Source organism: Podarcis liolepis (assembly GCF_965112155.1).
Source record: "Podarcis liolepis genome assembly, chromosome: 6".
NCBI lineage: Eukaryota > Metazoa > Chordata > Lepidosauria > Squamata > Lacertidae > Podarcis > Podarcis liolepis.
This window is the reverse complement of record NC_139559.1, coordinates 23,832,641-23,902,237: the sequence shown is the minus strand read 5'-3', so window position 1 is coordinate 23,902,237 and position 69,597 is coordinate 23,832,641. Positions and strand designations below refer to the sequence as shown.

The following is a 69,597-nucleotide window of genomic DNA, read 5'->3' as shown; positions in this document are numbered from 1 at the left end:
GTGTACCTCCACTGAATACTGGCCCAGAAGGTAAACTATAGCATGGTTAACCAGGTCACAAGCATATTGAATACTGCAAGGACAGAGAAGGTCACATGACAAGGAGAGATTCCTATAAAACTTTCCAAGCCAGGCTTGTTCTGTAGTCTGTATGCAACACGTGGGGTCTCTTTTTCATGTCAGGGAACTTTTAATATCTGAATTTGAAGATTGAAAAAAAATATTGGCTTGTAGAAAATAGGATAGTTGGATGTTAATGATGAGTAAATGCTATATTAAGCTGAAGGACAGAGTCTTTTAATCATTTTTCATTTTCTTTTCTCTTTTTTTCTTTCTTGCCTCTGTTCCTTTTTAGATTACATTTTTAAAGTATTTCTTTTATTCTGGTGTATTATGAAAAGATACTTTGTATTGGGTAGGTCTTTGGAGAAGTATCAGCAAAAACAGATATTTTATTTAAAAGATACTTTGTATTGGGTAGGTCTTTGGAGAAGTATCAGTAAAAACAAATATTTTATTTAAAAGATACATTGTATTGGGTAGGTCTTAGGAGAAGTATCAGTAAAAACAGATATTTTATTTTAAAAGAGAGAGAAATAATCTTAGGGTGCATTTGTAAACATATTTCCAAATGAATAAGTCCTACTGAATCTTAAACAGAAACACGAATAGTCAATATAACTGCAGTTGACAATACAATTTCAATTTATTTTAAATTATCTGTATTTATTCGTCCTGCTACATCGTTTGTCACCAGATCAGGATGGGTTGTATCCTACATAAAATGAAAAAACTGTATTCTAAATGCTTTTATCTGTCAGATTTTGCCTGTCTCCTTAAAAGATGTGCAGATACCAACCAATCAAACCAGAACTTAGTGGGTCTTAAGAAACTCCACTTTTCAAATGTTGAAAAACTGCCAGTGGTGTTTTTTACATTATTAAAAGAAAAACATCTATTATTATTACAGTGCCAAAAGGCTCCACAGTGAATACAGATAACCATAGCAAACTAGATTTGTTGATATGGATTAAAAACTGTTTGCATCTCAAGCAGCAGCAAAACTCACTCCATGACTTGTACAGTCAGAATGCTGAATCACTTCTCTTAGCCAGCAAAACTTCCTGCATCAGAGAGCCGGTCTGCAAAACTTCCAGTGTGTCAGCTGCCAGCAAGCCAGTAATGACAGTTCCACACCAGGCCCCCCCTAGGGCTGAGCCAATGGAACAACGCCCGGCTATCTACATGTATGCAGGAAGCAGGCCTTCCCGGGGCTACACAGAGGCTGCGTTGGAGGTGGAACAGCATTTCACCATGGGACTTTGACTCAGCCAGATTCAGAGTGCTTTGGAGCGTTTCCATGGGACGGAGGCTCGTATTCTCCTGCTGGGATCCAGATGCAGATGGCAAAACAACCCTCCTCTATAAGCTGAAGCTGAATGAAACCATAATGACCATTCCCACCATTGGCTTCCACGTGGAAACAATAAGGCCCATCAGCAACGTCTCTTTCACCATGTGGGATGTGTGTGGTCAAGAACGGGTCAGGCCGTTCTGGAGGCATTACCAGCCCAACACAGATGGGCTGGTATTCGTGGTGGACAGCGTGGATTACGTTCGCTTTGAGGAGGCCAGGTCCGAGCTTAGAAGCTTTGTTGGGTGACGAGCTCTTTCACGAGGTGCCCGTGATGCTGCTGGCCAACAAGCAAGACTTGCCCGGAGCGCGGGCCCCCCCTGGAGGTGGCAGGAAAAATGGGGCTGAGGAAACTGCAAGGCCACCGGTGGCATGTGCAGGGCTGCTCTGCCCTGACCGGAGAAGGGATCTCCGAGGCAATGGGAAAGTTGGCCGAGATGGTCAAGCTGCGTTGCCAAGCCCAGGGCTCATAAGTCAGTTGGGGAGGCATATCAAGATCCATCGACATAGTAGAGCAGGGGTCAGCAAACTTTTTCATCAGGGGGCCGGACTATATTTTGAAAATATAGCTCCCAGGCGGTGTGCACCACGCGCTGCGACCCATTGTCCGAGGCTGGATCAGCGGGCAGGCCGTGCACGCGGAGCACTGGGCAGGCGGCACACAGCTTGCCCTCCAGCTGCTCCAGCGTGGCCGCCAAGCTCGCCACCAGCAGCAGCACCAAGCCAGGCATGGTGGCAGCAGGCGCACAAAGCTCTGGCTGAAGCCCCGTGACGCACCCTTCACAATGCCCATGGCGCAGCCCAGACCTGCCACCCACCCACTGACCTCTCCGTCCATGGCCGTGCCAGGTTTACCTCAGCTGCGCCAGCGTCACCGCCCACCCAGAAGCCGTGCTAGTGTCATGGAAATCAGTCCCCGTGCGGCAAGGCATCCGCAGTGCATGGGGACTAACCGAGCGGGCGGCAGGGTCCATAGGCCAGATTTACGAGCCTGGGGGGCCACATCCAGCCCCCGGGTCTTAGTTTGCCAGCCCCTGTAGTAGAGCATGAAACTCTTACTCTCAGGGTTGTGGGTTTGAGCCCCACATTGGGCAAAAGATTACACTGCAGGCGGCTGGGCTAGGTTACCTTTGTGGTCCATCCCAATTTCTTGGATTCTTGCATGGAGGACACAAGATCCTGCTTCTTGTTTGCTTGTTCTGGCTGAGATGCCCTTGCCAAGGTTTTTTCAACTGCACAAGGTCTATATGGAACACTATCCTGTTTACCAACTGCTGCCATGGGATTTCGGAGAAGGCACACATGCTGTTGTTTCTTGGACACTGAATCCGGTGTACAGTTCACAGGAGTTTCATGATATGTAGTTTGGACCAATAAAGGCATTGGCCTAATTTGGAATGTCCCTTATGGGTTTCCATTGCTGCTTTTACTTTTTATTCAACATATCGTTAGCCAGAGTACATAACCAAAAAAAGAAAATTCCTGGACTTCAAAACCTGAATAATCAGCCCCACCAATATCGTGTCTGGATCCTTGGCTATTTGAGTGCTTCTGCAATGTAAACGAAAGTTTATCATTTTGCCTTCTACATCCCCACTTGTTCTGTTTGGGAACTGGAAAGTCCCCTTCCTCCCCTCTCATTTTATACCTATAGCCTACCTGATTTCTTTCTCTTCTTTAATGACTCAGCGTTTTGCCACTTTGGTTTTATAATGTTTTATTACTGTCATGTCCAAGCTTTTGCAAACCATTTAAATTTATTTCATTGGAAAGAAAACATGTGGTTTTTTAAACAGATAAATAAAACTGGAGTGATTAAAAAAAAATTATACTAAAAAGGATCTACGAGGGGGGAATAATTATCTACATTGAGAACAAGGGTGGGAGGAGAACCTGCTGAGGAGGGGGCAGATTCGGCCTCCAAGGAATGTGCTGCAGTGGACAGTGCATTCCTTGGAGGCTGGATTGGCTGCCCCTCCGGATTCTGCCGCCTGAGGCGTTCTCCTCACCTTGCCTCATGGGTAGGCCGGCCGTGCTACTTGTCCCAATGGCTGTGTTCACCCTCCAGTGTTGGAGGTAGTACGTCTCTCTGTACCAGAGTGCCGACTGGTGATAACTGTGGCAAGATTCAGGTAGAGCTCTGTTGTCGTGTGCGTTTGTTTTTCTCCGTGACCGAGCTGTGACAAATAGGCTGCAGACAGCCTCCTCTGTGTCAGAATCAGGCCTGACTTCCTGTGGTCTTACCCTGCGGTGTGACTAATGTGTAGGGGAGAGAAGGAGAGATGAAGAGAGGTGGGGCTCTTGTTATGAAGGATTGCTGGTGGAGAACAAGTGGATTCAGTGGAGCAGGTGGTCCTCTTCATTTTCTGCCTCTCACCCTAAGGACAGCCTGTTGTTGCTTTTTAAGGATGAAGGAACTGTGTGGGGATGGGGTTCATGCATCCATCTTTTATCTGTGAGGGGAGAATTAAGCCTATAGATCTCTTTCCCCCCTCTTTCTCTTTCTATCTTTCTCTCTATCTCTGGACAGGTTCTCTGTGCTAGAAGACCACCGCATCCTTTCTCACCACTGTTGCCATTTTTCATGCATCTCTCTCCAGCTGGAGTAACAAAGGTGGGTGTGCCCTTGTTTGCAAGTGCTGGAGTCCACACACACACACACACACACACACACACACATCTCCATCCTTCGCCCCGCTGAAATTCTGTGCAAGCTGTTGTATTTCAGCATTTGTTTCCAGTCACTTTTTATAGGAGATGTCGTGAAACAGATTAATCCCTTTCCTTTTAAAGGGGTTTTTTTTGGGGGGGGGGAATCGGTCAGAGCATCCTAAGGATTAACCCAATAAGGGTATTGCCGAAAGGGGGGGGGGAGGGGCTAAACCATCCAGCAGGAATCCTCAGGAAGGCAGTCGCCCTGTTAAGTTGGTGCTGTCAGAAAGATAATATTTGCATTCAGCTAGGATTTTGCCCACAAAGGTTAATCTTACCATTTGCCCTCTGTCCTTTCTTTAAATTAAAACAGTGATCTGAAGCATGGCCAGTAAGCCCTCTTTGTCTGTGCGGGTTCTACATTAAACCAGCATTAAGTACCCCCTGCCTTGTTTCTGTTAACAAAGAGCTGTCATTAAAAGGTAAAAGGGATGCGGGTGGCGCTGTGGTCTAAACCACAGAGACTCTTGGGCTTGCCGGATCAGCTGTCATTACAGCTTATTGATGAGGGTGGAATCCAAAGTGGGAAATTCATGGCAGAATGTGTGGCATGTAGGATGGTCTTTGCTTCTTGAGATACTTCAGAATGTCCATTGCTTGCAGACAGGGTAATCTCTTAAATTTCTTTATTTTTAAATACTTGCAAAGCCATATGTGACTTTTAAAACAAAATAAAATTTCAGAAACTATGCACAAATACATAAAGTTCTATATTCCACAATAAATGTGCCTTAGGGCATTTATTAGAAATCATCATATTTATAATTAATCCAGGTTGTACCTTATCACCATTGTGTTTCCTCATATTAAATCAAAGCAATATTGCCTTCTTGGAAATAAAGCATTCTGGGTTTTGACTTCTTTATAAATATATCTAATGTTTGGTGCATTTTCCTCAGCCTTATATGGTTTGCCAATTTAGCCATTACAGCTTGCTCCCATATTTTATTAATCCGCCCCCATCTATTCATCTTTGGTATTTTTAGTTGCTTCCAATATTTAGCATGTAACTCCTGAGCAGCTGCTAAAATAAAAAAAAGAAAATATTTAAAACTGATTAATTATGTAGTATCTTTTATATAGGGTGGCAGAAATAATAATGGATGTATTTCAATATTTTTAAAAATGCAAATTTTAAACTGGCCATTGCCTAGAACTGTTGCCAGCTGGCTGAGTTTCTTTTTATTTTATCTGTGGATTCAAATGCGTGTGCATTCATACATAAAGAGAAATACTCAGTGTACATCCTTGGTGAGACGATTTTGAGGCTGATGGGTGGCAACTCTGCTTAGGAACCAGAAATCTTTTTCTGCGCTGATCTTTTGTGGGTGCTAAATTTAATAAAATGCTTACTCGTGCTGAAATATATAAAAAAGCAGAAGGTTGGTAGTATGGAACACAGCAGATTGACATATTGGATGATTATGAAAATCAGTTTCTTATGACAATCTGTAATGAGTTTGTGTGTGTTTGTGTGTCGGCTGCACCCTAATCTGATTGCCACATGGTCTTGAAAAGTGAACAGCTGGTCCTCAGGCGTGCATGGAAAGCTAGCAGAATGTTGGCATCTCTATTCTCTCTTACATGGTGTTGCACTAGAAAAACAAAACCCAAGTCCAATTAAACATTTCTCTCTGATAAGCATATGTAGGCTGTGTTTTCTTATCATAATTTCTGCACACTTTATATATTTATTCGCTCCTCAGCCAAATGCCTTTGGGAAGCACACAAACAGAACGTGAAGGCAATCTCTCCTTCTTGGTTGTTTGTCTCTAGCAAGTGATATTCTGAGGCATCCTGTGTTAACCAGGCCCTACCAAGAGGCAAAGTGTGTTGGCTGCCTCACAAGAAGCCAGTCTGTGAATGCTGGAATCTTTTGAATCTAGCCTTCTTGTTGTCGTTGTTGTTGTTTAGTCATTTAGTCGTGTCCGACTCTTCGTGACCCCCTGGACCAGAGCACGCCAGGCACTCCTGTCTTCCACTGCCTCCCACAGTTTGGTCAGACTCATGTTTGTGGCTTTGAGAACACTGTCCAACCATCTCATCCTCTGTCATCCCCTTCTCCTTGTGCCCTCCATCTTTCCCAACATCAGGGTCTTTTCCAGGGAGTCTTCTCTTCTCAGGAGGTGGCCAAAGTATTGGAGCCTCAGCTTCAGGATCTGTCCTTCCAGTGAGCACTCAGGGCTGATTTCCTTCAGAATGAATAGGTTTGAACTTCTTGCAGTCCATGGGACTCTCAAGAGTCTCCTCCAGCACCATAATTCAAAAGCATCAATTCTTCGGCAATCAGCCTTCCTTATGGTCCAGCTCTCACTTCCATACGTCACTACTGGGAAAACCATAGCTTTAACTATACAGACCTTTGTTGGCAAGGTGATGTCTCTGCTTTTTAAGATGCTGTCTAGTGGCAATTACTAGACGTTCTCCATGAATTTGCTCCGTTCATCTTTCTCAAAGCCGTCTAAGCTATCGTCACATCTTACGGTAGCAAATTCTACAAACAGGTTATGCCTTCTTATCTATCCATCAAGCAACGGATCTACCAAGCCAGCAGCACCCTTGAACTGGGCTTGAACACTGCCAAAATTTGTCCTGTTTTCTTGAAAGCTTTCCTCCTCTGAAAAAGAGGCTTCAGTTTTATTGCCTCGTTCTCAGAGTGCTTGAGCATTTCTTCAGAATTTAATAGGGCAGTTCCGCACCATTCAATGCACATTTAAAGCACATGGCACCCTTCTCCCCCAAGAATCCTGGGAACTGCAGTTTGTTAAAGGTGCTGGAAACGATAGGTCTGTGGAAGGAAACTGCAGTTCCCAGGATTCATTGGGGGAAGTCATGTGGTTTACAGTAAATGTGTGTTGGGTGTGCTTTAGCTTTATAGTGTGGAGCTGTCCCAGGTAACCTCCTGCGCTCTTGCACATAGGAAGCTGCCTTGTATCAGGTCAGAATACCTGTCAGTCTAGCCCAGTGTTTCCCAACCACTGTTCCGCGGCACACTAATGTGCCGCGAGATGTTGCCTGGTGTGCCGTGGGAAAAATTAAAAAATTTGAAAGATAGCTTCATATCCGGAGAGGCGGCCTTCAGGCGAGTTTTAATTTTAATTTTCCTTCTCCCACTTAATGCTCCACGCTCGCCCGAGCAGCTTGCAGTCCTCGGTAACCACGGCGACCCGAGGGAGGGGAGGGAACAGGGAAGTCGAGGGCGGCAGCGAGCCGCGATGACGTCAGTGGGCCGCGCCGCCTCGCCCTGGCACGGTGTGAGAGCCCCAGCTAGTGGCGCGAGCTTCGGAATAAGTGGGATCTGCGTGCGCGAGACCGAGATCGCGGGTAAGGAGCTCAGCCCTGGGCAGGAGGAAGCGGGGCATCGCGTGCGGGCCACATCCCCACAGAGAGCGAGCCTCCCCCTGCCCACCACTCCGGGCAGGTCCACTCGCATGAGGGGGCGGCGATGGCGACGGCCGGCAGCTTGCCTGCAATGCCTCGAGGGATGCCTCGAGCAGGCGAGGAGCCCGGAGGCTACCAGATGCGAGTCCTCTTTCCCACCCTGCTCGGGAGTCCAGAGCACTTGGTCGCATTCAGGATCTAGAGTGGGGAAGCGGGGCTTGTGTCTGGGCTGGACACATTGGGCTGCCTGTGCCGCTCGACCTGCGGGGAGAAATCAGGGTGGGAGTCACGACCGTGAGGCAGGGCTGCCAAGTGTGGCAGAAGAGGACACGGCCGTCACACCTGTCCTTAGGTAGGAGCTTCTTCCATGTCGACCTGCTGCCCTAAAGTCTTGGCTTTTTTCTTGGCTTTTTGGCGGTTGGCACAGAAGGAAGGCAAGGGGGAGGGGAAAAAATTGAAACTTACACTTTCGTGCGTCCCTCCCGGCGTGACGCTGTGCGCTGACGTCACGGGGCTGTAATGGTGGTGTGCCTCGAGATTTTTTTCATGAAACAAGTGTGCCTTTGCCCAAAAAAGGTTGGGAAACACTGGTCTAGCCCACCGCTGCTGCCTGTTTGCTCTGACTGACAGCAGCTCTCCAGCATCACAGGCAGAGACCATTCACATCTAATCCTTTTAACTGGAGAGACCAGGGATTGATTCGGAAACCTTCTGCAAGCAAATCACAGAACTGTAGTGTTGGAAGGGATCCTGAGCATCATCTAGTTGAACCCCCTGCATTTCAAGAATCTTTTGCCCATCGTGGGGCTTGAACCCACAACCCTGAGATTAAGAGTCTCGGGCTCTACTGAGCTATCCCAGTGCATAACAAGGCAGTTATAGTCGCTCCCTTAAGGAGGACCCTGCCCAGAGTTCCCTGGGATGAAGTGCAAAGTCTGAAATATTAAAGCAAAAATGACCCAGTACCACTCTGCTTTTCCATTGGCCCTCATTTAATGAAGCTACTTAAAAGGTTTGCCTGAGGCAAACAAAGAATGAGGAACGTTTGGATCTCTCCGACAATGTTGCATTGGCACATGAGTGTGTGCTTTTGTGCAGGGTACATTTCATGCTTACAAATACAAGGTTCTGTGTCCAAGGTCTCATCAAGTGGTAGAGATTGGGACTGACATGATCTTGATCTCCTCCCCTCCCCCCTCACATGTTGACTATTTGTGCTTTGAGAACATCTGCACAAGCCTCCTGGTTTGATTACTTCAGATCCAGCATCGGATTCCCAATTTCGCTACTACCAGAAGGGCAGGATACCACCATCATGGCCTGCATCTGGCCATCGCAGTGTTTCCCCTCTTTTAACTGTGTCAAAACTTTGACCCCACCTGTATGTCTCAAACAAATGGATCCTGATTTACCTCGCCAATTACATGTCCCCTTACAAAGTACGAGGAGGTGACATTTAGGTGTCTCTCTGATTTTTTTCCAGGGATAGTTCTGAATTGATCAATAGGCTAAAATACTCATTTTATGACACACCTTTGCTGTGCTGTGTGAGAATATTTCTTTGCTGAAATGAAGCACTATGAACCTGAGATATGAATGTCTGCTCTGTAAACTCCACCTCTAATTTTACCTTCCTCCCTCTTATGCCCTGTCACTTCTCCACAGAAGGACCATGGTTCAGTGGTTCAGTCTTCAGGTAGAGCTCCGAAAGACTCTGGCTTGAAACCCTGGAGAGCTGTTGCCAGTCAGTGCAAACAGTACTGCGCTAGATGGACCAATGGCCTGAAATTGCATAAGGCAGCTTATTGTGTCCCGTTATTTTCTTTAAAGAAGACTAGATGCTGGCCCGGCCCTACCATTAGACAGAGTGAGGCAGGCACCTCATGCAGCCAAGTGTTACCTTTTACTATTATTGTTTTATTTTTTTACTGCCAGGGAAGAGTGTTTATGGTATTTTTTGCACCAGGTGCCAAAATAATTTGACTGGCCTTGAGTGGTACATTCTTTGACTAGGGGGAAGGTTCCCTTTTGCTTTTCTCCTTGTTCCGTTTCAGACTGTAAAAGGTCTTGAGCCAGCCGCAACTGAAAGCACCTCTGCTCCCTGAGATCTGCCAAGTTTCGTCAAAACACACTCTTAGAAATTACAATGCATCTGGAAACGTGTGTTTGCTGGCTCTGCTTCACAGCCTCCTTGAGTGCTTTTGGAATGTATCCTTGAGTAGTGATAACACCACACTGCTTGCCTGGATGAAGAGGGGTGGGTGGGTGGGTGCAAACAGGACCTTTGAGTGTCTAAAATGTACACTACTGTACAAAGATAAGAATCATATCTGGTTTTTTTGCCTCTGCCCTCGCTGGCAAGTGACCCCTGGAAGGTTACCCACGTGGCAATGCTGCTCTCAGATTTATAAATATTTTGATAAATCAATATTCCTTATATCTTCTGTCCTTGGCTTATGTGCCATTTGGACGTATTTTGTGGTAAAAGAGGGTTTCAGCGGCCTTGCCATAGGCATTTTATTTATTAAAATACTGTCTACCCCACCTTTCCTCTATTAAAACACACACACACAAAAAAACACAAGAAAAGAGCCAACCCTCAAGGCAGCTTAAACAACCAATAAAAGGAATATAAAACTCCCAACAGTAATAATTAAAACACCATACAAAAACCAATGCAGCCAAGGGAAAAGGGAGCAACTGCAGGCAGTAAACCATAATTGCTTCTAAAAGCTCTAGCAAACAAGAGAAACTGAAATTGGCATACAAAAAATGATGATGGTGGTGCCAGACAAATTTGGGAAAGGAAAGAAATTCCATAACCAGAACACCAAATAAAGGGGACTTGGAGTAGGAGCCAGTTGTGTTTAGTATTGTGGATCAGAAAGGGAGGGCTTTGTGTCCTAGTTTGGTTTTACTACTAGATTTGCAACATGTGAATGTGTGGCTAGTGGCTAATGTTCTTAGCTGTTAGTTCAGGATTTTTAAATTTATTTTTTTAACGGTATCACCCACAATTTATTCTTCTGTGTCGCCTCATCCTTGGATCTGCTTGGCTTTCCAGCCATCATCTCTGAATCCATGATCTGTTTTTTTGTTTCTTTCCTTCCTTGAGGCTAACCAGCAATCAAAGGGGTTAGAGCTTTGTGATCATGCCCTAAAAAGTAGATCTTCTCCCAACAGCCTGTGAGTCAGTGGATGGTAGAAGGGCTTTTGGAATAAACATGAACTCAGAGCAATCTGCTCATCATTACTAAGATTCTGCTTACTTAGTCGGCTCACTTTGTGGGTATGTGGACCCAATCAACCTTCCTTGTAGAGGTGTTTCCAAAGTACAGCGGCAGAAAGCGAACTTTGCATTTTATTTGAGGAAATGGTTGGTGCTAAAACAGCAGCTTTCAGGAAGAGAAGGATCCTTTTCTCTTTTAAGACAATGAAGTTCTCCGTTTGACCCCACATAGCTTTCATATTTCTTTTATTAAATTGGCAAGTTGTTGTTTTTTGTTTGTTTGTTTTTAAGCGCTGTAGGCTTTTCTTAACCAGGTGCAGAAGTTCCTTTCTAAAAATTGTGGTGTGTTTCTGGGCAAAATAATCAAGGGGTTGAGTAACTCCCTTAGGTGGAAAGGTTACAAGGTTTAGGGCTTTTTAGGCCAGGGGAAAAAACAGGGAGTAAGGGGAGAGACAGAAGATCTGCATAAAATGAAGGTATGCTGTGGAGCAGTGTTAGAAACTGAGATAGAAAAGCTAGGAGCCAAATGGCTCCTGGGACCTGGGTTGTGGGCACCAAAACAGAATGTCTAGTCACCATTGAGGAGCGGTCAGCAACACTTTTTATTTATTATTTTGATAATAATAATACACAATTCACATGTGACACATGGTTAATATCACATTTTAACAGAAATTGTTAATGCATGTTTAATTTGGTGTTCACGATAAAAAATATTAGTGCCATACTTCAGTTTTCAAAACACACTATCCTTTATTGTTAAACTCCTAACATATTGTCTATCCTTAACGTATACTTTGAGGCTTCAAAGCACATACATTTCAGTAATCCTTGAGAGTCAGCCAGGCACACAAAAATGGCACCTAGACTTCTTGAGGTGCTCGCAAATGGAGAATCTTTCGGCGAAAAATGCTCCTGGCGTCCTGCTAATTTCAAACTGTGCTGTGGAGAACTGAACTAGATTGTACTCGGTTCACGCACATGGAATTCAGTCCAGCTTTCTGTATGCAGCTGATCCAACCACGTATCATGTTAGCTGTGGGAAAAGTGAACGCAACTGTAAACCATAGTTTCCAGGTTTAAACAAATGGGAAACAGTAGTTAATGGAAGAGTTGTGCAATCATGTAAAAGGCTATGTCTAAAAGCACAGGGCTCATTCATATCTTGCCTGATTAAGCTGAGATATAATCAGTGCTTTTTTCCTGGGGGGACACAGGGGGACGCATACCCCTAAACATTTTGTGAATCTAAGTTTAGCCTCACTGAGGGACAGTATTTCAATATGAGCAGGAAAATGAGAATACCCCTAAACATTTCTTTTAGAAAAAAGCACTGGATATAACTATCCAGATATGAGATCTCTCATTCTCTGAATAAGAGAGGGCTGTTAGTTTATGTCCTGCATGTTGTTAAATAGACAAACAGCATGTATGGTTCCTATAGTACTTTAGCGGACCAATTTTTTGAAATGGGATGCTGGACTAGATTAGAGTGCCCATGTGTCTTACTTTAAAGGAATGCATCCTCAGTTTGATGGAGTGTCTGATCCAAGTCCAGGTTAAATATAACGAACCAGAAGACAGGAGAACAGAGGCTTTGAAGTTGCATATCCACAGTTAACATCTGGGCTGCAGAATGAGCTGGCACAAAGTTAACCTGGTCACAGCCCTCCTCACTGTGGTCAGATGTCTTGCAATTTTTTTTATTTTAAACTACAGAATTCAGATGTACATATAAATCAGCATATGCAAATTTTATACAATTTTATGTTTACTTCCATCCTTTCCTTTATTTGGTGATGAGCAAGTGGACATTCTAGATCAGGGGCCAGCAACCTTTTTCAGCAGGGGGTCAGTCCACCATCCCTTAGATCATATGGTGGGCTGGTCTATATTTTTTGGGCAGGAAATGAACGAATTCCTATGTCCCACAAATAACCCAGAGATGCATTTTAAATAAAAGCACACATTCTACTCATGTAAAGCATGCTGATTCCCAGACCGTCTGCGGGCCGGATTGAGAAGGTGATTGGGCCACATCCGGCCCCCGGGCCTTAGGTTGCCTACCCCTATTCTAGATGGATATGTGGCCTGACCTAGCAAGGATCTTTTATTGTTGTTAATGATGCTAGATTTAATTGAATAATAGATCATTTTTTAAAACTCTTGAAGTATTTTTAAAAAAATCCCTTTGTAGTCTCAGGAATTTCATAACTACTTGAGATTCAGAATCAGGTCACCAAAGAAAATTAATCAAAAAAAAATTGGGGGGGGGGTTCCTGATATGATATATAGATTAAGAATGACTACTTTGGATTTTTGATGGTTGAACTGATGGGTGAAATGGTGTGCTTGAACACACTGGATTTGGCTAACGTTTCCCCAAAATATTTTCCAAGGCTTGGTAAAGGCACAATCCACTCACAGGTGCCTGCCATTCACTAGACTAGCTCAACACTTGGGAATTTATTGAAGTCTACTTGGCGCAGGGAACAAAGCTGCTGTGTGATAGACAGGGAATCCTGCTCTATCTGGGGATCATTGTAAGTTATGGGAGAAATGGGGGAAGTTTTTCTCTAAAATGGAATATCTAAAAATAAAATAAAATCTTTCCAATTAATATAGCTTGCAGACCCTTTTTTCTGGCTTGGAGATCAAAGTATGTGTGCTCAGGGGAGGAGGGAATGCGGAAGAAGATTGGAAGGCTATAGTTGCCTCTTCTCTTCAGCTCTGGCAGTAAACAGGGGCCAAGAAAGCTGCATTGTTCGGTGCTTTAGCTACAGGAGCTGCTTTGATTTCTCACAGCAGGAATTCTTGGCTTTGCATGAGTGAGGGCCCCCAAGTGCTGCTATGAAGGGAGTTTTTCTCTCCCTCCCCCCATGGGTTTGAAGCACATTCTACTGACAAAGCTCTGCTTCAGACTAAAATGAAAGGGGAGTGGAGGATATAAAAGGGGGCTTTAATCATTTGAATTGGAGACACCCTGTATCAAGGGGAGTGAATCTGAGCAGCACCAAAGAGTCGGAATAAGGCCAGTATGCTGTCAGGTGACTTGATTGTCTTCCAGAGCTCATACACAAGATGGCTCGCAAAATATCAGTTACCCCCTTTAATGTGCTCAAACCATCTTTTTGTACCTCCATCAGGGCAGTTACAGACTGCTGTTCCTCCTCCTCTCCCTCTCTCCTCCACTGGAATTACCCAGTTCCCTATTAGCAAGGTATAATCCTAATAATCTGTTACCTATTTTGTGCCTGCTTTTCCTTCTCCCATTTTTTTTTAAGGAAACCTGTTAGGTTACTGTTTTCTTTTTCTTGCAACACAGTTTTCAGAAGTGTGACTTGCTAAAACTGCTGTGGAGTTTCTTTCCTCTCTGAGAAAGCAAACTGTGTTGCTCCAGAAGGAAATCCCTCAAAATCCAGAGTTGGGCAATACCTTTCTATGATAACTAACAAAAACAAGGCAAAATAAGGAGCTAACTTTCTTCAGAACTTTCCATCAGGCTAGATGGGACACACATCGTCTTTAGGCTGGATGGAACAAAGAAGCATACAATGGCTGCTCTGCCATTTCTGAAAATATAAAAACCCAGCAGTCCCCCAGATCTGTCTCAATTTTTTTGTGATATTTTTGGCTGTCCTGATGCCTAACTGTGGATTGACCCCACCCGCCTTCCTGCCCCTTGTTCTCTAGAAGTTAGCTCTCTGAGTAAGTGTGGAAGGGATGCATAATGCCTCACATGCATGTAAGTTATGCATGAATATTTGGCATTGAGTTACATGTTACCAACTAACTGGGGTACATGAGTACCTCACCTCATTGCTGTGAATATGCTGCAGAAGTGGAGGGAAGGAAGAAAGAAGATCTCCTATGTTGGCACACTCAGATTTGGAACTTTGGGTTGCATCCAGTTTTGCACTCTGTGAATGTTCCGTCAGCGCAGGGATTTCTGCTTCTGCAATGCAACGTTCTCCTCACCCTCCATGCACCCTGAATCTGTTCAGAAGGTTCCCCCCAACTTACCATAGTAGATTTGGCAGGAGGAAGGAAAAGCAGGGTGTACATGAGCCCCAAGGCTTCTTGCGCTGTTAGTCCTTGTAACACCAAACTATGGTTTTAGCATTATGTGCAAACACCACCAGTCCAGAGAGGCTTGTTAGGTCCAAGCTCTATGGCCACCTAATCATAGTATAAAAGTCAGAGGCCATAATTTGAGGGCAGGTTGTTTGGTAATACAGGCAGCTGTCTTGCCACATTGGAAATGTAGGCCTCTTGTTTGGCAGACAGCCCAGAAAAGAAGAAGGGTGATAAAAACTTGCATCGCAAGACCAAAACTACACAATTGGAAAATGTAGCATGAAGGAAACTGGCAGATTGTACCCATGAAGCGTTTCAAAGAGGGGGAACTGTCCAGTGAAAGTTCTTATTTTGCATTTATATAAATAAACCGAGTAGATTTGATACCTTGTGTCACCAGTGACTCTCAAAAATGCAGGTGTTCTGAAGGATTCTTCTTGCCTAAGTGCTTGTATGTGGTAGGGGATATTAATGTTCCTCAAATTTATATTGCAGCTGCAGTTCACGTTTCCTTATTTTCTGGTTCCTACAAATTCCACTCTGCCCAGAGAATGCAAACATTTATAACTCTGTGTTGTGTTTGTTTTAGGCGGTTGGGACTGAGCCTTTCTACCTTAAACCAAAATGTTTTCCCCAATACATAGTCCTTGTTTTCCAGCTTCAGAAATGTGTCAAGAAAAGGGGGAAAACACTGCTTCACAAGCTTACATCCTGCCTGGTATGTAAGCTGGCACAGAATTTTCCGCATCGTTGTTAGTCAAGAAGCAATTTCTTAAAATTTGCTTGATTCCTCTTCAGCTGAAAAATGCAGCAATCCCAAGAGCAGGTTCAGGCACAGATCAGCATGCTTCAGTTTCTTTTGACTTGTACCACTTCAAAGAGCAGGTAGAAAGCTCACGTCTTGAACCGCTCCCTTGTGCACAGGGAAAAACAAAACAACTCCCTGAACACAAAAAGTTGACCTTCTCCCTGATGTGCTGTCTTAAGCAAAATGTTTGCTTTTGTGGTTCTTGATTCCAGGAAATATTTGTTCCTTGCACATGAATCTTCCATGTGGCTCAGTGCATGCACTCTTTGTGTGCTTGGAAGTCCTCTATTGGTAAATGCTTCTTGCCATGTGCAAGGTGGTCTGAGAGATGCCAACCTGTGCATGATTCTCACAGCTCAGCTGATAGAAATATTGTCTGCTCCCCTAGTTTTTGGTAACTAATTCGTGAGCGCAGCAATGAATGCATCCCCCTTTTAAAAAATGTGCTCCTTGTCTCTCAAAATCTTTGTTGGAGAAGGGACTGCAATCCAGTTGGAGGACACAAGTTTTGATTGTAGAAGATATTGGGGTAAGACCCTGCCATCTTCAGTAAAAAAAGAACATTCTGGCAAAACCTTTCTGCCTGAGACCTTGGAGAACTGCTTTCAGTCAGAGTAGGCAATGGCTGTGAAGCAAATTACTTTCTCCAAAGACAACTGAGAGCTGTAATTTACACTTGTGCAGCTACAGTTTCCAGCACCATTAACAAACTACATTTCCTGTAATTATTTTGGGGAACCAGTGGACTTTAAATGTACTGTGTGTATGCAGTGAATATCTGTGCTAGGTAGGCAATTAGTTTGACTTGGGAGCGCTTCCAGACAACTTGTCTATTATTCATCCTGATTTGTTTGTAGGCAATGTTGGCACTTTAATGAGCATTCCTTTTGCTTTGTTTGTGGGGAGGTTAGACGACAGTTGCATCAAAGCTAGTGTTCTCCCACACTATCCATTGCATTTCCCTGTCACTTTCCTTATTACAAAAAAACAACAACACCACGATCTTTGGAAAAGGTGGTTTTCTGTGCAGGACCACCCTATCATCTACAATTGTGCAACCTGAATTTGCTGGTGTTTGAATAGGTCTGCCATATGTATGGTATTTCCCAGACATATCTGGGATTTGTCCATTGGAAATAGCATCTGGGCAGAATTTCCAAAAAATTGAAAAAAAATGTCTGGGGAAACCCGGGTGTATGGCAACCTATGTCGGAAGTGTTGATTTTGGGGGGCAAATTTCCTTAAAAATAGCTCAAGATTTTGCAGAAAAAGCACAACAACTTTGCCCACCTCAAAGCAAAGCTCAACAACTTTTGTGTCTGGATTTTCACTTTGCGAAATATGGCAAGCCTATGCTCGAATTCCGCTTGAAAACAGTGACGATCAGGAAAGGCCCTTGGTGTCAGGCAGCTTCACTGTGTTTCAGTGATTTATCTGAAGGGCTCAAATGAAAGTTAATATATAAGCAGTTCCTCTGAAAGGAAGGGTTCTTCCCTTATTCTTTCCCTTCTGCCACCTGCCCCATCTCCTCACTTCCTCTGGTGTCGCATCTGGGCAGACTCAAAGCACTCCAAGCTATTGCCTCGTGTGCAGCAGTTTCTGCAGGCAGAAAATGTGGTATCTGTTTTTTACTGTGGCTCAGAAGTGTGGGGACGGGTGTTCATGCCCACGCAGTAGGGAACTAGGGAGTGGAATGTGGAACTTGACAGCCATTGTCACTGGCAGGTTATTTATTTTTTTAATGTAATTGGTTCTTCCCAAAACTTAAGCTGCTGCTCTGCGTAGGGGGTCAGGAATGGGTCAGTAGGGTGCTAAAGATAATTAAAGAGAAGCAGCTTTCTGTGGCACAAACCCTTAATGAAGGAAAAACACAAACTCCAAGCATATACATACGCACACAGCTGTTGATGACAGCATGGAATTGAAGAAGGAAGTAACATGTCTAGACAGTGCCGGATTAGAAAGCAGGTGAGGCTGGCGGCTGAGATGAGGATCAGGTATTTTTCGATCACTCAAGGTTATGTCACCAACATGGAGTTGACTTGTGGGTTAAAATAGGGAACGCTGAGTTTCCGAGGGCAGAGGTGGGGAAATTTGCTGCTTTTGGAAAGTCCCACTCTCCCCACAAAGCTGCTCCAGCCACTTCTTCCCTGAGCTGTACTCACTGGGTCCTCTGCCTGTGCGGAAACTCTTCCTGTCAGCTGGGATAGCTGAATCAAAACCTCCATGTTCAAAAGCAGTGTACCTCATGCCCTGCTGTTCAGTTTTCCAAGGCCATTTGGCTGGCTTCTGTGGGAGACATAGGGCTGACCAAAGGAGGTGTCTGAGGGTGCCAGGGTGCTCACAGCGACTCCAGTTATAGAGTGCCCAATATTGATATTTTCTAGAGGGGAGACCTGCTTCAGCTCTACCTTCTTCTGCTCCTACTTTCATAGTCCTGTCCTGTCCTAGTTTTTTATTTTATTTTTTATATACAGTGGTACCTCGGTTTACGAACTTAATCCGTTCCGGAAGTCCATTCTTAAACCAAAACCGTTCTTAAACTGAGATGGCTTTCCCTAATGAGGCCTCCCACCACTGGTGCCCTTCCACCATTGGGTTTCCATCCTTAGACTGAGGTAAAGTTCGTAGACTGAGGTAAATTTCTGGTTTTGCGGAGGTTCGTAACCCGAATCGTTCGTAAACAGGGCTGTTCTTAAACTGAGGTACCTGTGTGTGTGTGTGTGTGTGTGTGTGTGTGTGTGTGTGTGTTTACAGATCTCTTGCAAGGAATGTTTCCTGTCTTAGCAAGTAGCTCATGTCTTGCTCACCAAGTCAAAATACAACCGGTAGTGACGGCAGGATTGTTTCTCTAATGCCCCAGGATGACCACGGGTGGTTTGTACAGTAACATCCAAAACTCCTGTTTGCCATCTAATCGTAGAGACAGGCCTCAAGATGTTTGTTTCTTCAAGGCTTTCCTGGCCAGACTAAGTTGATTTGCTCTTTTCAAAGGCTGTCTGCTGTCTTTTTCCTAGTAAAAAAGCCTTTTCCTTTGCTTTTTTTTTTGTCTTTTTCCTCTCTGTGGTAAGGGAGTCAATGCTCTGATATTTGTTTTAAATCACCCATTCTTTCTCTCTGTAATCTTTGACATGCAAGGTCTCGCTTCAAATGAAGCTGCTGAGATTTGGACGGGGATGCAAATATGCTTGCGTGTGCTTGAACAAATGCCATCCGTGATCTTAAACTTTCTGGCAGAGGTATCTCATGGTGCTTTCTTCTATAGGATGACAAGGTTGGCTGTCTGTCTACAGGCAGAATTGAAAAATTGGCCTGCAAATATCATGAAATAGGCTCCAGTTAGGCGCATTCACACATTAAAAGCACTATTATGGACTATGGATTGTATTTAATGCAGAACTAAGTCAGGGTCCTGTCAGTGCAAGGACTATCACTAGTGCAAAGGGACTATCACCCTCCTCCCCTTGTGTGTCCCCTAAATCTGTACAGTGGTACCTCGGATTAAGTATTTAATTCATTCCAGAGGTCCGTTCTTAACCTGAAACTGTTCTTAACATGAAGCACCACTTTAGCTAATGGGGCCTCCCGCTGCCGCCACACCGCCGGAGCATGATTTCTGTTCTCATCCTGAAGCAAAGTTCTTAACCCGAGGTAATATTTCTGGGTTAGCGGAGTCTGTAACCTGAAGCGTATTTAACCCGAGGTACCACTGTACTGGGGTTCCCTCCAGATTTGCAGAGGTCATGGGGCACACATGGGAGGTGGGGCACAGGCCATTTTAGGGTAGCGTGACCGGTCCAGTCACACTGAGCGCCACCACAAAAATGCTGTAGAACGGGGCACGAGAGGTGGGGGCGGCGGCGCTGAATTTTAGCTTTCACACATTTAAAAATGCATTTTGGTTCCTTATTATTTTTGTGGGGCAGAGGATTATGTTATAAAATTCAGAGCACCGTGAAGATAATTATGCTATGTTACAAGCCAGACTTCCTGACCACTGATTAATCATCCTTGTAGACTTTATTTCCTTAAAGACTTTGTGCAAATAACTCATATTTTTGGTATGGTTCCCCCCTTTTTTTTCTATCTTCCTCCTTCCACCACTGTCTCCCATTGTGAAACACAGATGAAAAGCTAGCTTTATTTCCCTTCCTCCCTTCCATGGTGTGTGTGTGTGTGTGTGCTTAAAAAATAAAAATAAACTCATACTGTTAAAACTGCATTGATATCGATCTAGCCTTGAGATATTTGGGCGCAACAAGCATTCTCTTATGTGCGAGCAGCAGACGACAGTCAATCAAGAGTGTCTCCCAGACAGAACTGAATGAACACTTCACTGCAGCTGGGTGTCCTTGGGCTGCAGCCATTGATGTGGTCTGTCTGCATCAAGGGAGGTGCTAAGTGACTGGGCTGGCTTTTTGCTCCTCTCGCCAGCTCTCTTGGTTTGTATCCCACGGGAAGGCCAGGGCAGGAAATTGTGGTAAGATGTACAAATTGCGGGAAGGTGATCTTCCAGCCTTATTGCAGGCAATGCGCTAGCTCAGCTTTCCGCATGGGAGGAAAAATATTATCATGTCATGTTTTTTTTAGTGCCGTTTGGTAGCATTTGTGTATAACTCCATTTAAAATAGGAGGGACGCGGGTGTCGCTGTGGGTTAAACCACAGAGCCTAGGACTTGCCTATCAGAAGGTCGGCGGTTCGAATCCCCGCGACGGGGTGAGCTCCCATTGCTCGGTCCCAGCTCCTGCCAACCTAGCAGTTCGAAAGCACATCAATGTGCAAGTAGATAAATAGGTACCAGAATGGATTCCGTTCGAGAACCAAAGTATGACTGTGCCTCCAATGGGGATCTGCCTCTCAGTTTAGCAAATCACTGATTTAATGAATCCTTTGAGTGCTTTAGCTTTTGTGCTGTTTTCCTTAAAGATGCTTTGCATCTGTAGTGGACTCCAGTTCTGACTGCAACTGCAGATTACTTGGAGCGGAACATTCCCCTTGCAGCCCTGGCTTTGACCAGTGCTCTGGGCGAGGAGAAACGACTCCTGCAGTTTCACTCACCCAGCGTACTTCATCATAACCACCTGCTTCATGTCAGAGGAAACAAGGAAAGCACCACCTTGGCTTTCCCCCACTACCTTCTTCTCTTTTTGGCAGCTGGACCTGCAGTCGTGTGAGAAAAGAGGAGGTGAAACCAGCCATTTTCATAGACAGAACAGAAAAAGAAACCTGGGAGCAATTTCCTTGATTTGCCCGTGAAAAGCAGCTCAGCTGGTTAGAGCATGGTGCTGATAATGGCAAGGTTGCAGATTTGATCCCAACACAGTTCCTACAGAACAGCCATCCTCAGTCCTACAGATGTTTTGGACTACAACTCCCATCATCTCAGGGAGATCTCATGGTGGCTGGGGTTGATGGGAGTTGTAGTCCAAACATCTGGAAGGTACTAGGTTGGGGACAACTGTCACAGTAATGATAAGTAGAATGTGAACAGACTTCTTGGATCCCTTCAAGGGGTCTAACTCCCTTGTACCCCCCCTTCTTTTCTTTCCATGTTGGTGCTCTGTTTGCTCATCCATTGGATCATCCAAATTAAGAGTGCTGAAGCTTTCAAAGACTTATCCTGGATCAAACCAGGATATTGTTAGGAGGGGGAGGAAGAGATATTGTCTGTGCTCTGATACTGTCTAAGCTGCATTTTACAGCTGACTGTCTTGTTTTTAATTGCTTTGGTAGAGGGTGGGTAGCAGAGAGCAGTGAGAGACCAATTGCAAAGGTCTGCCTTGTTATTTTGTCTTCAGAGAGAGAGAAAATGCATGTCTCAGCTTATGCAGAACATCCCCCACTGCTTAAAAACCGCCATGGGGAGGGGAAATAGTTAGCTCCTGGGCTTTCCAAGCACAAACTCTCTTTCTGTAAGCTGGTCAGCTGTGCTCTAAAAATTCAAATAAAGAGTTTACTGGGACATTTGTAATAAATCCTTGGCTATTCAGTATCAGAACAGGAGGGTGCGGAAGCAGGAAATCACTCTCTTTCCCATTCAAAATAAGGTGCTGCTAGGCTTACCGTGTTTTACAATCCCACCTCCTTGCTGCTAGTATTTTCTGGTGCTGATGAAATTGTAATAGAGATTTATACAATTATAAACCATGTAGAGTATGAAAAGATGGAAATCCATTTGTTCACACTGTTACTTAGAGTGGCATAATACTAGAACTTTATATGTTTATTTATTAATTTGAACAATATTTATCCTTTCCTCCAAGAGACAAGATTCTTGTGATTATGGGTTAGATTGAGAGTTGGTGACTGGCCCAAGGTCACCCTGATGAGCTTCATGGCTGCATGAGGATTTGAATTGGGGTCTCCCCAGTCTTAGTCTGACATTCTAAGCAAGGGGTGGCCAATGTAGTCCCCTCCATACTACATTGTTGGACTTTGCTGGCTAGAGTTGGGAGTTGGAGTCTCATGTCTTAGCGTTTTGGGGGTTAAATATCCATAAAAATTGTCCCACTTTCTAGATACTCACAATCAAACTATCTTGCCAGTGATATAGATGAAAACAGGAGTTGACGTTGTATAACACAGCCCTCCCGCCACCACCACAGGTAAAAAAAAACCCCAGCTCCAAATATTTAAGACATGACCTTTATTCAAAAGTCAATTGCAATAGCACAAAAGGGGACAGGGAAGGCCTCATTTGTATGTACTGCAGCCCTGAGTGGAAACACTTAATTCAAATGCCTGTCTTTATGCAGTACAATTATTTCTAGGGAAATATTAGTCAAGTACAAATTATAAACCATCCTCTTAAAGTGCTGTCAGTCAAACACTGCTTATTTTCCTAATCAAGCATACTTTTAAAATTGCAGGGGATCACTGGTGGAAGAAGGATTGACATCGCAAACTAAAGCAGTACTGCAGTGTATAATCATTGTGCAAGGTTACCAGTTTTAAACAAATGTCTGAGTGTAGTATTTCTTTTTCCCCACCAGGACACATCTAATGGGTATAATATATTAGCTATTTGCTCCCCATGGGAGTATTCAGCTGTATGTGTGTGTCCTGGGAACAATTTGTGCAAAGTGTAGCCCATCTCATTAGTGCCCTTTATTGGGATACTGTATCACTTCATAATTTGCACCATTGTTGTTTTTAATAGGAGGGTATTTCATTAAAAGGGTACTTGTTTCTCCTGCCAAAATACAAACTTAATATCTGGCCTTGGTACAAATTCATTTTCCTCCGCTTCCCCCAAATAAAGGTGTTATCTGTTCTGAAAAATTAGAAATGTAAAGAGCTTATAAACAGGGGCCTGAAAAAACTAAAAGTATTCCAGCTGCCTAATGTGATTTTTATAGTTAAATGTGGCAGTTTGGCAGGTATGTATATCAATTGTTAACAAGTGTGAATACAAATACTCTGTAGTCACTGTTCCCTGCCTTAGTATCGAGCGTCAGTTCTTCTATGCCAAGGGTGGGGCATAATTAGGCTAATCAGGCATCCATTTTTGGCCCATGAGGCTGTTTAGGCCAGGCCAGGCCACCCTGCCCTACACCTGACATCAGTTGTGGGTCAGGTAAAATTGTGGATTTGTTAATTGGTGGTGCCTCCAAGGCTGTGTGCACAGCACCCCACAGTACTTTCCAAGTACTGACAATCAGCTGATCAGCAGTGCTCACAGAAAGTGCTGCACAGTGCTTTGAAGCCCCGACTGTCGGGGCTTCAAAGCACTGCACACTACACAGGGCCAAAATAGGTCACCTGACACCATTGTGAGGGGATTGATAGGTGAGCAGCCCCAGCCGCCTGTCAAACTTGACCTGTAGGGAAAGATGGAATTGAGGATTCAGCCAGATGTAGTTCCCCACCTCTGTTTTAGGCACTCGGGAGACCAAACTCATTTATTCCCATGTGTTTTGGGGCATGCAAATCCCACCAGCAGCACTCATTCCCCCACCTGTGTGTGCTGAATAGAGTTTTAAAATATTATCATTAGCAGCAAAATTTAAAACATAGGAATTAGGCTGAAAAGCCTAGTTTTGAGTAAGTCCAGCTATAAAGTAAGCTGGCCTCCCTGTTCTTACCCTGCTTAAGAAAGAATCAGGCAACAACTTCTAAAGTAAGTTTAAAAGTAAGATTTACTAACTTTATAATCATGTCATTGGTTCTCAACAATGATATATATAAGCAAATATAAGCAATACTTATATTTAATTATAACCAGCTACAGGCATGTACCTAAAGATTGAGTGAACAGAGGCATGTCTGCATCCAACGATGGTCAAAGGAAGAGAGAGAAAAGGAAGTACTATATGCTCCTTGCTTTCCAGAAGAGGAGGGGAAATGACACCACACAGAACCCTCTCTACCAATTGCAATTCTATGGCCTGAGTACCTGCCTATCAGCAGTACAGCTCTGTGGTATTAACCCCTTCTCATGCTAACTAGCAAGAATATGCATTTGTTAGATTTGGCTCTAATCTCCCACAACAGGGACAGGAACAAAAAAAGCTGGCGGTGTCTTGAGAGCACTCTGCAGAAGGAGGTAGAACCACAATTCCTGTATAAGCATTGGTTCCTGCTTTCTTTACCTCAGGGGCTGCCTATGGTAGCAACTGCAGAAGGTTGCTTGTTCTGCTCTGTGGCTGGCTGGCTTCAACAAATTTCTCAAGATCTAGATACTCCATACAGATATGAGAAATAAGATTGCATAACCACCTTCAATTTACCTTCATTCCCCCCCCCCCTTCAAGGTAATGGGCTTGCAGCCCAGCCCCAGATAAGGCTTTCCCTTCTTTCCTCTCCTTATCCTCGTGCTCTGTCTTTTTGCCGTTTTCCTTGACATGTTTGGACAGGCAGGAAGGCACTGTAATAAATGCTTTCCTTCTTCCCTGCTATTCTATCTAGGAAGAAAAAGGCTGCCAAAGTCTTTAGTCCAGTATGAAGCCTGACTTTAGGCCCAGGAAAGGGATGAAATTTTAAGCTGGGCAGTTGCCTAGCAACCCTTCTGCATTCTCTTTGCACTTCTAGGCCTATGGCCTTGCAAAATCAGTGTGCCATCCTGAGGGAAAGGTGACTTAAGAAGGAGTTTTGAGGGCAGAGATTATTAGGAGGGCCAGCAGCCACCACTTTGAGAGGCACGGACTCTCCTCCATGAATATCCCTAGGAAGATAGTCGGAAGAGACAAACTTGGTACTATTTGTGCTGTGAAGACAAGGCCTGTGCCATGGAATGAAACTTTCTGCTTTAACAATACTCATGGGTGTTCAAAGCACATCGTAAACTTGTAGTAAAATTATAATAGCTCTGTACCGTAGGCAGATATCGTTGCAGGTGGGGGACTAAGAAGTGGTAAATTCATGATGGAGGCAAAATTCAAACCAGAGTTGTTGTGATATATAGGTCGGTCTTTTTAGGTACTATGCTTTATCTATTCCAAAAAAGATGCAATTTTTCTAATTCTAACCTCTCATCTCTTCATATTAAAGGTTTGTGGGGTAAAAAAAAGCTCTGTTAACTTCAGGTGGCTGATACAGTCAAGATGATGATCAATGTTAGTTGCCGTATTTTTTGCTCCATAAGATGCACCTGACCATAAGACAGATCTGGTTTTTAGAGGAGGAAAACAAGAAAAGAAATATTCTGGACGAAACTGTGGGTGTATGATTTTTGTGGTTCATGCTGTGACGGTGAATTTGGGGTAGCCCAATGCAAAAATTCTGAGAATCCATGTGGATCCATGCTTTGTAACCACGTTTTTGCGCCATTGCAGCCCCACGAAACAGTGGATGCGGGGTTTTTTGGTGCAGGCTATAGTCATGGACTTGCTATGTGATCTGATGGTGAATTTGGGGTGACCCAATGCAAAAATCCTGAGGATCCATGTGGATCCATGCTTTGTAACCACGTTTTTGCGCCATTGCAGCCCCACGAAACAGTGGATGCGGGGTTTCTTGGTGCAGGATATAGTCATGGACTTGCTATGTGATCTGATGGTGAATTTGGGGTGACCCAATGCAAAAATCCTGAGGATCCATGGGCTTTTATCTCCCCCCTCCCAGGCAGCCTCCTTTATCGCCAGCGTCCCTTATCTCCCTCCCGATCGCTTGCCGATCAGCTGCTTCTTTTCAACACCCCCTTCCCTCTTGTTTGCCTTAATGTCTTTTCCTTAGCTGGAGCAGTTTTTTGCTCCTCCTTTTCTTCTAATTTCTCTCCTCATTGCTTGTTTTAGTATTCCTGTCTCCTCTCCTTGCAAGTTTGCTGTCTTTACCTCCCCCCTCCCAGGCAGCCTCCTTTATTGTTAGCATCCCTTATCTCACTCCCGATCGCCTGCGGATTTGTTTCAACACACACTTCCCTCTTTTTAAACAAAAAAGCATGATCTGCTTTTTGCCCCTGGGCAATTTGGCTCCAGGGACCACTCATTCGCTCCATAAGATCCACAGACATTTCCCCTTACTTTTTAGGAAGAAAAACGTGCATCTTATGGAGCGAAAAATACGGTACTTTTTGAGAAGTCAGATTAGTGTTAATCAAACTATTATAACTTTCCAGACAGGGCAAGACAAAAAAAGGTTTCAAACATACAGTCCATTTTAAAATAAAAACAGGATTAGCAGATACCATCTAGCAAATGGTGAGGTATGTAACTAATAAAAACATGTGCAGTAATCCTGTTGTTCTTTAGATGGTGGCCAGCCAGATGGTTTTAGAAATCCCACAAGAGGGCATGAAGACAACAGATCTCCCCTCTTCCTTACTCTTGCTATCAGGCTGGGTAAGGGGGTTTGATGGGTTTGACGAGTGTGTTGGGGACTCCTCAGTTCAAGAAGCACACTCCATGATTCCCAGGTGCAGGTAGATATGTACAAGGAAGGACCCATTAAATGCAGCAAAAGCACTTTAAGAATGTTGCCCTGGCTAGTATCCATATTTTATAACTGTGTATTTTGTCTGTCTGTCTGTCTGTCTGGATACCCTCTGGGCTCTGGATAAACATAGGATTCTTTCCTCATCAAATGCTCTGCAGTATAAGCTTGGTTGATAGCCTTGGGCTGCCAGCAGCCACCACCTCTTTTTTCTTGCCCCGTTGACTTGGTGAAGTGGAGCAGAGAATTGTCCCTTCTTCACACATGACAGATCAGAAAGGCAATCTGCTGCCTCCACCCATTTTCAACGATCTACAAAAGAAGGCTCACAAGGAGCCTGTGTTGTGCTTTTATGCCAGATTTAGTACTATGCTGATTTCCTTTAAGGGTGCCTCCAGACTCTCCTTGTTTTGCAGGAGGGATTTAGGTTTGTTGCCATTAAAGTGAATTAATGCGCTCTATCACCCTGGTGCAACAAATCCACTTTTAAAAAGCCACAGAGAAATGCATTGAAAAGTGTGGGATCAACAAATGATTAATGGGAAACCATCCCAAAAGCAAATCACGATAAATGCTCATTGTCCTAAAACTGTGCCACAAATAAATCAGAACAAATGCTCGGAGACTGGATATAATCTAACCTCTGTGTAAGCTTTGTGCAAGCAAATCAGGTTGAATGTTCAATAAATAGGTTGCTTTAAAGTGGAATGTGTCAGGCAGCTGTTTTAAAACTGATATAAATTGCAGATTTAGGCCAATTTGGGAACAATTTGGGTATGGGAGTGGCTTTCAAGACTATTTATTTGATACATTGAGAGCAATAATAGTGCAATATTTTATAGTGTGACATCCCAAAGTATTTCCTCCATATAGTTCTGCTCATGTGTGGACATGATGTTTCTCCAGTAAAAATTGCTTCTATCACTCCCAGATATTTTTGACTAAAACATTTCCTGCCTTTCCATTCTGAATGGGACCTGTATGGCTGCTAAGAAACATTTGAAATAAAACAGGAGAATAATTTTTATTGCTGTCATGAACGTTGAATGAAACAAGGTTGTGTGAGTGTCATGGGGATCTTACTGGATGATAGCAGTGATAACACTCCTGATGAGTGGCAGTAGTCTTTTCCCCATCATTATTTTGTGCACTTTAAAAAACAACAACTTATTTCACCATGTTTTAATGGATGACATCTAAAATTAATCATACTCTGAGTAGGCTCATTGGAATCAGTGAATTTAGGGACCTTAAGATACAGTGAGTTGCATTGCTCCCCCACAGCTTCTTGGCATTAAGAAAAGTATGTACCCAATCATAAGCACACTACTTTCAACAAGCTATTAATGAAACGTGGTTTAGATGCAAGCCTTGCTTTTTAACATTTGCTTTTATTGTGTGTGTGTTTTTAGTGAATATTTTAGATTGTCTTTTGCAAACGTCTTAGAGATGTTTTGTTTCAGTAAGCACTATATAAATTGATTAAATAAATAAGTACATTTACTAGGGAGTAATCCCCCATTGGACAAGTGGGGGTTGCTTTCAACACACAGTGGTGCACACTTGCTTGGAAGTAAGTCCCATTGAAATAACTCTGACTTAATTTCAACCTCACACGCTCAGGGTGGTGCTGTAAGTCATGTAGTCAGATGTTGTTTGGCTTTTTGTGAATTCTTAGCTAACATTCCATGCTTTTCTCTTTTGTAGATTCCAGAAGAGCTGCGCTGATTGATTTGTCTGCCACCCTGTCCGCCACAGAAAGCTCTGTCAGGTGACAGCGTATGTGAGTAATTTCTCTCTCTAAATTCATACTGCCAATTCAGAAATATGGAGACCCTCCTCTAAAAAATGGTGATAATGATGGCTTTTCAAAAGCAGCCTTGAGTTGCTTACATACTAAATGACATGCATTTTGGAGCACTAAACACAGGCCTTTTTTTCAGCCGGAACTCAGTTCCGGCGCCTCTAAGAGAACAAGGGAGGCATTCACAGCGAGTTCAAGCACCTCTTTTCCTAGAAAAATAGCACTGATCAAACATATAATTTTTAGCATGTACAAATACTGACGCATGTTGAAACTGTAACATTGTGCAGTAGTTCTTAGATCAGAGAGACCTGACTGAAGCTTACAGGTCAAGAATCCAACTTTAAACACAGGCAGATGTGACAAAGCCTGAGGCATACTTTGTATTGGAAGTTGCTTGTTTTGTGTATTATTTATTTAACAAGATTTATATAGCTCTTAATCAACGAAAAACAAGAAAAGGTAATAAAAATGCATGTCTGAGAAGATTTGCCTAAGTTTTTAGCAGGTGCCAAAAGCAATGCAACACAGGCACCAGTGAGTTCGAGAAAGTAAATGTGCCGCCACATTGAAGGATTGATTCCTTGCAAGTGTAGAATGAACATTATGTGGCACCCAGGTGTGCACCTGATGAGGCAGTTGCAGAGAGGCCCCGACCTCAGCTTATGTATCTTGCCCATCTGAGCTGCGTGCAAGCAGGTGAAGAATCTGTCTGCGTCTAACCTGCTTCTGCTCCTCCCTCTTCAGTCCTCTCTTGGTCCTGGGAGTCAGTGGAGCAGGAGAGGTGGGGGCAGGAGGAGGAGATGTGGAAGCCATTGACTCTACACCAGCCTGACTTCTCTGCCTCCCTCCCTCTGGTAACTGTCCTTCACTGTCCAGTCCTGCAGCTTCTCCTTCCTCTGACTCCGGGCTGTTTCAGGCTTCTCCTCATTGCTGGATCCCTTCTTCCAAGTCAGTCTCCAACCCCCCTTCTCCTGGTGCCCATTCAGAAGTATCCAGCCACCACTCCTCATTGTCCAGCCAGTTTCTGACACTTAAAAAGATGCTGAAAACTTGATAGGAAGTGAAGGGTCTTGCATTTTACAGGGAACCAGAGGTTACAGGGAACCAGACAGAGGGCCTTCTAGGTAGTGGCGCCCACCCTGTGGAACACCCTCCCTTCAGATGTGAAGGAAATAAGCAGCTATTATATCTTTAAAAGACATCTGAAGGCAGCCCTGTTTAGGGAAGTTTTTAATATTTAATGCTGTACTGTTTTTAACATTTGATTGGGAGCCGCTCAGAGTAGCTGGGGAAACTCAGCCAGATGGGCGGGGTATAAATAAATAAATAAATAAATTATTATTATTATTATTATTATTATTATTATTATTATTAATTTTAGGCTTATTGGGACCAGGAAACATTTCTTCCCCACACCTGCATGATCTTGAGTTTTATTTCCATAATTAGGGTAAGGATAGTGGGTGTTTGCAGAGAGAGAGAGACAGAGAGAGCGCCAGAAAACAGCCCAGCTTCTACTTGCTGTGTCTTCAGACAGGAAGTGTTTTGTCCATACTCTGAGCTTAAATTATCATATTTGAGACTAGGAATGAATATTCCCCCAGGTCAGATTGGCTAGAGGTTGCTGTAGATCAGGGGTCAACTACCTTTTTCAAACGTGGGCCGGTCCACCATTCCTCACACCATGTGGTGGTCTGGACTATATGTTGCGGGGCGGGGGGGAGGAACGAATTCCTATGCCCCACAAATAACCCAGAGATGCATTTTAAACAAAAGCACACATTCTACTCATGTGAAAACACGTTGATTCCCGGACCGTCTGTGGGCCAGATTGAGAAGGCGATCCGACCCCTGGGCCTTAGATTGCCTATCCTCCTGTAGAATGTAGCCTTGTTCCTTTGGGATGTTTTCTTCTTCAGGCACTTTTCAAGATGATACCCGCACTGCCTTTATGACATATTGTGGCCTGGATAGCATTGGTCAGTTGGTGGTGGATAACTTGCCATGCCTCCATGGAAGGAGATTATACTAGGCAGCCTTTTAGTACTCTCCCTATTTCCATGCTTATCAGGGCACAGAGCAGAAAATTCAGAGTCCATTCCAGCAATAGCCTCAAAAGTGTTCTGTCCCTTTGCAGTTTTCTTCCCTGAGGCCTCTGCCAGTCTGGGCTCGCCTTCATTACTAATCCAGTTGCAGGAAAGCCTCCCTTATTATGCCATGTCTAATCAGTCAGAAACGAGCCTTTTGAGAATGCTGGCTGCTTCCAATTACACTCCACTTCACCTTGGCATAAAGATGCAGGGACGATGGCGCGAGAGAGTGTAAAAAAACCTAATAGTCTTGTTTGATCCACATCACTGGCAAACTAGGTGTGAAATCAATTGCAGGCATGTTAAACAAAATGAAGGGGGATTTTTAGAACTGTTTTTATAACACATACCTTGAGAATATATTGGGGTGGGGGACAAACAGAGGGTATAGCATTGGAAACCATCATGATGAGTTCCTGCACTTTATAATTTGCCACCACACCACTGCTGTGAGTTATAGTAGTTAGGTTACTGTTCACAAAATTTGGTTGGCCACTGTGAGACTAGGATGGTAGGCTGTTTGTGCCTTTGGTCTAACCTAGCAGAGCTATTCTTACAGTTTGCATTCTCTCTGTTCCTTGATTCCATTTTTGTTCCTTGATTCCTATGGTGCTTCATTTTCAATTCCTGTATCCTATTTTTTGCACCCAGAGCCCTGAAAATATGAGCGAGGAAAAGGCTGAGTTCAGTCTTCTCGGAGCAGTGCATTTTCAACTGTGGCTTGGCAATAACCCATCTGAGAAAGAAGCTTAGTACAAGATGCTCAGTCATGCATATGTCTGAACCCGCTATTGGCATTTACCCAAAGTGACTGATATTCTAGATATACTGATTATTGAGCTAAACAGAACAGGTTTTGAAAATCTGAGGGAACGAGCTTTAAGTTGTTTCCTCTGACCTTGAAGCCTCTTCTCTCACCTATGTCTGTTTCTTGAGCTGGAAATAAATCCAAGAAAACCAAAACCAAGGAGAGAGGGGGGAGAGAGAGAGAGAGAGAGAGAAAATATTCCTCCAGATCATATCCTTAAATGCACATTTTAAAAAAATCAGTATTAAGGCACTTTACTATGATTCAAAGCTCAGCAGCAAGACTTTGTACAACTGCATCCAAGATATAATTTATACCCCGCCCATCTGGCTGGGTTTCCCCAGCCATTCTGGGTGGCTTCCTACAAAATGTTAAAAATACAATAAAACATCAAACATTAAAAACTTCCCTAAACAGGACTGCCTTCAGATGTCTTTTAAAAGTCAGGTAGCTGTTTATTTCCTTGTCATCTGATGGGAGCGTGTTCCACAGGGCGGGAGCCACAACCGAGAAGGCCCTCTGCCTGGTTCCCTGTAACTTCGCTTCTCGCAGTGAGGGAACCGCCAGAAGGCCCTTGGAGCTGGACCTCAGTGTCTGGGCTGAACATGGGGGTGGAGATGCTCCATACAAAGCACAGTCTTTCCTGCAAAGAATTCTGGGCAGTGTAGTTTACCCCTCACATAGATAGTTACAATTCCCAGCAGCCCTCCACAAATTACAGTGCACAGAATTATTTGAGGGAAAGAATGGGTTTCAAATGTCCTTTAAAGATATAGCATACGCAGAGCCTAAGGCCATCAATACCTTGGGTTGCCTCAAAGAACCATAATTTTAATCAATGTTTACTTTGTAAGGGAGTTGACATTTTGCAAGGATCATAAGACGCTACCAGGTCTTATTGTCCTTTTAGCCCAGGATTATCGACTCTGACTGGCAATGGCTTTCCAGAGTCTCAAGCCGTTAATTGCAAATGACACTGGCTGGACACATTTTGCTGAGGGATGAGGAGTGAGGACAGGATCACAGTGGAAGGCCTGCCCTAGCCTTCATGTGTTGAATAGACTGTAGAAAAAGGCCCTGTGTGAGTACAATCTTTGTGATTGAAAACACTGTGTTTTTTCTTCTCAAGACAAGAGCTTTCCCTCGCCTTCAATGAGTTGGTGCCTTCAGATTTAAAACCTAAGATATGCTCACCACAGGAGCCCCAATTGTCACATGATATGAAAAGCAGCTCCTAGCTTAGGTGCCTTTCAAAATCATGAAATAAATCACAACTCTATTGATGGCTGTTACGCACTGGAGGAGCCAAGAATGAACGCTCCGTAATTTGCTTACAGTGCAGAAAGTTCTGTGATTATTCTTCTTCAATCTCAAACAACAGCAATCTGCAAGTGTTCAAAACACTTCACGTTATCTTGGTAATCCAAGAATTCCCACCCCCCGTCCCCATCGGCTTTTACTTTTGCTTTACTGATCATTTTAGATTGTAATTCTGAAGGCAAGGGCTGTATTATTTTTATTGAAAGGTCAGCTGCCCTGGGAGCAGTGGTGGAGCTTCATGCTCTGGCACGGGGGGGGGGGGTGGAGAGCAGGCGGGGCTGGCGCACATCCCAGGGGCGTCGTGTGCCGCTCGTGGGGGCGTGGCGCCCAGCATGGGTGGGGGGGCAGCTGCGATGGCTCCCCGCCGGGATCGCGCTGCCAGGGGCGGTGCGCTCCCCCCCCACCTCTTCCTCCACCAGTGCCTGGGAGCCTTTCTGGTTGAAGAGTGAGAAATTCTGGATAAATAAATACATAAAATAAAGCCGGCTACCACACACCCCTCCAAACATCCAATCAGTGCTTTGTGGAGAGTGAGTTTGCAGCTGCCAACCCTGCTCCTGGACTGTGCAGAACATGAGAAAGGCACGACTACATTGCTACATGGGTATGCATAGAGGTCTGGCATTCCACCTGTATGAACATATTGAAGCTGCCCTGTACCACACCTGACCATTGGTCCATCTTAGTCACTACTCTGGCAGTTCACTGGGGTCTTGCACAGAAGGTCTCTCTTAGCCCTTTTGCCTGAGATTATTTACTGTTGTTTGGGGAAGCTTTAATGTTTAATAGGTTATTGTATTTTAGTGTTTTGTTGGAAGCCGCCCAGAGTGGCGAAACCCAGCCAGATGGGTGGGGTATAAATAATAATAATAATAATAATAATAATAATAATAATAATAATAATAATTGAATTGAACATGGGTCCTCCCTTTGTATGTTCTCTGTTGCTGAGTGATGTTGTACCAGTTGCTGGAAATCACAGGAGGGGAGAGGGGTCTTGTCCTCAAATCCCACTTGCTGGTTTCTCACAGGCATCTAGTCAGCCACTGTGGGAACAGGATGTTGGACTACATGGGCCATTGGCCTGATCCTGCAGGCTCTTCTTACATTCTTCGTGGTTGTGCTATGCTTTGCAGTTTTTCCTCTTCTGCACGCATTAACTGAATGTGTGAAGGGGAATCTGAGACGATTACTCTAGTGAGATAATGGCTGAGGTGAGGGTTGAACTTAATTGCTTGCTCCAAGGAGCTCAAATGTGTTCATTCAACATTTGCCCCACTACGTTCAGCGGAGCTTATTCCCAGAGAAGTGTGTGTAGGATTGTACATTTAGACCGTTTGCTAGACTCGCTCCTTCTTGCCCCAAGATTAATCAAACAAAAGTGATCATTGTGGTGTATGCTGAGCTTACGGAAGCCTTTATTTCTGCGTAAGAAAAGCTTAAATGAAAATGACAGTGTCTTTTCAAGTCAAAGTTCCCAAATCTCACAATAGGTTAGCAATAGCTACATGATACCTTAATATCTCGAAGTGGGAAAATGTCTGCCATCCGTTCCTGATGATCGCTTCACACACAGGGAAGTGGTCTAATCTTTTTGAATCTTGCTGTGAGAATTCCTCCCTCTTACTTCAGTCGGGCTGGCATGTAGTCATGTCACTCAGCAAGTGAGATCCCGGCCCAACTAGTGTGTAAGTAATGAAGCATCAAGAGCCTCACATTCTCTATTGACTGAAATCCTCCAGACAGACCTGTCTTCTCTGTCTAGCTGGGTTCATTGGTCTTATAACTTATCTCTCTCACATTGACCTCAGAGTTATTTGGCAAAAAAGAATTCTGCAACCAAGTTTGAAAACGTTACGCTCACCATAACATTTGTTTCTGTCACCACCCCCAGTTTGTATTCACTGTTCCTTTTAAAATAAACTAAGAGGAATACAGTGGTACCTCAGGTTACATACGCTTCAGGTTACAGACTCCGCTAACCCAGAGATAGTGCTTCAGGTTAAGAACTTTGCTTCAGGATAAGAACAGAAATCGGGCTCCGGCGGCGCAGCAGCAGCAGGAGGCCCCATTAGCTAAAGTGGTGCTTCAGGTTAAGAACAGTTTCAGGTTAAGTGCAGACCTCCAGAACGAATTAAGTACTTAACCTGAGGTACCACTGTACTTCTTTTTAAAAATCCTTCTTTATAGAGCTGTCTAGGATTTGTGAACTGCAGGGACGGTCCTGTTGGCTGTCATACCACCATGGAAATTTGCCCTGTCTAAATCCTGTGTTTGAGAGGGCTTTTCTAGGCACACACACACACACACACACACACACACACACACACACCGATGCATCTGGCCAAGCCATTGTATACATTTCAGTGCTGGGTCAAGATGCACTGCTTTGCACAGGCCTTTGAGGGTGGAGAGCAAGATCAGAATTCCCCCTCTCCATTTAATGTTTGTGTATTACATGGTTTATTGTATTGAGCTGTACAAAAAGGGAAATGAATCCCAACCAACTGTAGATGTGATTTAAAAAAAAGGGAGCAAAAAATGTCACAAACTAGTGTGAATGTGTATGGTAAATAAAAACATATTTTATGAATTCTGATTGCAATTAAAAGCAAACAATATGTATCTTCCAAGATCCAGTAGCAAAAGAATGCAAACACCAACAATGTATGCTGCCAAAGTTTCAAGAAGCTGAACAGATGTAACTCACAAAGTATCACAGAACAAAAACACATTTTGACCTTGGTCTTCTTCAGTGGACTAGTCCCCCCCATAAAAGCTCCTGCCACAATAAAATGATTAATTTGGGTGGAGTATTGTTTAGGGGGGTCTTGTTGTGTTACCGATATTCTTTTTTCTTCCTCTTTAAATTCTTTTCTTAATTTTTAGTTTGGAAATTGTTAAATTTGGTTGTGCACTTTTTGGTGTGTTTTACTTATTGTTTATTACTACTTTTGTCATGTTTGCAATTATGTGGATCTTTTCATCTTGTAAGCTGCCTTGATCATGGTTTTAACTATGGAAAGGCAGTATACAAATCTGGTAATGATAATGGTGATGACTAAGGTGTAACAGGAGGACCCTGTAGTTATTGCTGCATCTGACTAACTAACATGTCTACCCCTCCACAATCTGTTTCCAAGGATTCTTATTTATTCCACAAAATTTTTAACTTCCACCCCAATGATCTTCCAACAAATTTAGAAAGGAGTGAGTTAATGAACTTTTTTAAACAAGAAAAAGCATCGTGGGTAGTGCCAGAGGTGGGGTTTGCAACCAAAGAAAATCTTGCCCGTTGTGAGATCATGCCCGTTGTGAGATCTAATTGTTCTGAAACAGTGTTGACGGAGCAGAGTGCACCTCTCCAAATGCAGCTGCCTAATCTTAATTGTTCAGTTTTTGATCTTGCAATCCTACAAAGTGAGATAATGTTTTGTGTCTTCCTGAATCCAAGAACTTGTTCATTCAGAGCAGGCCATAGCTTCATGTTTGCTCTCCTCTTCTCCTGTAGCTTGAATCATGGGGAGCAGTAAGAGCAAACCCAAAGACCCCAGTCAACGGAGGCGCAGTCTGGAATCCACAGAAAATATCCATGGTGGTTGCTCTGCCTCCCAGACACCCAGCAAAACCACAGTGTCAGATACTCATCGGACTCCCAGTCGTGTATTTGGAACAACTACCACAGAACCAAAACTCTTTGGTGGCTCAAATACATCTGATATGGTTACCTCTCCTCAGCGCTGCGGGCCTCTGGCTGGTCAGTATGATTCCTACCATGAGTAGAACTTTTCCAGACTTTTTTATAGCGTGTATAATGAACATGCTTTTGGAGTTGTGGCAAGAATGCTCTGTTCCCCAAAGTAGATGTGTGTCTAGAAATACAGGGTCTTCAGTCCCATTACACGCACAACTCGTTGCACAGGGATCTTTTTAAGACTTTCATATTCCATGATGGGGCCATTGACCTCAGTGCTGCCCTTCCTACTTACATGTAATTGTAAAGGTAAAGGAACCCCTGACCATTATGTCCAGTCGCGGACGACTCTGGGGTTGCGGTGCTCACCTCTCAAGGGAGCCGGCGTACAACTTCCGGGTCATGTGGCCAGCATGACTAAGCCACTTCTGGTGAACCAGAGCAGTGCACGGAAACGCCGTTCTGATTGGCAAGCCCTAGGCTCTGTGGTTTAACCCACAGCGCTACCCGCCTTCCTACATGTAATTGTACGTGGTGTAAAAAGTACTCATCAGGGGCTTCAACATATTAATTTCCCCAACACACATTGCTCTTACAACAAGAGCCCTGACTAAATTTGATATGCAATGGTGTTCAGCTATAGTCTTGAACTTGTCTTGTTGCAGGTGGAGTCACCACCTTTGTGGCCCTCTATGACTATGAATCACGAACAGAATCAGACCTTTCTTTCAAGAAAGGGGAACGCCTCCAAATCCTCAACAACACGTAAGTACCTTTTGCCCAGGTGCTGAGCTAAGGGATGCATTTAATTTTGTAGTAAACATATTATTCCATCGTGCTGCACAGCGTCTATGCCCATGCTGGGAAATAAGAAAGGACAAATTCTTCCTTCTCCTTTCTTGCTTTCTTGTTTCCAGCTCTTTCTGTTAGATGTTAATAGAATAAGTTGGGTCAAGTTTAAATGGCTGGGCTTAGATAGCAGGGGGTACCATTTGGGGGACAAAATCCATGTTTTGATGTCCTACCGTCTGATGTTCCAAGTTGCACCCCGTGCTGATCCTAGGTTTATATTGATTTCCTCTTCTGCCCTTCAAATAAGCTTCCAGCTCGATTCCCCAGTACATGCAGGGAATCACTGGCTGTCATACAGTCACTGTAAATGAAAACTTGCATCCTTTTCTTTCTTGCTTTCAGTGCTGCCCCAGAATGACTTTAGGGTTCAGCCTCCAGAAAGGACTCTCCATATAGCAGTCCTCACTGGACTGAGAGCCCAACTATGTGTTTCAGGGCATTACGTGGCTGCCCACACTCCACATTTCCTCCTCCATTCTTTCTTTCCATACATAAACTCTGCTTCTTTGGCTGCTGCTTGTGGGAGTGGGGAGAATGCTGTGCCTAATGTGGTCGCGTGCCTTATTTAACTAAATAATACCAGGGAGGCTAGGGGAGCGGGGGAGGGGAGGTGGCAGCCACATGTCCCCTCTAACGTGTAATTAGGCCTTGACCCACTTATTCAACATCATCAAACAAGGCAGGAGGAAACAACGTGTACCACACTAAGGCACACGCGCCAAATGGGTCAAGCCTTGTGCTTTGATCAGCATGTTAAGCATGTGGAATAAGCTTGAGTTTCTACCGAAAGATAGAGATAAGAGGGCAAATTCCTGGGAAGCCATGGAGGTCCAATCAGTCAACAGCAAAGCCTGTTTGGGGTTGTAACAGGAAGTCACAAGTCCCAATTTCCAAGGTTGGTACAATGGCTGCACCGGAATTCTCAGCTAAGATCCCACTGTGATTTCAAATGTAAAACGTCTGCTTGATTTCCTCATGTAACTCCTATGGCATTTTTGCTGTGGACTGCAACATCCTTCTGCGGCATGGAAGGAGGAGAGGGAGCATCTATGGGATGGCTTCCGGAGTGATTCTCATATGTGTGTATGCACCTACATCTTGCTGCCATGGGTCATTTATGCAGTTGGGATATTGTGAAGTGTAACTTTTCAGCAGTCCAGATTCAGCTCATAGGATACCTGGCAAACATGGCAATGAGATATTTTTACCCAGCCGGGGGGGGGGGGGAGGGAGGGAGGGAGGGAATATTTCCTGGGAGCATTTAGCAGTCTAATGAAAGAAGAGAGTAAATTGTTGCATTCTGTCCTAGGTAGTGGGAGACAGTATTGTCCTACATCGTAGGATCATTGTGGAGGGAAACGGGATGAAGACAATAGAGCACTTAGCACATTAAAAGCACATTGTAAACAATTAATGATATTATTGCCATATGACTGGGCAGATGGAAGTGGCCTCTTCATAGCAGATGTTGGGCCCTCCCCCTGCTTCCTTCCAGCAAACACATTTTCCACTCATTGCTCTGCTGTCTAAATATTGCTTCTGCCCTGTGGGCTGTCTGGGCATCTCTGGCCTTCTGGAGTCCTCCCACTCCTGCCTTAAAGTTTCCCAGAAAAATGGGAGACCTTTAGAAAAGGTTGTGATTAGTTAATTTTATTTTATTCCTTTTAAAGGTATGTTTATTTAAACTGCTGCCCTTTCCTGTAGCAGGCAATGGGTGGCTTGGTGCAAGATGCTGGGGACAAACAGTATGTGGGAGATGGTTCATCATCATAAACTACTTCTGAACTTTCCTGTGGAACCCGTTAAGAGACATACCGTATTTTTTGCACCATAACACTCACTTTTTTCCTCCTAAAAAGTAAGGGGAAATGTCTGTGCGTGTTATGGAGGGAATGCCTACAGGTGGCATGCCTACGGATTTTCCTCCCCTAAAAACTATGTGCGTGTTATGGTCGGGTGCATGTTATACAGCAAAAAATACGGTAGGTCTAGACCTTTTGGCTTGTTCCAATACAGCAGTTTTCATATGGAGAGGAGTAAAAGTAAAGGTAAAGAGACCCCTGACGAATAGGTCCAGTCGTGGCCAACTCTGGGGTTGCGGCGCTCATCTCGCTTTATTGGCCGAGGGAGCCAGTGTACAGCTTTCGGGTCATGTGGCCAGCATGACTAAGCCGCTTCTGGCGAACCAGAGCAGCGCACGGAAACACCGTTTACCTTCCCGCCAGAGCGGTACCTATTTATCTACTTTCACTTTGATGTGCTTTTGAACTGCTAGGTTGGCAGGAGCAGGGACCGAGCAATGGGAGCTCACCCTGTTGCGGGGATTCGAACCACCAACCTTCTGATCGGCAAGTCCTAGCCAACCTAAAGCTACAAGTCGTTTTGACACCTGTAGTTGTTCCCTCAATTAAAGAGATGACTGGAGTCTTCTAGAGTGAGCAGAATTGAGTTCCTGCACTCTTCAAATCATAATTTGAAATGTTTGTGGCTTGGCGAATGGAATGTTGCAAGTTCACTGTTTCACATTCAGTGGAAAAACCCGTCTTGAGGAATAGAAGCTGTTGGCTGTCCTGTTACTATCACAGAATCACTGGAAAGGGTGGCAGTTAGAAATGTTCTACATTGATTCCCGTATCCATTTGTGCACCAAGAAACCTCTGTGTATTCAGAGAAACTTGAGGTGGTTAGTTCATGCAGGGCACTGGCTAGTTTTCTACCTCAATATATGTTCTTATTGGGGAACCACTGATAAGCTTTTTAGGAACACCAGAGGTCCTGGGAATACATTTTGAACACCACAGTATTATGGCTATTAGCACTTGTGTATGCATCTTTCCCATTTTGAAAAGCATCTCAAAACTGCATTTCTTTTAATCTAAGCCCTGTCTCTTTCTCTCTTATATCCTGCTCCTCATGCTTTCATTTAGGAGAAAGGTGGATGTCAGGTGTGTATCTTCTATTTGATTGGCATAAGCTATAAAAGCTAACCTGATCTTTGATGTCTAAACTATGGGGGAAATGATTGGGTGGGTTGCACTTTGGGGCTGGGAAGGAGAGCAATGTTATGCATTAAGTTTAAAGTCCTTATGGTTCTTCTCATTTGCAGACTCAGGGGTTTTAACATTGGTTTTGAGCATTTTTACTTTGGTAACCAAGCAGATGATATATTCTAAAGGTGTTGTTTCAACTGAATTTTAGATTTTGGAGTGTTATGTATGCATTATTATTTTTTGTTTCCAACTGGAATGTGGGGAGCGGAGGTGTCTGAGTTAGATAAATTCTTAGTCATGGTGATCAACCTTCTAACAAGAGAAAAATCAGAGTTCTGGGCAACATAAACAGGCATCATTAAGTACCTTTGTATGAGTTGTCCAGTAGCTCAGGGGTTTCCAGACTGCAGTCTGTGCACTACAAGCAGTCCATGAGCTTCATTCAGGGGGTCTGTTACATGTCCACATTACATACTGATTTTGATTTTTGATTGCGTTTTGACTGCCTCTTTTATTATATTGCATTTTACATTGGAATGCAAATTCAATAAATACGATAAAATACAACATAAGAAATAAAAGAAGCAGTAAAAAGACAATTAAAAATCATACGGCATGTTGCACAGCAGATGACAATTGCTACAACAGGCAAACAAAACAGTTAAGTGGTTCAACAAGACCATCAGCAATTTTCAATTCATAGGGGGAAATGGGGCCCACTAGTAGTACCATATGCCTTACTTGAGTACAGTTTGCATATGCTTTAATAAGAACTGAGTACATAAAGCTAGCTCTGCCTCCTCTGAAGAACATTAAAATCATGCAGGTATATCCCAGACTTCTTATTGTTCTGCTTGTAACCATGTGGGTAGACATTCTTCCTGTGAGGGACAAATGCAACTTGGGAAAGAGACGAGTAGATGTCACTCCAGTTGAATGCACAATAAACCATGGAGGAACTGGAAGAGGAGTGGGACGCCTGTGGCCCCCTAGATGTCCAAAGAACTCAGATTCAGATGACTTTGAGAAAAATAATGGTGCACTATGTACTATTGGTTGAATTGTGGTGTTACAGGGAAGGAACTGCCTGTGTTGTCAACTGAACTGGCTGTATCCAGCAAAGATTATGAGTGTGAAAGCACCATTCATTTAAGCTTATTATTCCAGCTCTTATATGATTTCATTTATCTCTTCTCCCATTCATTGCTTACTTGCCTAGGGCTATAATCCTACACATACCTAGTCTGTTTAAATCAACTGTAATGGGATATAGGCAGATAAGTCTGCAAGTTTTTTTTTCCCCTCTCTCTATCTCATGGGGAAATGAAGGTGACAAAGGGTGTATTCCTCTTTCTGTTCTGCACATCTGCTGTTGAGATTCTTTTCACTGACCCAACTTCATGTTACTAGCCTCTGAATGCAATATGCATTCGTGAAGTTCATGACAGGAGGTGAGAAAATGCTGCAGCAGAAGGATTTTATATTTGGTCTAAACACATTTACCCATGCAGGGGTAGCCAGCAAGCATTATATACCTGTTGAATCTTAAGACCTAGAAATTAAACAGCTGCTTTTCCTGAGACCTTGCTGTTTGGCCCGGCCAAAATATATGCTCTGCGCAAGTCAAGTGGTTCTGACTTCTCCCTTGTTTTCCTCTACAACGTTTCTTAAGTTCTAAGGCAAGTAGTTTTCTTAGTCAAGGTCAGGCCAGTAAACGTTTGGAGCTAAAGTTTCTATTGCAATATTAATGTTTTAATAATCTATTTGTGGCTTTTAAAACAATCCTGTGATGGTGCAAAGGAAATGAAACTCTGCATGATGTTCTTCTTCTTTGGAGCCCTGACTTGAGGACTTGTATTTGGACCAGGTCAGAGTGCTGGAACTTATTTTCATTGTCAAGGGCTTAGGCTTTGAACATATGAAGTAGCAAAAAATTGTTTGAGTGTGTGCAGAGTTTTAGAAAATGTTCTTCTTGGTACCACCGAGCAACCACCACTAGCCTCCACATTTCAGGGATACATCAGATAGTATAGAGTCAGGTGCTTGCACATGGTGATATAATGAACCCCTGCAGCTTATGAATGGAAGTATCCCAACAGAGGTCCTCCATGTTATGGTGGCTTACAGCCACTCCTACTGTTTCGGCACAGTGGTCAGAAATGGCTCAGCTTATGCATGTGGGGCATCAGTCGTATCATTCAGATTGCAAGAATAGAACTTCCATGTGGCAAAACCAGATGGCAGCTTTTAAAGCACCATTTAGGCTGGCAGAGTGAGAGAGATGGATCTGTCCACCAAGACCTGCCAAAAGGAGTTGCACGAAAGCACATTAGTGCTGTTGCCTAGCTCTCCCTATCACAAAAATGAGTCTTCCACTGGGTAGCATCTGGGTGGACTGTGAACTGTGTTAAAAAGAGGAGTGCCACTTGGTATGGCCAAATCATCATGATGTCTTGGCCAGCTCTGCCAAAATGGCAACCGCTTGCTTGCCCATTGTTGTAGAACTATCCTTGAACAGGTTTGCTTCCTTGAACTTCTCACTATAAAAAACGTAAGTATTGCTGATATCCAAACTTAAATTCCGCAGGTAAGTATTTATAACCTAAATATTTTCCTTATTTTTTAAACAGCAGAAACAAAAATAGACATTTTTGAATACTGAAAGCTCTGGTCTTTGGCTATTTGGCATACTTTCCAGGTACAAAGCAAGTGTGCATTCTTTCGCTTCAAATGAACTAAATACAATATTGTAAACGCTGGCAGCTTCACAGCTGCCTCTGGTATAAATAATGCTGAGAACAGAATGGCCCTCATAGGAAGATGAGGTGGGGTTTTTTAAAGGCTTTGTACTGAAGCATGTAGAGGAGAAATGAGTCTCAAGCTATGTATTTCACAATATCCAATATCGCTTCCCTGTTGGAGTTTAGGATAAGAGCGTGTTTCTCACAGAGATACTGTAGCAGTAATGTACTGCAATCTTTTGAATAGCTAAGGTGCCTGGCCTTCTGCCTAGCAACATGTTGCGAGGGGAGGAAGTTTCTGAGAGATACACACTGCATTTTGCAGGTTGTGCTGACCCAGCCATATAATTCCATAACTGTGGCTGTAGTTGCCCGCCCCACCTGAGTCAGAGGTATGCAGAGGAGAGGAAGCCATTTATGACTGCCTTTAGTAGAAGTGGATACCTTTACTTGAAAGAGAGATGAACATAGTTAATCGCTTAGTACCGTACAAGATAGATTCAGAAGTTCTAATCGTTCAATTTGTTGCTTATGTCTTTCGAAAGAAAGCAGCCTCATGCAGTGCCTTGACCTAGCAGCTTGGCTCTGGAAAAAAGTTTTATCTTAATAAACATTCTGTCTTAAAATTCATTGTTTCCCAAGCAATGAATTTGCAGTGTGTGGATTAAATTGACCCAGGCAGAAGTTGACTCTGGATTTCCCCATTCATTCCAATGGAGAGGTCTATCTGTAGCCCTTTCATAGGAGCTGGCATGTCCTTCCTCTGAAGTGGATGGGGAAGCACATATACCCTGGGGAACTTCTGAACCTCTCTAAGCAGTCACCAGATTGGGAGTGGTTATTAGTATTCCGACACCCAAAGATGAGAAGATAGCATGATCTCCCTACTTACAATGGATTTTCCTGGCATGTGCTTGCTCAAGCTGTACTTCCCTGTGACATTAATCAGGACGCGGAACTTGGGGCTTTCCTTTTACTTGGATTTTTCCTTTTGCAGCTTCCTCTTCCTCATTTGCACCTCATTATCTTCCTTCTGTTTTACACAGTTTAAGAAACAGAGCCTGGGTGAAGAGTACCTGCTATTTTAGAAGTGGTAGCTTGTGCATCACTGCATAGCAGCGTTTAGATGCTTTCTGGCTGTGCACTATGTGGAAATAGTGCCATATTAACAGCTAGCCAGGCATACTTCTGGTGACTTTAGCCTGCAGATCTAGTACAGTCATACCTCGGGTTGAATGTGCTTCAGGTTGAGCGCATTCGAGTTGCGCTCCGTGGCAACCTGGAAGTAATGGAGTGCGTTGCTTCCAGGTTTTGCCGCTTGCGCATGCGCAGATGCTCAAAAATGACATCACGCACATGCGCAGAAGCGGTGAAAAGCGACACGTGCGTGCCCAGACATGCCATCGCTAGATATGTTTGCTTCTGAATGTGAACAGGGCTCCGGAACGGATCCCGTTCATATCCAGAGGTGTACCACTGAATAATAAATTGTCCCTCTGTCAAGGCCAGCCTGATATTAGTTCCACTCACCTGATATACTACTATGCACCTAGGAATGTTTGTATTCAAACATGCCCCAAACATGCCCAGAACTCACTGTTTTTGGACTTCATTAGCCTGTGTGGTTCTATAAACCTAGTTGTGGGGGTTACGGTAGAATTGCCATACGTCTCAAATTTCCCAGACATAGCCGGGATTCGGCTGTTGGAAATGGCATCCAAGCGACATTTCCTGGGGAATGTCTGGGGAAACCCGGATTTTCACTTTTTGAAATATGGCAACCCTAGGTTATGGCCATACATCCAATGTTTGTATTTTTAACTGGGACACTTCAGGGATAGAATGGGTCTAAATGCACATTCTTTACACTTCACCCTCTTTGCTGTTACGGTTCTGTCGGGGGGAGGCAGTGGTGAGGGGAGAATCTGCTTAAGAGTTGCACTGCTTGCAGAAGCCACCTTCCCTTCAAGAACAGCAGGGCAGTCTCATAAGCCATCAAGTCAACCCCCTCCTTTATGCAGGGGTGGACAGAGCAGTATTAGCCAACTTTGTGCCCTTTGCCTATGAGTCCTGGCTGGGGCTGATGGGAGTTGTAGCCAAAAACATCTGGAGGACCCCAGCTTGGCGAAGGCTACCTTAGAGCACCTTCAGCAGACAGTTGACAGGCTCTGCTTGAAGACCTCCAGCGTGGGAGAGCCCACCGACCCCTTGGGTAATTAGTTCCCTTGCCAAACTGCTTGTCCTTTCCCTTTACTTTTCAGTCAAATTCTACCCCTCTCTAACTTAAGCCCACTGGATCTACTACTGCCCTCTGAAGCAACAGAGAACAAGCCTCTGCTCTCTTCTTTGTGATAGCCCTTCATGTACAGTGTTATCATGTTACTAGCCTCTGGAAACAATAAATAGACTTCAGTTGGCAGAGCATTCTTTGGGGAAGGCACCACTCAGAGAAAGCTCTGCCCCTGGGAGTGTTGAGGAATCCAAGGTGGAGTCGCCAGTGATGAGGAGAGAGTTTTTGCACTGAAAGGGATTGCTTTGTAGCCTTGTAAACCCCCCACTCCTTCCACACTTATTTACTCTTCCTCCAATCAGCTCAGGGCAATGTGGCATATCTTCCTATTTTTATCTTACTCCTTTTATCCTCCCAACAACTCTGTGTGCTTAGGCTGCTTCAAACCATTTATTTAAGTGGTGTACAGTAAAATCGATCCCAAGCAAAGATTCCCCAGCTGTGAAGGCAGGGGTTGAGGCAGCCTCTCGTATAGGTAGGTTAAGCTGAGAGGGAGAGAGAGAGACCAGCTTGTTGAGAGCCACTCGCTTTTCATAGGGGCTGAACAGAGCTTTGAACCCAAGTCTTGCCAGGCTCCAAACCAGGAAGATTTATCCTTCACAATTTGTGTCTCTGCTTAGTTATTCACTCGTCTGGAAGGTTGTTCTGAAAAGTTTATAATCTTCAGAAGATCTCTCTCAGGACTGCCTTGGAAGAAATTGCAGGGGTTAAGAACGAAAAGCTCAGTTTTCCCTTGTGGTCACAGCAAATTAAACAGGGACAGCAAAATATCACAGAAGGACAGAAGGGAGCATCACTCATTTCTAATATTCAGGCTGCCTCTTACAGCCTCTTTCTTGAGTGAATAACATTCTCACTGTTCTCTGGCATTCTTCCCACTTCTGCCCCAATTACAGTAATTCTCTTGGGTAACAGCCATGTGTGTGTGTGGGGGGGGGGATATCTTGGAGCCCTTTTTAATGGGCTGGCATACTGTCTTATTTTGCCTGTCATTCCAAACCAAGTATTCCTTCCCATAGGAATGGATCCAGTTTCAGTGTGCTGGCACGATAAGGCCGAAAACAGTAACTGAATGAAGCATGGTCACAACTAATAAATCAGTTTGTTAACAGCAAATAAAATTTGGACAAGTTACATAAACAATATCAACATAAGCCCCCCCCCTTTTACATAATGGTCTGCATTCTGGGCAATAGCTGGGTAATCTATTGTGAGAAAATATGTAATCACTAGGAATAAGGAGTTTTCCCCTCCAACCCTTCAGGTAGCAGAGAGATGGGGAACCTTAAGGCCAAAATGCAATCCCCAGGCTTATCTGTCTGAGCCTCTCCAAGACACAAACCCTCACCAGCCACACCTGTTTGCCCAGGCCATCTTTCACCATTCCTACTTTGCATGATCATTGAGTGTTTCTGCCTGGCTAGAATGTGCCCTTGGTCTCTGATATTTTTTTTTGGGGGGGGGGGATATTGTCACTTTCTCCATTTAGTATAAATCTGCACCAGGGACTAGCTTCTGTTCAGTTCATGTTGGGACTGCAGGTGTCAGGTGTGCTGATGGAACATGCCTGAGGTTTAGAAGACCCCTCTGTCTAAAAGCCTGCTATCAACCCAGGCTCCCAAAGTAGGTGGGAAAGTTTATCGCATGCAGGATTTACCAACCCAAACAAACATTTGGGCATTAATGTAACCTTGAATCCATTGTTTTATATAACTTCTCCATGGTGAGGTATCTTCCTGATACACAGATTACATACTGTGCTTCTATCCGTAGTACTGTGAATCTCCCATCAAACAACCTGCTGAACTGAGACATTAAGTTGGTGTGCACCCACTGTGTAGGCAGCATTTTAAATAGCTCCCCTTGTTGGTTACTTCTGTGTACACCACTCTGTGGTATATGATTCTGCAGGGAATCATTTAAAACAGCATTGATGTGCATTGATCCTTGCAGTTCTCTGCGGCATGCACATCTGGCTTTACCAACTCATTTGCACATGTGGGTGGGGCAGGGTGTTTGCATGAAAAAGATGGCTTTTAGTGCCAGAGGCAGAAAAACCAAATGCTAGCCCCATATATAAAACACAAACAGTGTTTTATAGTGTTGAAAACAAAAAATCTGCCCTTTTCCCCTTGTGGGGTATCCAAGAGCCCATACAGAGATAATAAACACTAAACGATTTGCTACACTTTAATCAGTCACCTGCTGCCTTATTGCTTAAGGTTGGCGTCATCATGTGAACCAATTTTGTTTTCTTTGATGGGGCAATTTTATGTTTTTGCAGAGGAGAGGAACTATTTCACACATCCTCCCCCTATGATAATGAAGTGGTGATGTCACCTGTGCATGTTGCAATGAGTATTGTTGTCCCATTTCCTCATGGTACCTGTGTTGGCCAGGCTGGTGCCATGATTTCACCAGTCTGATTTTCAATTGCATTAATCCAATATATAGGTATTTGGGGGGGGGGGGAATAGGTTCCTTTATAATTTCCAATCTGCATGAGTTTCTGGTTGACCGTCCCTGCAGACACGGACACTGGAAGCTAGAAATTTGTTCCTATTCAACTAGGTAAACATGAGCACTGTGTCAAGGATCCTGCACCAGTACAATTCCACATGCCCCTGAGTATGGATGATGCCAGGCAAACTCATGGCAGTTGCATATCACTTTGCAGATACAACAAACCTGGAGTGAACTGCAGGTGGCCATTAAAGTGTGATAAAATAGCTAGCATAAAAATTGTCCCCAAACTAGTTTTTCTGGAGTTGTCCACTAGACCTTGAGAAAGCTGCTGCCAGTTGCTGGCTACTAGATAGGTCAGTGGTCCGACTCAGTGTCATATGATGTGTCCAAGTTTCAGAGGTTGCTCACTTTGCGGAGCTTCCTTCATGCTTCTTAAAAACCTGTGAGAGAATGTGAGGAATAGCATTTGATTGTCTTTTGATGGTGATGCATAATGTGGCTTGTTTTCAAGGTTATATATAATCCTTCCTATACCTTCCCTAGATGTGGGGAAGATTTTTCCTTTTGTTTAGAAAGTTAACTCCGTGACAGGAGAGTCAGTAAAATCCAGAAACCTATGGAGGAAGAAACATTAGGTTGGCACTTGACTGGAGAGTACAGTTTTATCCGTTCCCAGGCATTTTTGAGAGTTAGACTAACTATTTCCCACCCGCTGCCTCCTTGCCAGTGGCAGTCTCTGTGTAATTCTGCAAGATAAAGACATTCCAAGCCACCTGGACATTCCAGGAGTGCTTTGGGGCTTAGTCATTTTAGCACAGAAAAGAAGAATGCAGGCCTGGGGATTGGGATGGGGGGGGGAATAGTCCTGCCTGCATTCTTCACCCTCTGACCTGCTTTGCCCCAGGATATATTGCATTTACAGTGCTATGTCCTGTTTGGGATGCAGATAGAGACTCAGATTTCTTACCTGACACTACTGGGCCCAGAACATATTTGGTGTATTAAATTCCTGTGTGGGTATTGCACTTATTCTGCTTTCCTAAATCCACAATAAACCATTCAGAATTCAGCACTTCTGCAGTTTGGCATGACTTAGTTTCTTCTAGGAGAGACAGCAGCTTTACATAATTTGGTAGAGTGATGGAGTGTGGCTTTGAACATCCTCTCAATCAAGTCTTGCTGGCTACAATTTCTGTAAGAGCCTGAGCTCGCTGCTTCTGAAGTCACTGGGTTGTAGCCATTGCTCAGAACAGATATGACTTACTTAGGTCCATTGATTTCTATACTTGCTTACTGCAAGTATAATGTAGTTGGATAAAACCCAGCATGGTATGAACATGTGTGCCCAACGAATCCTAGGCTGCAAGTAGAATTGCAAAGTAAGATGAGAGCCAGTGTGGTGTAGTGGTTAAGAGCGGTAGTCACGTAATCTGGTGTCTCCGCTCCTCCACATGCAGCTGCTGGGTGACCTTGGGCCAGTCACACTTCTGTGAAGTCTCTCAGCCCCACTCACCTCACAGAGTGTTTGTTGTGGGAGAGGAAGGGAAAGGAGAATGTTAGCCGCTTTGAGACTCCTGAAGGGGAGTGAAAGGCGGGATATCAAATCCAAACTCTTCTTCTTCTTCTAAGATACATTTCCTTACATCATGTTTTACTCGGTTCTGATCTCTTCTATATCCTTTTCCAATAAGCAGTTGGTTAATAGACATAATGGCCCCAATCTTACAACCATGGTTAAAAAATTTGGAGCAGGCTGTAGAATTGTGCATTGACTCCACCCCTTCTTGTGAAATAAAAAAATGATTAATTCCCTATAAAGTGGTCTCAGCCTCGTAGGGAGGACTGAACCCTTGGAAGACACATACCTTAATGTTAGTTAATGTTGCTGTTGATATTTTAGGTAGGAGGGGTGCAATTTGCCTGTGGTGAGGGAAGCACAGGAGATCACAAGTGGCTTCTGATCTCCAAACTGTTAAGAGAGCAGCCCATTATGCCTAAACCCGTGGTCATAGCCAGGATTTATGTTGGATGGGAAGGGGGAAGCAGAATCAATGTTGGGGGGGCGGGACGCAGAACCAAGCTATCTGCAACACAATTGGTCAATTAGTGAAGTATTTTTATTTATTTATTTGATTGGGGAGCAGCTGCCTCCCCCTCCCTCCCCTTGGCTATGCCCATGACTAAAGCTTTTGAGAGCGACTAAAGCTAAGTTTGTTAAATGTGTGTTTCACATTTCTTCGCCTTTACATTTCTGCTTGATGGAGGAGTTCTGTGCAACTCAGAAGGTTGCATAATCCTCAGACTACATTGCCTTACCTATACTGCATAGTTTAGCTTAACCAACCAAGTAGCATTTTGTCTACCGACTTCAGATGCAGCATGTTTGTGTCCTTTTCTAGGATATGGTTTCTCCTTCATTTCTTATTCTCTCCCACCACCAACCCTGGGCTGCATGTATGTACTCTAATGTTATGTTCCTAGTATTGCTTTATGCTCTGTGCGTTTTTTAAAAAAAACTTTTGCTTTTGAGCTATGTGTTCCCTTTTTATTATCACAATTTTTCTTTTTTTGTTTTGTTTTGTTTTTGTGTGCCTATTTCCTCCCCATTCCCAACCCTGCTTTCTTGGACTTCCAATGCTTCATACAGCAGCCAGATTTGGTTCAGATTCAAATGGCTCCAAAGGTATTTTCAATGGGTACTTGACATGCCTTTTTAAGTAAGGAAATTCCTTATTTAAAAGGATCTTGTGTTATTTGTCATTTAACCAAACTAATAAGGTGCCAGCTGTGGAATCTCAGATAATGACACAGTTCAGTTGCTATGGAGACCACCTTATTTGCTTGAGTTATCCTCATTACCGGCACTCCAGTCATGGGTTGAAGAGCTCGCTGCAAAGAAATCCTGCATTGTTTGATTGGAATATATCACATAAATCATGCAAAACTGTTTTTGTTGGGTGAATAGGTTTTTATTTAATCAACATCCTCTTCTTTTTGTCTAAGCCAGGATGGCCAATCCATGTTCTGCAAGCTAGGAATGGGCACTTCTGTCTATTTTGGTCTGTGTCCCTTTTGCATGGTTTCCACCTGTAATTCCATTCTGATTCATTTCCACATTAATCTGATTTTTATTTTTAAAAAATCCTCTCAATATTTATTTAAGTATGCATTTTAATACATATGTAAATGTATTTTGAAAGAATATAGATATTTAAAAGTGTATTTTGAGACATTTACATGTCCAAGAACAGTGTTGCAACTTTTGGAGCAGTGCAAAATACAACGAATAGCAAAATTCCAACCTGCAGATTGACCCCAAGTTATTTGTGCAGGAATTCGCAAAGGCTGAATTCCTCAAGCGTCTCTAGTGCAAATCAGATTTGGCTCCCAGCAGCCCTACCAAATTTGAATCAATGTATGCTTAAGCCACCTTGGCAGAATTTTTATTCAGAAAGGTGGGATATAAATGCCTTAACATAAATAACATAAATAATAACAACATTTCATAAACTGTATGTATTTTCTGTACATTTAATGTTGCTTTCTCTTATACCTTTTGGAAAACAAAGGGATTACCTACTGATTAGCTTCGAGGGGAGGGACAAGATTGCTCAGGAAGTACGTTCATGTGTACACACACACACACACACACACACACACACACAACTGTTGGTTACCACCAACTTCTTTGTTGAGTTTCAACATCCACGAATGGGTTGCAGAATTCTGACCCACAAGGAAACATAGTATACCACAAGTATACAGTTTGACTAGCCACAAGTATATAGTTTGACTAGCCCTAGGCTAAGCAGTGGGGTCAAGAGGAGCTGGAATAGAATCAACGGGGGAGTTTGGGGATGCCAATGAGTTGGGAAGATAATTTGACCTATTTTGTCTTCACTGATATATTTCTTTGTTTTGTGTTTTGCAGGGAAGGAGATTGGTGGCTGGCTCACTCGCTCACAACTGGCCAGAAAGGCTACATCCCCAGTAACTATGTTGCACCCTCAGACTCCATCCAGGCTGAAGAGTAATTGAAATATTTTAGATAGTTTTGATAAACAGTGCAATGCTTCTGCCAAGCCTTCTAGCTTCTAACCCAAACCTTCTAGCAATAACGGTCAGGGGCACCCCTCGTTTCCCCAGATAATTCCTGACTTTGTGTCAGTAGGATAGTTCACACATGTATTTATCCTTTAGTTGCTGTGTGGAAGAGTGGTCTCAGACTGAACACTGTATCTAGAATTCTCGTATCACTTTGGTTGGACACAATGCTCTGAGGTTGAATCAGTTCACTCATACAGCTTTAAGCCAACTTCAGTGGTCAAGAGTGGAGTAATTGAGTGATGTGTATTGCTAACTTGCTGGCCTTTAAGATATTATTAGTCTTGCCTTCCTATTAGATGTTCAGCGCCATTTTTGAAAAACACTGGTTTCTTCTGTGGGGAAAAACACACTAGCGAATACCACAATATCTCAAAAAAATAATGTCAATAATTGTATAAATCACATGCATCTCTCAGAGAGAGATCTAACCATTCGTGAACTGTTTCGTTTGTGTTTCTCACTCCCTACCAGAAGTTGGGGAACTTCTGGTCTTCAAGATGTTGTTTGACTACAACTCCCATCATCCCTCACCATTGACCATGCTGGCTGCTAGAGTCCAACCACCTCTAGAGGGTGACAGGTCCCCTAGCCCTGCCCTCAATGGACCTTTCATACCATCCAGTTCTGTTAGTGATGTACAGTTCCTAATGTCCTGTATGTACCTACTGAAGCTATTCAGTTTATTTAATACTGAAGTTTGCTTTCCAACTAAGTCACTTTTGGATAGTGCACTACTGGATATTTCCACTTTACTAGTAGGTACTAAATTTTTGAACTTCTGGGCAGTTTAGCATTTGACAGAAATGTTTATGACCATAAAAAAAAATATGAGCTTGCTCTATGGTTTGTTAGCTATAAAGACTCATTTATGCATGGAGGTTACAATTTATCATTAGAGTGGAATAAGCATTTATGTATGAGTGCTACCATGATACTGGTGTGCTTCTTAAAATGGGTTCAGAATCTTCAACATTTTTGCACACCGTCCAGGAAAATTTCACAGGATTTTGAAACACCTCCCGACTTTGTGGCCTATTTCTCCAATCCTCGGATGACATTTTGGTGAAGTGTCTGCTTGGAACAGATTTTGTTTTTCACATTGCAGCTTTTGTGGCAAGGAGAATCTAGAAAACTGTGGTGATGAACCCCCGACTTTCCAGTGATCTAGCTTAATATCTGTAGATGGAATAAAAGTCTGTAAATGAAAACTCCTTCATACAAAATGCTTCCCCCCCCCCCACTGATATTACCCCCGTGTAAGAAACAGTGTGTACAAAAGGAGCTGCAGATGATCAGGCCCTTCTTAGAGAAACACTGTAGAATGAGTATTTAACACTTCTGAGGCCTGGTCTGGCCCATAGATGCCTCTCACAGAACCATGGATCAGGACAATGTTTTCCTGGCATGAAAACATATGAGCTTCCTTCAGCCTTGGCGTTTACATATTTATCAGGCTTTAAGGAGTTAAGAATCTAGCAGCCCTTGGCAAAATTTAGTGCATTTCAGAATGTCGTCTTTTATCCTAGGATAAGTGATTTATGTAAGAATGTAAAAAGAGCTCTGCTGGATCAGAACAAATGTCCATCTATTTTAGTATTGTTTTTTTGGAAGAGGCTAGTCAGATGCCTCTGGGAAACCCACAAGCAGTGTGTGGAGTGTTCCTATGCAGTGCCTTCCTCCAGAAAACTGCAATCTTATTCTCCCACAACTTGCATTTTCCAGTTTTCCCCCAACAGTCAGTCAGCATTTTATATTGACTGTAAAGGGTAAAGGGACCCCGACCATTAGGTCCAGTCGTGGCCGACTCTGGGGTTACGGCACTCATCTCGATTTATTGGCCAAGGGAGCCGGCGTACAGCTTCCTGGTCATGTGGTCAGCATGACTAAGCCGCTTCTGGCGAACCAGAGCAGCACATGGAAACACCGTTTACCTTCCCGCCAGAGTGGTACCTATTTATCTACTTGCACTTTGACGCGCTTTCAAACTGCTAGGTTGGCAGGAGCAGAGACCAAGCAATGGGAGCTCACCCCGTTGCGGGGATTCGAACCACTGACCTTCTGATCTGCAAGTCCTAGGCTCTGTGGTTTAACCCACAGCGCCACCCACGTCCTTATTTGCACATTTTTGGGTTCCCCCATTTAGTTTCTCCCCACCCCCAATGATATGTTACTTCTACAAACCTTCCCCCAGGCCTAACAATACCTCTTTTGTTTGTGGGCAGTGGTATTTTGGTAACATAAGCAATGACATTCATACTTGAACATTGGAAATAGGAATTGTAGCCTTTATACTCCATGAATTTGTCTAAAATCCTCTTTTAAAGCCAAGTGAGTCAGTGGTTTTCATCACATCTTATGACAGTGATTTTTCACATATGGGTTATGCATTGTTGCACTTCTTTTTTTTTGTCTGTCCTGAACCTACTAATTAATTTCAGAGTTGCAAGGTATTCCTGGGGAGGTCATACTTTCAAGCTCTTGACCCAAAGTATGAGGGCTTAGCACTTCAGTTCGAACATTCAGAAGAAAAGTGTGTAGTGTTGCTTCCTGTTGGTCAAAAACCCTTGGCCCAGGCACTTGCCATGTAGAAGCTGTGCGCTAATAAGAAGATTGATCCTTCAGTATTTAAAAAAGTTAACAGTGACTGGAAGAACTTGGGAAAATGGGTTCTCTCCCATGCTCATGTGTATTCCACTATTGTAGGTGGTATTTTGGCAAGATAACCCGGCGAGAGTCAGAACGGTTACTACTCAATCCAGAGAATCCCCGGGGGACATTCTTGGCAAGAGAGAGTGAGACAACAAAAGGTAATGGCAATATATTAAGAAAGTTAACATCTCTCGAAATAGCAGTTTCTATGAGAACAACCTGATGTTCAGAGCTCACTTCCCTTGCATCCGGGACAGTATTGGGTTTTCCATGTTCTTAAAAGACCGCCTCCTAAACTTCTGACAGCCGAAGTGCATTCTTTCTTTCTGAATTTAAATTGGGAAGTAAAGCCCAAAAGACTTACTTTAGCAGGTGTAAGAATTAGGTGGCCTCAGATGATCAATGAAGTGTGTTTCTGGGCGAGTCGCCATTCTGGGTGTGTGTCTTGACTCAATCAGAGATGCACTAAAGAACTGCTTCCAAGTGCAGGTATTTCTGCTGCAAAGGGAGGGCGAGGAGGGGCCTACAGACACAAGGATATGGACGGCCTTGGGCTGCTGAAACTACTTGGGGAAAGTTCAGAGTGCTAGTATGAACTTGCCCCAGCTGGGCTCTTATCTTGAGATACTTAACTATGATAATAACAAGCAATAATAATTGGTGAGTAACGCTGGCAGTTCAACGTTATAGCTGCCACAAATGTGCATGGACTCACTTTTAATTATGGATTAGAAGTTTACAGCATTGGAAGTTTTCAATTCCGGAGCCCTAGAGCTTGTACAGTCCCCTGGTCCTTTTTCATTCTGGCCCAAGACTCTTAATATCAGGTATCTTAACCCAAAAGTGTGTGTTATTGCTATGTCCATGTTCCCCTCCTCACCCTCACCCTCTCTCCTTGTATGCTATCCATAGTCTGTTCTATCAGCCAAGCAGTGCTCTCTCTGACTCCTGCCCTGTTCTGATTTGATTGGTGGAGAACTGGATGGGATTTAAATATCTAACGTAAACAGAGATTCTGGTCCTGTGCCTGTCCTCTTTAGAAAGGAATGGTGCTGAAACTGGGTCACTGAGCTGGGAATAGCTGGGTAACCAATGGCAACAAGGAACTCTGCAGTTCCCTCCTATCCTTGCTGCCAGGGGCAGTTTGTTGTTGCGTTTATAGGAGCGGTTTAATGAAGTTTGTGCTTGGGTGTGAGTGGCATTGTAGGAACCAGTTGGTGGTAGCAACACACGCGTGCCAGAAATAAAAGCCATGCGAGCAGAGTTTAGCTGTGGATGTCCTTTGCCCTGCTCTTCCCATTTCTGTCCTATGTGACTGGCATGTCAAGATGGGCATAAGCACATGGAGGGATCAAGCATCATTGCTGTGAACAGGTCAGATATTTATTAGAGTGAGGAGAGAGGCACTGGAGATATAGTAGGTGTGGTTACTTCAGCAGTGACAGAATGTCTGCCAGCCACATTCTGTTCAATATATTCAACTCAAGATTTCTCTGCTCTTCTCTGAAATTATCTCCAGTGCCATATATACAAAATCCTTGTGTGCGATCAGCCCAGGAAACTAGCTTCTAGTTCTCATGGATGTGAGAATAGATTTGAGAACGGGCAAGCAGTGCCTCTTCAGTTGTGTAAGCTGGAGAAATGGCTAAATAAGATTTCCAGGTGTTAGAGGAAGGCCTTGGTGCTCTGCATGATCCCTAGCTCCTCCTCATGACTAGTAGAAGCATAAAAACCTAAACAAAATAAGGGAAAGCATGCTTAATTTGAATAATTCATGCAGGTTGCAGAGTTCAGCTTTTTCTCACTTCAGAATCTGGGTATCTGGTGCTGTTGCCAATTATCTCTGCATAGAAAGTTTTGTTCATGCAACCTCTGTAACCTGGTGGTTTATTATGTTGTAGATGTTTTCGCCTGTAACTAAAGTTGGGAGCTGACATACAAATAATGTGTGATGTGTGATGTGTGAGAGTGGCTAGCCACAGAGCAGAAGGAATGGGATGGTGGTGATTCCATTGAGGACAAAAGCAGCAGCCAATGTGGCCAGGATGTCTTTGGTACCTAGCTAGGTATTTGTCTTCCTAACAGGGATCACTCTCTAAGGAAATTCATTTGCACAACAGAAGCTTCAGTTTCTTTTCTCCCTCCCCCCAGCCTCCAGAGGGGGTCCCCATCTGCTCTGGAGGGCCCCCCCAACCCTCTGGACCAGATGTTAGGAGCATACTAGAAGCCAAAGGAGAGGAAGAGTTAATATCGTAATCCTATGCTTTACTAATGGCCTTAAACTTTACAGAACATTAATAGCCCATTCAGGTACTAAATAGTTCATTCACATTATTAATTGCAGTCAATGTGTTGCGGGTAACACACAAGAAATTGAGGACTGAGCTCTTTTTAAAAGCCAATTTCAAAAATGCTGCTGTCCTGTGTTTTGAAAACCTTTGCCCAATAATCCTAGCTTCCACAGAACTTGTGTCAGCTTTTGGGTGTTAATGCAACAGCAGTTTCCCCATATAATTGGTGCATAGCATTAGCAATACAGGAAGAAAGCACAGTTCCCTATAGATTTGCTGCCAGTACCTATTTCCCTCCCCTTGAGGTGCTGCAGCAAAGGTCTCTGAGCTTTACGTTAACCCTGCACAAATTAGCTGCTGAAGTTTGACAGGATCAGAGTGGAGGCTGAGCCAGCTGGAGGCCATAATTAGACAGACCTGGCCTTGCCAGCTGCTTTTGTTCTTCAAAGGTATCTACTCTGCATCCTGCCCCCTCCCTTCGTGTGAATTCTGCTGTGAAGTTACTAACCTGCTGACGGCAGCACCAGCTCCCTTTCATGGACATGTCATGAAGACATGTGAGAGGCTTCCTTGAAAACCTGTGTGTTCCAACATTTTCCCCATCCTAAAGCGCCACAAGGAAATGATGAATAGATAAGGTTTTTAATATATTAGTTTTCCTATACTGTACTTTGTTCTCATTTTTTTACAAGGTGGACCATATTACATCCGTGCTGGCTGAATCAGGGTATATGCATATGCTACACAGGAACATGGGAAGCTGCTTTTTATTGAGCCGGACGATAGGTCCATCTAGCTGAGTACTGTCAATGTTGATAGACAACGTACTTCTAGAATCTCAGGCGGTCTCTCCCAGACCTACCTGGTGATGCCAGAGTTTGAGTCTGGGACCTTTGGTTTGCAAAGAAGACATCTGAAGGCAGCCCTGTTTAGGGAAGTTTTTAATGACTGATGTCTTAATGTATCTTTAATCTTTTTGTTGGAAGCTGCCCAGAGTGGCTGGAGAAACCCAGCCAGATGGGCAGGGTATAAATAATTTATCATTATTATTATTATTATTATTATTATTATTATTATTATTATTATTATTATTATTATTATTATTATTATTATTATTATTATTATTATTATTATTATTATTATTATTATAATATTTATATTAATAATAATCAGGGACTCTACCACTGAGCTACAGTCCTTCACTTCTTCTTTGTTCCTTGGGCATCTAAACCAGGGTTTTCCAAACTTGGGTCTCTAACTGTTTTTGGACTACAACTCCCATCATCTCTGACCACTGGTCCTGCTAGCTAGGGATGATGGGAGTTGTCATCCAAAAACAAGTGGAGACGTTGATGTTTGGGAAACATTGATCTAAACTTCTGCAGCACTGTTAATATTTTATTCTAACCTTTGAAATAATGAATGACGCTATCCTCTTGGTAGTCAGTTCTGCTAAGCAGTGGCTGCAAAGTATCTCTTAAACCCAATCCTGAGCTGTGTCCGCTTTTTCTTGGTAGGTGCCTACTGCCTCTCTGTCTCAGATTTTGACAATGCCAAGGGACTCAACGTGAAGCATTACAAGATCCGCAAGCTGGACAACGGTGGCTTCTACATCACTTCCCGCACACAGTTCAGCAGTCTTCAGCAACTGGTGGCCTATTACTCCAGTAAGTGCCATTTCGGCTTCTGATAATGCAGGATTTATTTGCAGAATACAGAGGCTCTGTCTAAGGCAGTGGCGTAGCGTGGGGGATGCAGGGGGGGCCGGCTGCACCGGGCGCAACATCTGGGGGGGCGCTCGCACTCGCAGCTCTCTGCCCCTACCTGGCTCACTCACTCTCTCTCACTGCAGTGCTGGCTGTGGGAATCCGATCCGAGCCGCTGGGTCGCCGCCCACTGTGGAGGGGGTGGGTGCCAGGCGTGCGGTGCAGAGAGAGAGAGAGGGACTATCTGGGGGAGGGACAGTGCAGCGGCCGCCCAGCGCAGCGCTGAGCGCGGGAGAGAACCACACCAGCCCAGCCCAGGCAGCAGCAAGAAGAAGCTGGCAGCGGCGGCAGGTTAGGAGTTAGGGGGCACAAATTACTTGCCTTGCCCCGGGTGCTGACAACCCATGCTACGCTGCTGGTCTGAGGTACCTTGAACTAAAATGCAAAAGTGAACATGCTTGGACAGCATCTTATGGGCACCATATGTACTTACAGAGATTGCCACCCACTACCATAAAACAGCATATTGGCTCCCTGTATATTATTCCATGATAATTAAGCAGACTGATCCATCATGATCTTGAGCATCAGTGTGTCTGGCTTGTAACCAGAAGGTTGGTGGTTCGAGCCCACCCAGGGACGGCTGTGGGCAGAATTTCCTGCATTGCAGGGGGTTGGACTAGATGACCCTGAGGACCCTTCCAACTCTAGAGTTCTATGATTTCATGAAATCAAAAGGTTGCAATGGTATTATAGTCAAGCTGCCACTGCACCACAAAGCCGCAAATCTCAGTTTGCCTGGCATCAAGCAGGATGGCAAGACTGAACAAGGTGCGCCCTTTCAAGAGGTTTCTGCTGGAGAAGACAATAAGTTGGAAAGATACATATTTTCTGGATACTTCTGACTTGGGTAGATACTGGCACAGTGTTAGAGACAGGAAGTGATTGTCAGGTGACGGTGAAGAATGGTAAATAGTGAGAGAGATGGGATGAAAAAAGAAAGTCGGTTTACACTTGGTAATTGAGATGGTAGGGAAAAGAAGCTGGGCAGCTTCTTGGATGATGTTCTGTCTTCAGACATAGATGGTTCTGATCATGCATCCAAGAAAATATGCAGTTCCTAACTGAATTATGGGATTATTGTTTGCTGTGAACTGGCCCTAAACTGACCTGCCACTTAGTGAGTCGCAATTGAACATCCATTCAGTTGTCTTCAGAGCTGCAAGATATTAGTTGTTTCCAACAATGTGGACTTCTAGCTGATAATGTAGAATTGTGGGCAGTTATGAAATGGTTATAAGATTCTGGCAGCAACCTGGAAATTCTGGTGGGCAATCGGTATGAAATCAGACCAAGGCATAGATATCTGCCTTTCATAACTGTATTTTAAGATTTTTAAATCTTTCACTTCTTAGCACGGTAAGATGTTTGATGAATCATAGATAGTGCTTCTGAGGTTGTGATAAGTTTCTTTCTCTTACACTGGAGTCAGTATCTGGCATTAGGAACCTGGTTCTAAGAAGGCTCTTTTGGGGAAATTACTGTTTTTTGCAATTTCTTTTCTCTGAGTTAGGTAGAACAATTAAGTAGGGCAATGAATCCTTATAGGAAATGCAGTCTGAGACACCTTCGAAAGTGTTCTGGTGCTTGTCCCGTGCTTGTCCCATTTAAGTGCTTCCTTGGGATTTGAAGAACATTTTATATAGAAAAATCACACATACAGAGAGAGAGAGAGAGAGAGAGAGAGAGAGAGAGAGAGTATAAGAAATAGAGACTCAAGGAGATTTAATCTGGGTTTGAGAAGGAGATAAATAGTTCCATATTCTTAAGACATGTTTCAGTTAAAGTGATGTTTCTTACGCCTTATTGTGATATCTATGTTCCTCTTCCCCAGAACATGCAGATGGCTTGTGTCATCGTCTCACCAATGTCTGCCCAACCAGCAAGCCTCAAACACAAGGTCTGGCAAAGGATGCTTGGGAAATCCCCCGGGAGTCACTGCGGTTAGAGGTGAAGCTTGGGCAAGGCTGTTTTGGAGAAGTGTGGATGGGTAAGGATTTCTAGCAGGTACCTGAGCCACAAAATTCGCCTTCTAGTCCGATGGGCATGTTTCAGGCCATGTCTTTCAGCAAGGGGAAATTAGGCAAGGCCCCTGGCTGCACAAACTGTAGGAGGCATGTTACCAGCTTAAGTGTTCATTAGTGAAAAAGATGCCTTGTTAATCTACTTATATTTCTACTCCAGGGACCTGGAATGGCACCACCAGGGTGGCAATAAAGACTCTGAAACCTGGGACAATGTCTCCAGAGGCATTTCTGCAGGAGGCACAGGTCATGAAGAAGCTGCGCCATGAGAAGCTGGTGCAGCTCTATGCTGTGGTTTCGGAGGAACCCATTTATATTGTAACAGAATACATGTGTAAAGGTGAGCAATGTATTAAGGGCAGCATACAGGATGCCTTGTTTCGATGTTCTCTCCCTCAGAGTGAAAGGGCAAAATTAAATGGGCTAGAAATCTAATGTTGGGAGCAGAAACATTTTACCCCATTATTCAGAACAGGCAGCATATGGAAAATGAGTTTGTCAATTAGGCATCATCTAAGCACCGATTCACATAACCCAGGCACGGCCAAACTTGGCCCTCCAGATGTTTTGGGACTACAACTCCCATCATCCCTAGCCAACAGGACTAGTGGTCATGGATGACGGGAATTGTAGACCTAAAACATCTGGAGGGCCAAGTTTGGCCATGACTGACATAACCAAATGGATGTGTTACAGATGTGGGCTGAATGGATTTCCGCAGTTGTTTGTGTGGCTTTATTGTATCTGTGTGGGGTTTATTATCTGTTTGTAAGTTGCTTTGGGTTGCTCTAGGCAAGATAAAAGTGACTTTAACAAATTTAATAAATAAGAATAAGCACTGAAGAGGCCTGGTGATTGTTTGGCAAACCACCGACTTGCAATTCAGCCCTTGCTTCCCATGTTGCTGCAACATTTGAGGAGTGTAAATTACAGTTCAATCAAGATGCGAGAAAAAACTAATGAAGGGTTTTTGTTAAGGCTTAAATTCTTTCTACACTCTTTAAAAAACAGCTCGTTGGCTCAGTTAAATTGTATTGTTTGTGAGATTGAAACAGCTGCAAATTCTGCAGAGGGAAAACATCTGCAAGGGTTTAGGGCTTGCTCCAACTTCAGTTACTGACAATTGTATGTTCTGCTCTAGGGAGCCTCCTGGATTTCTTGAAAGGGGAGATGGGCAAGTACTTGAGGCTGCCCCAACTGGTAGATATGGCGGCTCAGGTGAGTGCAGCATGCTTTAAGAGCCAATCTACATATGCTGTAGGCTTGTAGGGTGCTGCTTTTCCAGATCTGTATGACTCCAGGCTGCTGGGGGAGGATTGCCTATTTTGCATGTTTGCCTATAATAGTATCTCCCTGCATACAAATATTTAGCAAGACAACTAGCTGTTGTAAAATCTGTCTCCCTGACATGCTGCTTTTCTGTTGGCGGGGGTGTTACTGGGGAAGCATTTTCCAGTGCCCTTTGGTTTCCTTTAAACCAATATAAGATCTCTGACCATGTCTCTCTCCCTTTGTGGCATTCAAGCCTCTTCCCATATCTCATTTTCTGTGTGCGCCAGCTGAGACAGAGTGCTGGTGAACATCTGTTTCAGCCAGTGCCACATTAGCAGCTATGCAGGATAGGCAGCCCACATGATACTGGCTGCCAAATACTTCATTTTTCATAGGTTTAGCTTTATTCAGTCCTTCTACTTTCAAGAGAACTGTAGGCTCATTTGACTCCAAGTTCATTGCTTTTGCTGGTTGGTTTGACAACACACACACACACACACACACACGGCTTTACTACATTAGTCTATATCTTCATAAGTTACCTGAATCCTGGTAACCCTGGGCTGAATAGAGCTGGCTGATTTGACTAATGCTTTACGGGTAAGCTCTGACAGATCATAATAGTCATTCAAGCAAATTCGTAATGTATATTTTTTACTACATTTATATCCCACCTGAACTTCAAGGACCTCAGACTGGTGTACATAGTTTTCCTTCTCCCTGTTTTATCCTCAGAACAACCCTGTGAGGTATGTTAGGCTGAGAGACAGTGACTGGCCCAGGGTCACCCAGCAAGCTTCATAGCTGAGTGGGGATTTGAACCCTGGCGTCCCAAGTCCTAGTCCTGAACTCAGAGCTTTCCAAACTTTTCAAGTTGGTGACACACTTTTTGGACATGGATCCTTTCATGACACAGTAATTCAGTTTTGCATCATTTTGTGACTCGGTAATTCAGTTTTACTAGCCAACCGGAGGTTAAACTAACCCTTTCCAGCCCAGGAGGAGTGTGGGGAGCATTCGTGCGACACACCTACACACTGCGGCTGACACACTAATGTGTCACAACACAGTTTAGAAAGCTCTACCTTAACTATTCCACCACACTGATTTTCTTTTGTGTTTGGGATTGTTCCAGATTGCATCTGGCATGGCATATGTGGAGAGGATGAATTACGTACACAGAGATCTCCGAGCTGCCAACATCCTTGTGGGGGAAAATCTGGTGTGCAAGGTAGCTGACTTTGGACTGGCCCGGCTGATTGAGGACAATGAATACACGGCAAGGCAAGGTATGAGCTGCACTTTCCACTTGGAAGAAATAAGCAGCCGCAAACTAGTTAGTGCTTCAGAGCTGGAAGAAGTCTGGGTAGCAATGCAGAGTAAAAGCCCCGAGGCCCAACAGCAGGAAGCGTTATCAAGACAACGTGAAAAGGCAGCCTTCATGCCAACATGACAAACTGTTGAGTACATTTCTATGATTCTATGTCCTGGATTCCTGCACTTTTGCTACTGCTGGTGAATGATGCAGAAGTAGTGGAAGACTTGGTTGCCGACATCCTTCATTTCTTCCTTTTGTGTGTGCTGAATAATATATGTTTTGTTTTTTTTACAATATGCTTGTCTGTCTTGTTCAGGTGCTAAATTCCCCATTAAGTGGACTGCCCCAGAAGCTGCTCTCTATGGCCGGTTCACCATCAAGTCAGATGTATGGTCCTTTGGAATACTGCTGACTGAACTGGCCACGAAGGGCCGAGTACCATATCCAGGTAAGTGTGTGTTTTTTCTATACCGTATTTTTCGCTCCATAAGACACACCTTGTCCATAAGACACACCTAGTTTTTAGAGAGGGAATGCAATTTAAAAAAATTCTTTAAAGGAAGTGCTGAGCAGAGCCTGTATGCATCCCAGGCTCTGCTCAGCTCTCCCTTTCACGAGCTGTGCGGAGCGTGTGTACGGCACTTGCGGGCTTTTCCCCGAGGAGGGAGAAGGGCAGCCCGTCACTGACAGGTTGCCCTTCTCCCTCCTCAGGGAAAAGCCCCCAAGAGCTGCACACACGCTTCATGCGGCTCTTTAAAGGGAGCGCGGCTCTTGCTGGCTTTTGTGGGAGGTGGGGAAGGGACAGAGTGCAGCTAAGCCAGAAGCTAGAACAGCAAGAGAGAGCACAGCGATCCCTCTTGCTGTTCTGGCTTCTGGGATAGCTGCGCAGCCTCTTCAGGGCAGCGGGATGAAGGCTCCCCACTGCCCTGAAGAGGCTGCGCGCGGCTAAGCCAGAAGCTAGAACAGCGAGAGAGAGCACAGCGCTCCCTCTTGCTGTTCTGGCTTCTGGGATAGCTGCGCAGCCTGCATTCGCTCCATAAGATGCACACACATTTCCCCTTACTTTTTAGGAGGGAAAAAGTGCGTCTTATAGAGTGAAAAATATGGTAGGTCTTTCTACAGGTGCTCAAAGGGGCCACAAGACCAGCTATAGCCAACTACTCATTCAGTTGGAAAGGGACAAGGATCTCCAAGGCAGAAGAATACTGTCTCCTACAGTGCTAATATCAGAGATAAAGCCTGCCTGCTCTTTAAGAGTGAAAGTCAGCAATTTACCCACCCACACCTCCAACACTCTGTGGAAATGTATGTCTGATCTTTGTGGTGTGTTGCTGAGCTCCAAAACTAGAGATAAAAAAATCCCTCTGCCTGTTCTTTACAGAGAATCTTTAAAGAGGAAGCAGAGCATTTTAATGCTGTTTAGATCAGGAGATAAAAGTTGTGAGGTTGCATCCTGTGGTTTGGTAGAGTAGATGCAGCCCATGGACTTGTGGGTTCGCCCAACCACCTTGGTTTATCCTATTCTTTGCATTTTTAATATATTTTGGTTGTGTTTTTATTTTTAATTGTTGTACGTCATTGTGAGTGGTGCATGGACACTAGTCAGGTAGAATAGATTTTAATTAATTAATAGCTTTGGAAAAAGAAAGCTAGTATATGATTTGTGGAGGATATACACCAACAATAAGACCTTTCACAATTATGGGAGACAAAATCAGCAAGTGTCTCATGGGAAATGGACTTCTCCTTTCCTACTGAAACCCCATTCATATATTACTGTTGCAAAATGATACCCGGGGGTGGGGGGGGGACCACTCCCTTTTATTCATGGTTCAGTTCCACATTATGGGTGGCTCAAATCCCTGAAGTGGTCTACAGCATGAGAAAAATGACATTAAATACAAGAGAAGTTTGATAAACAATAAAATTGTTTCTACAGACAATAAAAAAACATCCGTATGTTACAAACACATTACAGGATTGGGCTATGGGGAAAATCCCTGCGTCCCATACCCAGCTAGTGCCTAGCTCTCTGTTTGCTGGCAGGGGAAGAAGAAAGGTAACAAGCTTTGTGTGAGAGATGGGAAGTTTGTGACCCTCCAGGTGTTATTGGGCTCCCATCATCCCTGGACGTTGTCCTTGCTGGCTGGGGCTGATGGGAGTTAAGAGTCCAGTATCTGGAGGGCCACAGGCTCCCCCTCTCTGCTTGATGCCAGACTTTAGGAACGCTACTTAAATCATAGAATCATAGAGTTGGAATAGACCACAAGGGCCATCAAGTCCAACCCCCTGCTAAGCAGGAAACACCATCAGAGCACTCCTGACATATGGTCAGGAGTGCTCTGATGCATCCACTGTAATGCAAATTAAATCTGTAATGCAAATCGCTCCACTGTAATGCAAATTGAACTGTACTTAGTAAACAGGAGCATACGTTGTTAGCAACACTTCTGTATATTTTGGCTAAACTGTTCTACTGAAGAGCCAGGTTGCATACTCCTTTTCTGAGAAGTGATAATGTATGGGATCCAGGAGTGGTATGCATGTATGTATACTTACATGCAAGTAGTGTTTACTGAACACCTGTCTGCTTTTGTACCAATAGGTATGGTGAACCGGGAAGTGCTTGATCAAGTAGAGCGAGGCTACCGGATGCCCTGCCCACCAGAATGCCCAGAGTCTCTGCATGATCTGATGTGTCAGTGCTGGAGGAAGGATCCTGAGGAAAGGCCAACCTTTGAGTACCTTCAAGCTTTCTTGGAGGACTATTTCACATCAACAGAGCCTCAATATCAGCCAGGCGAGAACCTATAGATCTGGGAACAGAATTCAGTGCCAAAGACTCTATGCTGCTCCTACTGCATATGTGCTCAAGCGAGAGACTTTGAGCCATACTTGAAACATGTCTGGAGCACCTGCCAGGGTCTCTTCCTCGTTCTGCTGATTTGCCCTCCTTTTGAGGATGGTACGGGGGGGCCCTTTGTTAAACAAATGTGGTGCCCTTGGCTGTTATGGGTTACCTAAGGCCTCAATAGGTCATAAATTAGCAGTGTCATGGTTCTACTTTTTGATATGAAGTTGGCTACGGTGCAGAAAAACAGGGTTTCAGAAAAGCCAAGTTCTTCCAGAAGAGAAGAGGCCAAATAAAAACCAGGGATCCTATTCCTGTGGGCCGCCTGCCCTCTGGAGTCTGCCCTCCCTCCAAACCATCCTTCACATCCATCAGCGAGAACATGGCAATGCTGCGTCTGATGGTGATGATGTGGGCTACTTCATGGCTGCATGGCTTCAAAGCACTTGGGTCATCTCTGATTGACTTAGTGGTGATGCTACAGCATTATGCCTTTTCAAATTCATATGGCTTCTGTTCTCCTTTATGTCTGAAACCAGCACAGTTTCCCCTTTCCTTGTCCCATCCAGATCCCACTGCGTGGAGTTGGACTGACTGCTTCTCTCCAGGAAAAAATGGCAGCCCGCTTATATTTGGAAGATGTCACATTTCCATGTACTTATGGTCCTCTTTTTTTAATATGTGTATATATGTACAATCTGCCACTGTTCTCTTCTGGGCCACTGAGGATGTGTCACTGTCCGCCCAGTCTTGTCTTGTGTGTGTGTGGTGCACTTGCTCTTAGCCATAGAAGAAACAGGACTCAGGGTGCTGGGTTTGCAGTTCAGTTGTAGGGTTTGGTTCATCTTTGCCTTGGAACAGCGATAGCAAACATGGTGCCCTCCAGATTTTATTGAACTATGATTCCCATCATGCCTGATCATTGACTGTATTGGTTGGGACTGACGGGAGATGTAGCCCAACAATATTAGGAGGGCACCACATTGGTTACTTTGATGTTGAACTGAAGGAACTTCTTGAGGAGGTCATACTCTGCAATTGATTAGGGATTTTAATTTTGATGCTTGTGGTAGTGTTGGCTTGCACATTTTTTAGAGCTGTGTTTGTTCTTGGACTGCAGGCTTGTCTTCCAGCCTAGCCTTTCAACCCTAATAAAGTGAAATTATGAACAGAAATGTCTTAGACTGGCAAGAAGGGATATACTCTACCTGGGTCGTAAGTCCCCTGAATGCCAGCTGTTAGCCCAGGGAATAAAAGTCTTCCACGTGGCATTTTAAGAATTCATCAAGTACACGGTTCCTTTTCTTTTCCACATCAGTGCATCTTAATCTTAACCATTTCCAAGATTCCTTGGTCCCCCAGGGGCATAATATTGCTGCTGGGCAAACTTCAGCTGAACAAGTTGCTCTGCAGTGCTGCATCAGCACAGTGGGTGCACTTCTGGTTCAGACAGGGTAAAGAGGCCTTGCATTGCCCTGCCATCTGAGGGCAGCCCCCTTCTCCCATACAGTATGTGAGTAAGTGATACACACAGGGAAGAACAAATCCAACAAAGAAAGTAGCAAAGTACACAGAACCCTGCAAAACTTGATTTTTGTCCTCCCTCACTAAACCTGCTTCCCAGTGCTATATGATCCCCAGGATGACCCCTTGCTGGAGAGAATTTTAGGTCAGGGGTTTAACCCAGCCCTGTTCAAAAACTACTGATAAGAGCTTGCAATCTCCACATAGGCCCCTTCTACAGAGCAATCCTTTAAGAAATGCAAGTCCCTGTTTATGCTTCTGATTTGGTTATGACCTAAAACTAGTCCCAATTATTCCTAGGGTACAAATCATGCCAAATGTCCTTGTTTTGCCTCTTCTATCTTCCTTCCATCTTTTAAAGCCTTATTGGCTGAAGCAGTGGGGGAAAGTGAGGACAATAGCTGAACCCTGTGAAGTACTAATGAGCAAGCTGAATGTTACATTCCACTGCCTGTATTTTTTCCTCTAGTAAACTAAAGGCAGTCACTAGGCTGTGAGTTTCACCAAAGGAGCATTAGGGGGAAGGGCTGCTTAAACTTGTGCATTCTGGCTGTCTTTCAGTTAAAATTACCCCTTCCCGAGCAGATTCGGAGTGGAGGGGAGACTGGGAGGAAAATGGTTAAGCTGAAGTGCAGGTAGATACAGATCATGTGGTGTTACTCTGCTAAAAACTCACAACACAATAAACTGCTTTCAGTTCAAAAAAGCAAATGTCAGAGAAGAGAAATATGCAACTACATTCAGTGTATAGTTTGGCCATAAAAGTCCTTAAAAATGGATTTTCAGACTTCTGCTGGATCACACCCTGTGCAGTCTCTTCCTTGATCACTTGTCACTTTCCACATATCCTGCAGAGCTTTCCATACTCATATCCATCCTGCTGCACATCAGGAGCTGTTTTTAACAGCAGCTGGCATTTGAGCAGCTGGTTGCAGTTTACATTTCAGCTTGTGCATATGCAACAGAATTCAACTTGGCAATCTTTGCACTGTCGGAGGGGGGAAGCTTTTAGAATCAACTATCAGTCTGTTTTAAAATCAGCAAGATGCCAGAATCAGCCCCTTCTTGGGAAAGAGCAAGGAACCGAACAAGATGGAGACTTGGGCACCAGTACCTAGTCCCATCAGCAGCTGGTGCTGCAGCGACCTTACTCCATGACCTTCACTCACACAGAGGAGCAAAATATATAAAGCTGCAATGGACTTGGCTGGAGCATGCCTGTTACATTAGCGCTTGTTAGGCCAAGGAATCTGCACCCCAAGGGCAGATGGAGTAATTGTGCACATCACGCTAGGGGAGACCTGAGATGCACTCCAGGAGCTGGCATGAGAGTTCAGACTTGGAGCCACGTTGATTTGTTAACTAGGGCAATTCTACAGACAACACACTGCATCCCAGACTCACAGCCTCAAAGGGACTGAAAGGGCGATTTTTCCAAAGTGCCTGTTGTGTGGGCCGTGAGTTGAGGCTGATTAATTTTTTTTTTTAAAAAAAAACCCAACAAGATTGCTTCAGCATCTTAACTTTTTTTAAACCAACAAGATTGCTGCAGCATCTTGTCAGAGAAAACTCACTAGTGAAAGGTGGGTCTCCTTGTCACTCAAGGTAAGCTTTCAGCTGTCACTCCCTCAACAAAATGCAGTGTGCTTGTCTATCCAACTAAGTCTTACTTGGAGGAGAGCCACTGAAATTAAGGAACATGAAATAAATGAACCTAAGTTAGTCATATTCCTTAATTTCAATGGGTCTGCTGTGAGTAGGACTAGCATTGGCTACAACCCTTATATTTGGGCATTCCATGATTTCTACCAAAACATGAATGGACTAGAGCCAAGTGCCTCTCTGCAAATATATACAGCAACATTTGACCAGGTTTGAACCCAAATAGTTAAACTTGCTTCCTTTGACACAAGACAGATAGCTGAATGATTCCATATCTAGCACTTCTACTGGAAATCCCAAATCTATAGAGAACTAGCCGTCCCTCCCCACCTTTAAAGTCCTATTAAAACCAATTAAACTTGTTCAGCCACAAGTATGACTGACACTCTCTGGCTTAAGGCCTATGGTTGCCACTAAGTCTCAAGCCTACAGTCCATGAAACAGCCCTATTCCTACAGAGAACAGCAGCTCATGGCCCATGTTTGGAGTGGAACCTTGCCATCGTCACACTGCAGAGCGAGAAAGTGTAATGAACGCCAGTTCCGCAGTTTTCTCCAATGTGGCCTGCCACCATCCACAAAACC

The 69,597-nt window shown here is 43.9% G+C and overlaps 1 protein-coding gene and 1 pseudogene across 3 annotated transcripts in view; both read left to right on the top strand.

Annotated features, from left to right (window-relative positions):
- LOC310709778 overlaps positions 1 to 2,037 on the top strand; it is a 2,729-nt pseudogene extending 692 nt beyond the window's left edge. The window contains exon 2 of the transcript in view: positions 1,332 to 2,037. The product of the transcript in view is annotated as an uncharacterized misc_RNA (transcript). The remainder of the gene's footprint in view (positions 1 to 1,331) is intronic.
- Positions 2,038 to 28,193: 26,156 nt separating this feature from the next.
- On the top strand, positions 28,194 to 68,834 carry SRC (SRC proto-oncogene, non-receptor tyrosine kinase). Of its 2 annotated transcripts, XM_083508116.1 has the most exons (13): positions 28,194 to 28,274; positions 36,028 to 36,273; positions 36,876 to 36,975; positions 39,990 to 40,007; positions 51,481 to 51,579; positions 54,360 to 54,463; positions 58,114 to 58,263; positions 60,197 to 60,352; positions 60,547 to 60,726; positions 61,528 to 61,604; positions 62,794 to 62,947; positions 63,293 to 63,424; positions 65,582 to 68,834. In XM_083508116.1, exons 2-13 carry the CDS (start codon positions 36,036 to 36,038, stop codon positions 65,788 to 65,790), a joined length of 1,617 nt encoding a protein of 538 aa, XP_083364242.1. In that variant the 5' UTR covers positions 28,194 to 28,274; positions 36,028 to 36,035; the 3' UTR covers positions 65,791 to 68,834. The 2 variants fall into 2 exon arrangements, with proteins under 2 accessions (XP_083364242.1, XP_083364243.1); XM_083508117.1 differs by lacking the exon at positions 39,990 to 40,007.
- Positions 68,835 to 69,597: the final 763 nt, after the last annotated feature.

Excerpts from the sequence above, each read along its gene's own strand:
- SRC (XM_083508116.1), top strand. The coding sequence starts at position 36,036 with ATGGGGAGCAGTAAGAGCAAACCCAAAGACCCCAGTCAACGGAGGCGC. Across the intron at positions 58,264-60,196 it reads ACTGGTGGCCTATTACTCCA|AACATGCAGATGGCTTGTGT; the intron begins GTAAGTGCCATT and ends CCTCTTCCCCAG. Across the intron at positions 62,948-63,292 it reads TGAATACACGGCAAGGCAAG|GTGCTAAATTCCCCATTAAG; the intron begins GTATGAGCTGCA and ends TGTCTTGTTCAG.